This window comes from Epinephelus moara, chromosome 23 (assembly GCF_006386435.1).
Source record: "Epinephelus moara isolate mb chromosome 23, YSFRI_EMoa_1.0, whole genome shotgun sequence".
Classification (NCBI taxonomy): domain Eukaryota; kingdom Metazoa; phylum Chordata; class Actinopteri; order Perciformes; family Serranidae; genus Epinephelus; species Epinephelus moara.
The window spans coordinates 12,110,175-12,182,263 of NC_065528.1; the positions used below are offsets into that span (position 1 = coordinate 12,110,175).

The 72,089-nt window shown below is 40.9% G+C and overlaps 2 protein-coding genes across 2 annotated transcripts in view; one reads left to right on the forward strand and one right to left on the reverse strand.

The window, feature by feature from the left end:
• Positions 1-7,436: 7,436 nt before the first annotated feature.
• LOC126385101 (protein phosphatase 1H-like) lies at positions 7,437-48,244 on the reverse strand. Its single transcript, XM_050036634.1, has 10 exons — positions 47,693-48,244; positions 35,573-35,762; positions 30,302-30,673; positions 25,354-25,466; positions 21,959-22,043; positions 20,785-20,903; positions 17,300-17,363; positions 16,109-16,216; positions 10,632-10,783; positions 7,437-10,122 (listed from the first exon to the last, which is right to left on the reverse strand). The coding sequence occupies exons 1-10, from the start codon at positions 47,923-47,925 to the stop codon at positions 9,975-9,977; spliced, it is 1,584 nt and encodes a 527-aa protein (XP_049892591.1). The 5' UTR covers positions 47,926-48,244; the 3' UTR covers positions 7,437-9,974.
• A 9,858-nt stretch (positions 48,245-58,102) lies between these two features.
• Positions 58,103-72,089, forward strand: part of il17rel (interleukin 17 receptor E-like) — an 18,489-nt gene continuing 4,502 nt past the window's right edge. The window contains exons 1-11 of the mRNA XM_050036613.1: positions 58,103-58,444; positions 61,036-61,063; positions 61,731-61,880; positions 65,441-65,547; positions 66,476-66,590; positions 66,803-66,847; positions 67,123-67,262; positions 68,825-68,896; positions 68,999-69,053; positions 69,156-69,319; positions 69,983-70,027. Coding sequence (XP_049892570.1) covers positions 58,331-58,444; positions 61,036-61,063; positions 61,731-61,880; positions 65,441-65,547; positions 66,476-66,590; positions 66,803-66,847; positions 67,123-67,262; positions 68,825-68,896; positions 68,999-69,053; positions 69,156-69,319; positions 69,983-70,027 — 1,035 coding nt within the window. The 5' untranslated portion in view covers positions 58,103-58,330. The remainder of the gene's footprint in view (positions 58,445-61,035; positions 61,064-61,730; positions 61,881-65,440; positions 65,548-66,475; positions 66,591-66,802; positions 66,848-67,122; positions 67,263-68,824; positions 68,897-68,998; positions 69,054-69,155; positions 69,320-69,982; positions 70,028-72,089) is intronic.

The window sequence follows — 72,089 nt, forward strand, 5'->3', positions numbered from 1 at the left end:
CATTTGAAGGAGCCTTTGAAACTGGACAGCCCTGGTCGCGCTGATGTGACGCAATCGGATTTCAAATGCAACCTTCGAAGGCTGCGGCCCCTGAATTGAGTTGTACTGTTGAGTTGTAATAGTTGCACTGGGGCCTGTGAGGTGGGGGGCCCATAGAGAGAGTGGGCCCTCCAACAATGTGTTGGGTGGAGAATGGGCCCTTATGAGTAATTGCCACCTTGAAAAAATGCCTGTCTTCAAAGAACTCTCATTCACTTAAAATCCATTTGCTATATATGCCCTTGAAAAAGACAAAGCCATCTTCAACATGTTTATATATTTGTAACAAAATAACAAGTTTATTTAACTATAGATCAACAATCAAAAATGTTAAATTAAATTAATAATTTCTTATTTCTTTGGTAATTTTTGCCATACACAGATATGCAATGATGATTGCTGGGTAATGTGTATGTTGCTGTTATCCAATGTCAAGTCTCGGATCATATGACGAGATGATACGTGACGCGCCTAGATGACATCACAAGTTTTACACTTACTTCTCTGGTGTCTGGCTTTGAGAGAGAGTGGCTCCTGTTCACAAATATTGATTGCAGTTCCCACAGCTCTGGAAATAACCTATAGGAATTCTTAATTTAGGCGGTGTTTCCCTTTAAGGGAACACGTAGGCAGGGTCTAATGCATCACTTGCATTGATCACGAGACTGTCCATCATATGGAGATTTAGTCTGATGCTACTTCTGCAAAATGTCTAACAGCTGGAGTCCCACTTCATCACAACCTCCCTGTGGAGACACGAAGCTGCTCTTTTGGATGCAGCCAGCCGATGGCGCACTCCGACACTTTCCCTCCTCTCTGCTGGTGTTCAGAAAACCCATCAGAGTGAGACCTCCGCCTTTTTCTCTGATCTCCGGCCGTGCCTACACCAGTCCTGACGTTCCCCGCGAATTTTATCCACGCCGCTCCGCCAAATCCACTCATTTTCCACACCTACCTGGCATGCGGCATTTGCGGGGCGAGAAAAGAGGGGCAAAAGAAAAGCGTGAATCGGCTCCGGTTGTGGATTTGGACACGTTTTGGTGCTTTGAAACCGAGCGGGTTTGACACCGGGACAACTTTGTTTGACGACGCAGAAGCAGAAAGAGACAACAATAGATTATAAAACAGTCTGCTGCAGTTGAGCTGCAAGGTGAAGGACTGTGTGTGTGGAGACGCTGTGGGATCCTGGAATTTTCTCACATCCAACCAAACCCCGGTAATATTTCTGTAGAATAAAGCTGCGAGTTTATTCTGACTTTTTGGTTGTCTAGTTCTAATAATGTGTGCTTCATTACGCAAACAAAAGACTATAATAATCATGATTTAACTCAAATATTGTTTTAAAAATATTACATCTGTTCACTGTCAGTTAAAATTTGTAGATACTATGGTGTGTTTATGGCCATTTTTCACGCGTAATTTCATGTTTTGACGCCTGCAGACTACAGCATTGCTGATAGCTGAATTACACCGATCATATTTGTTTTCCTCCTTCGATTTACTTACATTAATGCGGATTAAATTTCAATGTTATCACTAAAAAACAATATTAACACCACACTCCCCTTTTGTGATCCGACAAAGCGATGAATGTCGCCAGTGCCGCTCAGGAAATCCACGGACAGCCCCGCCGTCCTCACCTGCCGTATGTCATTTTCACCGAGGTCATCTGAGGAGAGCAGCGGGTGCAGGAAATAAGGGAAAGGTACAGGAGGTGTGTGTGTGTGTGTGTGTGTGTGTGTGTGTTTTTCCCCTTTCTATTTTTGGGTGGGGTTTTTGTGTCGCTTCATTGCGGCCACGTTTTGCGCGCACGCCATTTTTCTCGTGCGCTTTTACGCACAGCGACACCGACTGAACGGGGATTCCTGGCTGAAAGTGGAGCGAAGAGGACAAAAGACAAAGGCGAGGAGCATCGGGGGCCAGGCGCTGGGTGAGGTAGTAGTTTGTGCTGTTGGTCGGGTTGTCATATTACCCCTTGTGGAGATGACTGCGCAATCTACTGCCTTGCCGGCGCTGGTGACTTGCGACGGAGGAAGTCAGACGGGATCAACGTGAATGCCTGAGCTGACTGTGTTGTTTGTAAACAGAATGAATTGAATGGAGATTAATATGCTGTGAATATCATTACGTCTCCTGTGAAACTCCTGTAAATTATCACAAGGTGTGAACTGGGACAGATATGTAAAAATGAAACCTATGCAAAGCTAAAAAATATCTGTTTTGAAATAAAATGATTTTAATGGTATGTATCGCGTGCGTTTGTGTTTCTTCTCTCCAACCATGGTGTTAATTTACTTTCCAACCGAAGTCTGGATGTGTATGCAGAAAGAGGAACTGAAATGAGTCTTTAGTTTAATAATCCTTTTATGGAATAGTGAGAATTAACATGTAAATGCTATTTAGTGTACGGGAATCCACCTTTGGGCCTGTGTAACAGCTGGTGGGACTAAGGTCACATTTAGGGATTGTACGAAATTTATTACAGGGAAGAGTGTGTATTTTTGTATGTTTATTTTTTTCTCTGAACAGAGATAAATCGAATTCATTTGGGAGTGTAAAGGAGGTTCTTTAGTGATTAAAATGTACTTCTCCACAGAGTTAAAATTTTACTTTATGCAAAATGTTTAAAATAAAACAAAACCAACAACAACAAAAACAGGAAAATCTGTAAATCAGCAAATGTGTATGGTTCCAAATGAAATAACAGTGTGGATATACCATAAAAAGGATGCATTATTCCATTTTGTGTGTCATAATTTTGGCTAATGCCGCTGCTATTATGCGACTATGAGGACAAGTTTAGGGACTGTACTAAAGTTATTAGAGGAGAGCAGTGTGGATATGTTTTTATCCTGAAGGGAGGGTATTGATTTGGGAGAGTAAAGGAGGTTCTTTAGTGATTGAAATTTAGCCCTCTAGAGAGCTCACACCATCAGTTTGTTGTGCGTCTTCATAGAAAGATGCAAAATATGTAAAAAAAAAAAAAACCCAAAACAAAACAAAACTATTAGTGTGCAATAAAAGCTCTTTAAAATAAAATAATTGTGCAAATATTCTGTTAAAATGACGCGTGTCATAATTTTGGCAAGTACTAATCCCACTGCCATTGTGCTCTTTGTTGAGTATAAGAAAATTATTTCATCAACATACACCATCTAAAAGTCTTTGTACACTTATAGTTAATAATGGCAAGCTAATTTGTGCCAATCAAGTGTTATATTACTATGATTTAATGTAAGGTGTGACCATTTTTCAAATGATTAAAAATAAATAAATAAATTAAACTGGTGAGAGCCTTTTTTCTCCCCACCCCTGCCTTTTTTGTATGGTCCCTAGGAGGCACATAGTTTTGGATAAAGGCACCATCAAATGTCGTCAACCTTTAGGTGGCCTTAGTAGTAAATAAACCAGTTAGTACAAGTACCACATTAAGTAACAGGGGAATTCATCTGTTTCTCTTTGCATTTCCTCTGTGATTAATGCCGATACAACGCAGGAAATCAATTTGGGGGATAATGGCTTTTACCCGGGTTAACCTCATCATCATTAAGACTTGCGTCTGTATTATTGTGCACGTTCAGTGAGTCCACATTATACTGTATGAATTGACCTTGTTCTGTCAGTGTGTGTCCTGTGAAATGTTTTGAGTTTCAGTGAGCACTCTGTAGTTCCACTAATGAATCCCTCTGCTGTCCGCTCACAAAGTCCAACTAGTCTTTTGGAGGCCCGTTGACCTTGTTTGTTAGTTTTTGCTTTCCCACAATGAGAACCCAGGGAACGGAAACAGCAACAACATTGATTAGCTCTTGTGCACTTGTCTTTTGTGCCTTGCTCCTTCAGATTTGGTCTGGTAAACTCACTTGGACTCCAAGCGGAAAGGGGTGCTTGCATATTGAGTTTACTTTACTCTTTTTTTTAATGACACAGATTCTCACATTTATCTTTAACGTTTATTATCCTTTTTTTTCATTTCTGGAAAAGAAACACTGAAGGTAAACATTACTTCCCCCTCCAAAGTCAGAGTTGCACAAGGAAACATTAAAAATATTTCTTTTTTGACTTCATAAGTTATCTTTTTGTTATACAAAATGTACATTTCACATTCACAAACGGAGAGGTTGAGGGTAGCACAATGGTCACTTAAAAATGGTTCCCCACTGGGCTTCAAACTTCCTCTTTGCTACAGAAAAAAACCTCCCAGCTCTTATTTTCCCATACGAACCTTAGAGTCTAAAGGTAGAAAAAACAACAGCAGTGACTACTTTCACAATACAGCAACTTCAAAAAAAGGAAACCTACAGTCGGTCTGAAGGGACTCCGTAAACTTTCGTCCAAGTACTTCCACTCCCATGCATTTACAAATGTAGTGGAACTAATAAACCACCCTGCGGGACTCCTCGCCTTGAGAAAATCACTCTTAACAGCTTGTCCACTTAAACTACACATGATAATTGAACCTGAGTTGATGTGCAGCAGTTGGGTGGCACAGTAGGATGACAAAAATAAATCATATGGTCATTGTTTGACATTCATCTAAGAGAAAAAGGCTTAATGACAGGTATAAGGATGAACATTCAACACAGTCTGATGCCCCATTCAGACTTGTCTTAGCATGTTTGCAGTTCAAAACATTCAGTTTCTGTGTTGGATCTGGTTGTTTGAAACCGCTCTGTTGAACTGGGGCGCATGCTAAGACAAAGCTTAGGTGGTGGCAGGAAAGGTTTTACTCAACAAAGTAAAACAAAATTAAAACAGACATTCAATAAATTAAACAGAGAATAGGTTTAAAAGAACTCTGTAACTGTCAAAGAGCTTATTTGACTGAATTACAGATGAAACCGCAAATAATCATGACGTATTACAACACAGAATGTATAGTTTAAATATTTCTTTCATGGAATGTACAGGAGGAAAAATGCACCATATGAACTTCAGGCAAATGTTAATTACTGCTGCTTGGAGGAATGTCAATAACTGTCAACTGCAAAAAAGTCAAAGCTACGATGATAAATAGACCATGCTACACAATGGCACATATCGTGTGACATAAATCAAGAGTTTGACATTTTTGGGAAACGATTCCTTTAACAATGGCTTCCTCATCCTGGCACTGCACAACTCCCACATGAACTTCTTTGGATTCAGTCAATCGCCTGCATGCCTTGTTTTATGAAAGGAGGAGGCATATTCTCACTTTACAGTCAAGCCTTAAGTAAATTAATGCTACTTCAAAATTATACGTATCCACTATTGAGGAAATAAAATCATGAACCCTTAACCATCTGTCATGGACAGAATCCTTAAAATGTGTAGTTTGTTTTAATTTAATGCAGTCATTTTTTTTTCAGATTGGAATCAAACTTTAAAAAATGATGACCCTTTTTTTTTCATTGATCCTCTGAAGTCTAAGTTTTTCCTTCCCCCAGACTATATCTCATCTCCTGCATCTCAACCCAGTGTGGCTGTCTGAGGCAATGTAGCCTGTATGAATGCAGAATAATAATGTAGGGAAGGGGTGAACAAAAAAAGTACACATGCACATCAGTTTCTAAGGCCGTGACACTGTTTTCAGACCAGCCAAACTCTTCATGGTCGCTTTCTTTTAGTGAAGTTAAGTCAACAAAATAAAAAAAAGTGCAAAAAAAACCAAAAACTGTCTGATTTAATTTCCTTCATAAAGACTCATATCCTTCCTTGCTTATGCTAAATGTAACCTATGGGTTGCTAAAAGCTCTAAAGGAACACCAACCTTATAAATATATGCATGGTCTATGCACATTTACAAACAAATAACATCACCACTAACGCCTTGATACATTACAGAAATACAAATTCAGTCCATATAAAAACAAAGAGCAGTGTAAACCATTGCACCGTTGCTCATAATCCCAGGCCTACAATATGTCACTGCATGCACTGACACACAGTAAATCACTACATCCAAACTCAGTACATTGTTACTCCCAAAACTGTCCCCCTGAAGACAAACATGATCTGTAACAAGCATCTAAAGCTTATGAGACATGCAAAACATGTTGAAGCGAAAGAATACTTTGAGTCTTTTTCTCTGTTAAAGTTCAGATTGACTTTGATTGTATTTCATGGGTTCTTTTTAAATTACAACTATGACTTTGATTCAGTCCTCCCTGCTGCAGGGAATATATGCCTCTTCATTATTTCATGTATCATGGCTGCATCATTAATGAAGAGTGCCAGCCTAAAGTGCAGGCAAACTGATGTAAAAGCCATCTAATCTTCTTTAAAAAACAAAACAAAACTGGCATTTAGCTAAGTGTGAAAGGGATATCTTGACAACTTAAATTTGCACAAATTCCAAGTGTCTGTGTCACAATTTAGCTCATATAAAATATTAACTGTAAGGAACTGATTGAAATTTTGGGAGGCAAGTTTATTCAATTTCTTTCCGAAAGTTAGATGAGAATATTGATATCACTCACATTTGTACATTAAACACAAAGCTCCAGCCAGGAGACTGTTAGCTTAGCTTAACGCCTTGTTTCCATGTAGCTCCAGCTACATTAGCTAGGCTAATTGGTCTAAATTGAGCATGAATGATTGTCTCTGTGTAGTCTGGCAACCTGTCCAGGATGTACCCCGCCTCTCGCCCAATGTCAGCTGCAATAGGCTACAGCCATGACTGGGATAAGCGCTTACGGATAATAAGTTTGACAACATGTTTAGCTAGCTAACATTGGTAGCATGCGTAGCGTGAATTATACGTGTTTTAACAAAATATTTCACAAAACTTGCTACACACCCAACAGGCCAACGTCCTCTCTTAGTTGTCACCATACATTTTTGGTCCTGTCTTTGTCTCTGTTCATAAGATTGGACAGTGAAAGCATGCAAAGAGATGCATTTGCTTGCGTTAAACATTAGGGGCGTACTCAGTACATACTACACGTACAAACACAAATATGGAAACGACACGAAAAGACAGGAGGCAGTGGCTAACAGCTAGCTTGGCTCTGTCCAAAGACACCTTACAGAACTTATGAAGCTAACAAGCAAACATGTAATATCTCCTTTTGTATAATAAATACAAAAAACAAAGTGTACTGTATTTCTAGCTTCTGCAGTTTGTTAATTTTGAGGTTTTCAGAACACTTTTACCTTTAGAGAGAACCATGCTATCTATTTCCCCCTGCTTCAAGTCATTAGCTAACGGTCTCCAAATGAACAGACAGTAATGTTAATGATAGTATTTATCTTCTCATCTAACTCTCAGCACAAAAAGCTAAAGGAGCTAGCTTGTCTCTGACCGAAGACACCTTACAGAACCTATGGCGCAAACAAGCAAACATGTAATATTAATTTTCTTGAATAAAATAAAAAAAGTGTAAGTTAGTGTATTTTCAGCCCCTGTTATATGTTAATTTTAAGGTTTTGAGAAGTCTTTAACCTTTGGGAAGAGGCATGAGGTATTTCCCCCTGCTTCAAGTTGTTAGCTATCTAAGCTAATGGTCCCCAAATGCACAGATGGTAATGATAGTATTGATCTTCTAATCTAGCTCTCAGCAAAAATAGCAAACAGAGCTAGCTTGGCTCTGTCCAATGACACCTTACAGAACCTATGACGCTAACAAGCAAACATTTAATATTTCTTTTCTTGAATAAAACAAAAAACAAAATGTAGTGTATTTCCAGCCCCTGTTATATGTTAATTTTAAGGTTTTGAGAGCACTTTTACCTTTAGAGAGAGCCATGCTAGCTATTTCCCCCTGCTTTAAGTCGTTAGCTAAGCTAAGCTAACGGTCTCCAAACGCACAGATAGTATCGATCTTCTCATCTAGCTCTCAGCAAAAATAGCAAACAGAGCTAGCTTGGCTCTGTCCAATGACGCCTTACAGAACCTATGAAGCTAACAAGCAAACATTTAATATTTCTTTTCTTGAATAAAACAAAAAACAAAGTGTAGTGTATTTCCAGCCCCTGTTATATGTTAATTTTAAGGTTTTCAGAACTCTTTAACCTTTGGGAAGAGGCATGAGGTATTTCCCCCCGCTTCAAGTTGTTAGCTATCTAAGCTAACGGTCCCCAAACGCACAGATAGTAATGATAGTATTGGTCTTCTCATCTAACTCTCAGCTAAAAAAGCAAGTTTATTTCCCTAAGTGATAAAGAATGAATGTTTCACAAACCTGTCAGTTCGTGAAACATCTAGCCAAGTTAAAACCCCATAACCACGACTGCTAATAGGCCTTTCTCAAGGCAGACATTTTGACTTGTCATTATCGAAAAAGCACAGGTGTTAACGTTACTGATGCTGCAATCCATTTTACTGGGAACTTAAAGTGCAATGGAACAGTCATGTAACGTTAAGTCCAAAACTCGGGCAAGATCAATCAAGCCTGAGTTTGCCAACATAAATACACCTGACATCACCTCAACATGGTTTGTGTTGTGAAACGTTATGTAACAACATTGTAGCTGCCGTAGTCAGTTGATATGTGCTTGATAGAGGTTTTTGCTAGCAGGCATAGCTCCGTCTCTGTCCACACAAAACAAATGCACACGTCATTCTGTATTGGCTGTAGTGGTTCACACTATTATACTCAGCACCCACGTTTACACAATTTTGAGCTGTGTAAACATTATCTGAATGAGTTTTATGCACCGTTTCCCTTTGCTAATAGCACTGTGGTAATTGATGTAGGTCCTCTGTAGATGCTTGTGCAGCTCAGAGACTTGCCATACAGACATCAGTTTACTGTGGGTGTCCATGTTTTCCCATGGGGATGCACTGGGACGCATTAAGATCGGAAGTCGGAAATAATGACTCAAAATTATAGAGAATTATCAACACCAGACTTGCAATGGATTGCAGCATAATATCACTGATAGCTCTCTTCTATTCAAGTTTTCCAGTGAGCCAGCATGCACGATATCAGGAACCTGAAATCAAAGCAGCTAGATGGAATTCAGCCATCATTAAATTCATTAACTACACCTGTGCTTTTCCTACTTTGACAAGTCCAAATGTCTCCTACAGTAAAACTGACTACCGATTTGTCCTGCTACTGTGTTGTGTTCAACTTCAGGTCCTTGTCTCCTTTCTTTTGCATCCACATTCTCAGAAACATGATAAGTGATTGCACGTGAAACAGTCAAACACCGGCCAACTTTCTATGCGACAAAAGATTTCAGGCCTCCTGGGCTCTTACCACCTGCAAGCCTCCGAACATGACAACAAGATGCTCAAAATGGGAACAGCAACACGGGTTCAAAATCTCATGGCTTCAATCAGTCTCAATCTGGAAGCAGTTCTTCAGCAAGTGAATCCTTCGAAGCCACACTGTGGCAAAACAGAAAGTGCAGCTGACCCTTCAGCTCGGTCCATGGTCACGAGAAGGAGGAGGGTTTTCTTCTTTTATAAACAAGTTGACTGTACAGTATAGGAGAAGAGGAGAGGACTAAAAGAGAAGGAAGGGGGGTGATGTAGCACTGCAAGAGAGGTAAGAACAGAAAGAAAAGAGGTCTTTTCTTCGCTTTGGACGAGCGTCTTTTTCAGCTTTCATATCTCTGCAGAAGTTGGGGGCAGTCAAGGTTTTTCCTCCATCACTTTAAACAGGCCAAATTATTTCTTGACAATTTTTTTCATGACACATATTCAATCAAATTAGCATGTGTCGAAATTTTTATGTTTTTCTGACTTTTGAGGCTTTCAAAAATGGATTAAAAAGCAGAGCTGACGATCATGTCCCCCTCACCCGAACTCCTATAGAGATATGAAACACCGACAAATCTAAATATCCAAACGTTAGGATATCCTTGGTCTAAGAAAGAAAAATAAATGTGCAAACGGCACTGAGGAAAACTGAATGGGGATTCGCAATTTAAATCAGTCCTGTTGGTTTAAGAGCCTACGAGCCCTTCAGGTAATTGAACCGCAGCATCTTTTGTCCTCAGGCTCCTCAGGGCTGACGGTTGCCATACATCAGCGGTATGATGAAGGCTGAGATGTCATCTCCGGAGCCCAGACGCTCATTGGTGATCCTCCAGCCTCTGTCCCTCAGCACGCCACGCGCTCGCATCACCAGGTCTTGTGCTGCCATTGTGTACCTGGACAACAGAGGAAACAGCACTGAAGAAATCCACAGTGTATATGACCCATCCACTGAACTGTAATATAGAGTTGCTTTTATGGTGTATGAAACATAAAGCCACTTATCAGGTTTTGGGAGTGAATTACTTATTTTGTCATTGTACTGTCCCACTGTATTATTCTTCATTTAATACCTTCTTTAGACTTACCAAGATGGAAAGATACTGGGCCTCCTCTGCACTGGTGAGAATTTCTTTTTTTGGCTTTATTAACAGATTTATCATTATATTACAAAGTGTGAAAGTCATGAGTGAAAGTGAAACGTGACAGAGAGTGTAATTTATGCTTGAGGAGAAACAATGCCTGTTATTAAGGTGTAATAATGTGGACAAAAATACTTGCCATTTACTGGAGAACTAGAAGAACCAGTCTTCAGGTTTACATAGTTACATAATTAAAGCAACAAACTTGTAATTCAAGAGAAAGAAAGACATTAAAATTTAAGGACAGTAAACAACCAGCAGACCTGTGTAGGTCATCAGGGTCACAGTTGGCTAGGAATGTGGTGACGGCTTCGGCTACTTCCTGGTTGGAGAGGACGTCCCAGAGGCCATCGGTTGCCATTACCAGAACATCATCGGCCCCATGCTCATACTGCGTCAGGTTATATACCTTAACCTGCATGCCAAAACACAATACACAAAGGGTCTCATTCAAAACACTTAAAACCTGAAGTGGCTACTAAATTACTTTGGTACATTTTACAGGGTTCCCACATATTTTCAAGGACAAAATTTGCCCTACTTGCCTAGCGTTTTGTTCAAATATAATTTTAGCTAGCTAGCATACATGGAGGGAGAGATGGAACAAAAGTAAATTTGCAGTTATGTTACATTAACTTTTCCTGGCAAGATTACTGTAATGATTTCCTCACAACAAAATTCCATGACTTCTCCAAAAATTTCAATTATTTTCATTCATTGCATAAATTTCCAGGCTTGGAAAATGCAATTGTGAAATTCCATGACCTTTCCAGGGTTCTCACGACTGTGAGAACCCTGATTTTTGGACTTTGGAGGCTTTCATATCAGGGACCCAGGCCTGGATCCCAGTACCCTTGAGTACAAACTCCGGTTCGTTTGATTAGTGTGAACACTGTGTCCCGTACCTTCTCAGGTGGACCCTGGCACAGTCGACAAACTGTGCTGGGGTCTGCTTGAGAAGGTGGACTTGAGTACAGTTCATGTATGCTATGGGTACAGTCCACATCAGGTGTGAAAACAAACTGTTACAAAGTGTGTGTGGACTACTATTTAATGGGGGTAGCAGTCAGCAAGGAGAGTTCCAAAGGGAGTTCTCAACGTTGCTGGTCTCCCATGAAATCTGCGTATGTGGCATCACATTCCGATATGACCCTCTGAACTGACCACTGTGTGTATGTTGGTGAATCAGAATCATTCTAAATTGACAGGTGTGTGCCCCTTATTTGCATAAGCTTACTGCCAAACCCCCATTTCTCTATATAAGGAAATTTGTTTGCAAGAAGTATATCTTAGAGATTGCGGTAAAGTTGTTTCCCTCCATATTTAATCATTCTCATAAAGCACGTTATGTTGGTTTCTGAAGATACACCACCCTTTCAAGGTGCAAGGAGCAATATCTTCCAGCAAGGCTAGATAACTTAACACCTGCTTGGAGATAAATCAGAATCTTTTATATACCTTACATGCCTGTTACTCGGCTACCAAATAACACTGGCTACATACCAACAGGCTCAATTTTATGGCAATAGAAATTGGTAGGAGCAGCCAATCACTACAGGCCAAGTCGATAAAAACAATGAAAATCAAAACAGTTACATTTCAATGTGGACATTCTCATATGCTTGTAAGCTAGGATTGGGACACTCACTTTCTATGGTTGAATATTCTAATTATATTAACAATTGATAAGGATAAAAAGCCGTCAAATAAGCATGTGTTAGTAAATTAATGTATTTAGTTAAAAGGAGTGTGTTTACATTTGTTTAGACAGGCAGTTCTTAATTTGTTTGCAGAGTATGAACAAATTCAGGTGAGAAAATATTATTGAATCTAGGATTTGAGCGTAAAATGTTCTCACGCACGGTTTAAGCACATATTTGTGTGTACTCGCTGTTTGAAAATGAGGCCCACGGTAGGCATAATGAGAAGATAGACTCCACTGTATGGGCATTGTATGGACAAAATAAATAAACGTCACATAAATGATGACACAAGTGTACTATGGGACAGAACAACAATTGTCCTGAGTACGGCATGAATCAATGGTACATAGTGTAAGAAGGCCCTTTATTTTCTTTCCCTGCAACACCTAGACTTTTAGCATTAAATATTGGTGGTTGTCAGTTCAGAAACCAGAACAATAACATCAATACTTCTACCAGAAGTTACACCAAGGATGAAAGATTTCTTTAACAGGCTGGCAAGATTAATTGCACTCAGCAGCTCAAGTTTCTCAACCATATTGAAATCCATACTGACCTAGCCCTCGCAATCTCACCCCTTAATGAATTCAATGCAGTTTTCATTCACCGAGAGCATCTCGAGAAAGTACTTGAGAGACTCTTGTGCGGGGTGAGAGAGTTGTGTTTGTGAGAGAAAGAAAGAGACGCAGACAGACACAGAGTGCTGAGAGGAGTTCAGTCTTCCATGTGAACCTGGTGTGAACCCGGTTATTAATGAATTAAAGATCAAGCAGAGAGCTCTGGGAGGGGAAATGCAAAACTCTGTAAGACAAACTACATCAGGAGATGAAAGAGCTTTGAAACCAGCGCCAGACAGTCAGACAGGTGAGCCCGAGTTCTTCTGCAGCAGAGGACCGTGTTCAGACAGACATGCAACTGTGACTGTGGTGCAGACATGACAGGGGGAGATGCAGGGTAAGTCATGTGACTGACTTGTGCTTTCATGAGACAAAACAAGGTAAGGAATGGGGCTGGTGGTGACGAGAAAAAGAACATTTGCAACATCTAATTAGGATCTTTAAGACACTGGTTCGTTGAGAATGTAACTGCGCCCAGTCTGAGGGTTAATGGATTTAACAAGATAGCTGCTGACATGTTGGCCCACACATTCCTTGTGTTTAGAAAGTCTAGCATGACAGAATGAAGCGCAGGCCAACCACAGACATAAGCTGATATTTACTGTGTTTCCTCATGTGCTCTTAACTGGCACGAGCTACAGAGAGAGGACAAGTTCATTATGTTCTGCCAAAGTTACACAGACTGGAATCATATATTTTCGTGCTTTCAACCTGCTGCCAACACTGTTTACGAGATGGCGGTCTTCTTCGCTCCCTTTGTTGGCACATTTCTGTTTCTTGGTGTGTTACAACCACCCGTAGATCACTGGCATAGTGTGAAAACACTAGTGGGACTGTATAAAGTCACCCGCTTGGACACTGTGTACTTACAGACAGACATAAAAATGGGGAGCTACCCATTTATACTAGCGGACAAAAACTGCTTTATTGAGCTCAGAAATAATGTTTTTACGTGTATTTTGAATAGTTTTTTTATCATTAAGAAGAAAAAAAGGTCTAGGGGAAATATCAAATGTCAGGGCGGCTCAGTGTCAGTGGTTGATTGATTGACAGCAGCGAGCAGGCTGTCAGAGTGTGACACACTGTTAGGGTGTGTTTCATTTACACTGGGAAGTTGGAATTTCCATGTTCCCAGCTGGAAATTTCAACTGGAACACGCCGTCAATGAAGCACCGATTCTTTGCCCAAGCCCAGCTCGGCTGACCCGACTCGCTGGGATTGGGCCGGGCTGTAATTTCTCAATATTCGCTCAGGGTTGAATTGGCTGGGGCTCTTGCCAATTTACCAGTGTTCCTTTTTGTTTTTAATGACACTGGCAGTTGGCATAAAAGGCACTATGGCAGGAGTTCTAATGGACTGAAGCAACAGGGACAGAGAGAAAAAGAAGGAGGGACTGCAACTGAGAAGGGAAAGTGGCGGAACAATGTATCAATATAGTGGAGAACTGGGGGGGAGAGTGATGGAGCGTGTGCTGGGGAGTGACCGAAAATGAATATATAGAATACAATATATATTTTTTTACATTAAAAAAATCAGGTTTTAATCGGGCTTGGGCCCAAAACTGCTGCCATAGCTCGGGCTCAGGACCCCTCTTGAACCCACAGTTTCGGTGCGGGTTCATGTAGAGTCATGCCTGATATTTTGGGCCCAATCAGAGCTCTACCCCTGAATTTGGATTTCCAACTCCGGAAGCTGGAGGAACCTCACCAACCCCAACCTCAAAATCCAATATGGCTACTCCATGCATTAACAGTAGTGAGAGCTGTAGTAATATACTGTTTATTAGCACTTCTATTTTATTTATGTATCACCAAAATAATTCAATTCAATTTTATTGAAGCCCAATATCACAATTCGCAATTTGCCTCAGAGGACTTTACAGCACATGACATCCCACTGTCCTTAGACCCTCACAGGGGTTAAGGAAAGACCCCCAAAAACACTTCAACGGGGGGGAAAAAAAGGTATAAACCTCAGGAAGAGCAACTGAAGAGGGATCCCTCTTCCAGGACGGACAGACGTGCAATAGACGTACAATAGATGACAACAGTCATACACACTGTAGTAAAGATTCCTATTTTCCTTTATTTTGACACTTCTTTTCCTTACTTACCTCACTTCCTTTCCTCAGCACTGATCTGTTCCTTTCAGTCACCCTGAACATCCTTTCACTCATTCTCATTCTACGGTGTTTGTATGTGCAAAATACAGTGTAATGTGTTGTTATCATCTGGTATTGCTGACAACATCTTGGTTTTCTGACTTGTACTGGAACGCAGTCAACTCGGGTTCGATGTCCAAAGAGTTAAATTTAACGCAGCATTACACCACAGGGAACCAGGGAACGAGAGGCAAAATAATCACACTTGCACTGTGGCTACATGTCACGGGCAGACAGTGTAATGTTAGTGGTATATAAGAGTAGGAACCACGACAGCATCTAACCCAACCAAAGTGACATTAGCAGGTACGTTTACATGCGTGTATGTCTTATGTATTGACATAAGCTTTCCATTTATGTAGACATGCAATGCAAAATTAGGGGAAGCCATCATGAAACCAAAAAATATACATTTCTCTCTTTTAGTTTCTGAACGCAGAGCAGATATTTAAGATGTAGCACAGAAAAAAGCAAATTTAACTTCAGTTGGACCTTCCTTTCAAGTCATCTTATTATATAATGACGGAAACTCTATCTGTCTGTGGGTGTGTCTGTTCCACGTTTTTCTCCTCACTGACTTGGTCAATCCATGTAAAATTTGGCACAGTGGTAGAGGGTCATGGGAGGATGTGAATGAAGCAATATTATATCAATTGGCCAAAGGGGGGCGCTATAGCAACCGATTGAAATTGCAAATTTTGAATGGGCATATCTCATGCCCCGTATGTCGTAGAGACATGAAACTTTGCACAGAGATGCCTCTCCTCATGAGGAACCCATAACTTCCGGTTATGTAGATTATCCGCCATTTAGAATTTTTCGAAAAACACTTAAAATCGATCTCTTCCTAGGAAGTTCACGATCTGCATGAAACTCGGTGAACATAATCTCGGGACCAATATCTAAAGTTCCCTCTTGGCAAAAGTTGGAAAACTTACTAAAACTGAGCTTCTATAAGGCAATGACTTTAACTATCTGCCTTTCAACGTGCTACCTCAACTACTAAGCCCACTAACTATCCCACTATTGGCAATGGTACTACTGTACTTTCAATAAAGCAATCGTACTATCAAATTCACAAAAACTCTGTCTGAATACATTGCTCTTCTTAACGGGTTCAGTTGACTATTTAATCTGCAATTTCCTATGACCTGTATCCCAAACACACACCATGTGGAACTGTACGTGGGCAACTGTGCACTCAGTGGGTATGGACTAGTTAATGGCAGAATTAAGCTATCTGCAGCATTGACTCTTACCTCAGGGCAACATGACAGGAACGGCTTGATGTAGATGTTGGAGTCGTGAACTTTGAGGTCATGGTCACCGAGCCCACGGGTCACACCGATGGTGGCCAACACTCGTGCCTGCAAAACACAAACTGCTTTAGTTTCACTTTCTTACCTGTTTTTATTTATTTATTTTTTCACAAAGCGTCTCTGTCAGAAACTCTGATGTTTGTCAGTTAGCCGTTAATGAACATATGGATGTTCCCATATTGACTGACAGTAATCACGATGGCAGTGTTTCACCCTGTCACCTCCTCCCTGTCGGAATTTACAACATATGTGGGCGGCAGAGCTGGTAATTGCTCACAGTACAGTCTGTTGCAGTGTAGCTGTGCATTTTGGTGCATTAAATGTAAATATATTTGGTGCTGCATTTAACAAACAAATATGACAATATGTGAAACTGTTCAGACGCCTGTAAAATCTTATAAGTGAGCTGAAAAAAGTTTTCTGTTTCTTCTATTAATTATCAAATTCTCTTTCAGTTTTCTTCTCTTTCATCCCTGCGTGAAAACTAGTTTTGTCCGTTCTTTGAATCCAAAAGCGATTCATCAGACAACACTGGCACTGTGTGGTCGCCAGATGCTGCCTTCCTTTCTGATGGAGACTCTCGTTATGTCTGTCTTTGCATCAAACCCAAAATATGAAACAAAACTGACACGACTGAAAATTTGAAGCGTTTTGTGCAATTTATTTGGTGGAGTGTTTTCATTTTCGGTTTTTCTTCTTCTCATCTCATCCCCTGCCGTCTCAGTGGGGATTAACTTCACTTCTCAGAGAGACGACTGTCATCTCCCGACTGCTGTGTGTCTGTCTGAATGTCCGCATGCGTGTGTGTGTGTGTTAGATGTAGCTGCTGGAGTGAAACAGATGGACCGTCTCCTCTCTCTTCTAGTGAGGGTGTACATTTACACACACACACACACACATGCGCACGCAGTGTGGTAGCCGCACATCAGAGACCAAGTGTTCACCCACTCTCTGGGTGGCTGGCAGGCATGCAGTGTGTGTGTGTGTGTGTGTGTGTGTGTCAGATTGACAACGTTAGAGCGATTTTCTTTGCAATTCTGAATTCCTGAGTAGATGCGCAGAACTTGGAGTTGACACACACACACGCACACACACACACACACACACACACACACACACACACACTCTTACCTTTTTCCCTTCCCCATATATGAGTGGAAACTTGAGATCTTCATCCTCAATGGTCTTGTATGCCCTGTGTTTGAGGGATGAAAAGAAAAAGAGAGCAAGACAGTGAATGAATCTTTTTCTGTTACACAAACACTAACTCACACAAATAACACACACACACACACACACACACGCACACACACTTCTAATAGGAGTTAGAATAGAGAGTGTATTATAAAGATGGACGACATGACAGCTCCCCCAAAAGTGAAGCCTGGTATAGGTCATAAACCCCGCCCCCTCCATTTCAGTGGGTGGGGCATGGCCCAAACTTCTCAAACTCAGAGTAGATGTCAAATAGATTTTTCCCATAGATGGTTTCTGCCATTTTAGGTACTTGTTATCATGCTAGTGTATGTTCAAGTGTTCATTTTTCTAATAAGCTTGGTTTTAATTAGTTATTGGACACTATAAAAAAAGGGGCTCTGACATCATGATTGACAGCTGTGTATGCCAATCGGTGTGTTTGCGATCAATAGTGCTGCTCATCATTGGTCAGATGAATGTATGGGCGGGACCTCGATACTGCAGAGATCGCTACTGTAGAGACTCTGGCTTCAAATGACCAGCTCAAGATGGCAGCAGCCGTATTCGGGATAATATGGCTTCATTTTTTTAAAACTAATTTTTAATTTCAACTTCAGCTCACATAGTACGCAGCACTTTGATCACTGTACAAAGTTTTCAGCTGCCGTAACATCTATCCAGGTTTAAGACATGTACGGTGAAGTGTTTGAGTGTGGTAAGATGTACCTGAGATTCACACTTGCAAAGAAAAAGATATTAAAAAAGATACCAATAATAATGATAAATAAATAAATGTGTATGGCTTCATTTCTGTACAGTGACAGGAAGTGGAGACCATAGATCCTCACTGTTAAGGCCATTAAGGACTTAATGGCTGAAAGGCGTAGGCATGTTCCTAATTGCTACTATGTATAAATAGCCATAAAATAGTAATAATTATGTAATCTCAAAGAGGCAGATTTACTTTCCGTTGCCTTTTAGTTGATGGTTTACATTTACAATGTGTGTGTGCCACTGTTGTGTGAACACAGTCAACTGCTTCCTCATTAAGTCAGGGTTGATGGATTTGAGTTTACAAATGGGGACTTCGACTTCAATAGGTGTTCCACTGTACTTTTTCTTTTAGGAGGTCGGATATTTTTGAGTTCCGAGTTGTCTGGAACTGAGTTATTATAGTTTTATATTTTTTTTTATTTTATTATATTTTTCTAATATATATATAATTTATTTTTAAGTTTTTATTTTTTATTTAGTTTAAGATTTTTGTTTCAGTTCAGTTTAGCTCCAGTAACCCAGACTGGGTTAACTTGTTTCAGTTAAGTTTTTACGAGTTTCAGTATTTGTTTAGTTTTTTAAAAACTATACTATGGGAGATTTTTGTCAGGATTTTAAGAACATAATATCATTTAAATTGATTTTATTTTTCTAAAGTCAATTTTTTTATTCTTATTTCAGTTAACTCAAATGTTTTTTCACATGCAGTTTTAGGTTTTAGTTTAGTTAATTATAATAATCCTGGTCTTAAACACAGCAACAGTCCCTAGTATGGGACAAGCTCCAAAAAATACACTTCCCATAATGCAACTTCATAGCATCTTTGTTTGACTTTCCCCTTCTGGTCAATGCCCACATCCATCCATGATGAATGAACTGGTCTTGATGTGGAAATACGGTGTAATGTCCCTTTAATGATATCAGCCTGTGAGTTTTTTAGGTCTCGTGTTTGTCAGCTTTGCAACAAACATTCACTTCCTTTTTTCCCACCATTTGTTCCTGCTCTTGCTCAACTCTTGTTAATAAACACCCCGTAGGTGGGAAACAAAGCCACCGCCATCCTTCTTGTAGGTTCTGACTCTGTGTCTCATTGCACCGTCTCTCCTGAGTGCTATAACAAGTGTTTTTCGCTGCTGAAAAATTTAGCGAGAGAAAGCGAGGGGGAGGGGATCTTAGCACACACGAGCAAACAACACAAAAACGAGTTCAGAAGTGCACAAATGGAAGCAGGAGATCTGAAAACGCACTTAGGAACGGAGCTTTGATGTCGGACTGAAAGACTCGCCGGCTGACGCGAACGTACTTAAACTAGCTAGATTAGACTTGGCGTCGCCAGTCAGTGAAGAATATCAACAACTTCAAACGGCGTCACGTCTGACCATGGATTGCTCCGTCTGTCAGTCCGCGTCTCTCTCTCTGCCCATTTGTCTATCTCGCAGGCGAGATTTCCCAACCCGAGTGCAACAACTCTGTCTGGCCTTTGTGCCTTTGTGTTGGATCCCTGCTCGTCAACACTGACTCACACACTGCACTAATTTATCCTCCCACTGTTGTCAAGGACTGCCAAACCAGAATGCTCATTTTCAGGATGGTCATACTTTGCATTTCAGAGCCACACACATTTAGTGTTTAATCATAGATGCCACCCATTCACTGTTGAGGTTTTACTGCTTTTAGACCATGTGTTGGACAAAACAAGCAATTTAAAGACATCACCTCGGGCTGTGAGAAACTTTGATGAGCGGTTTAGCCCCTTTGAAGAGCTCCAGTGAACACTGCCTTGCTCAAGGGCACCTCAGATGTAGCTGCTTGCGGTAACAAGCCACAGTTGCCGAAAGCGGAGTCATTATATATCTCCTGGCTTCCTCAGATCCCTCAAAATTATTCTCCAGCTGCCTCGTTTTGTGACCCAGGCCGATTGAAACATTTCAAATGATATCCAGCCCAGATACAGTAAATAAAAAAAGACTCCAAACTGCTTCCACGCTTGGATGTGAAGAGAAACATAGCAGTAGCCCACACAGTGGCACATCCTGGCTGGCACATTTCTGCTCCTGAGGGGTGGTGTTATGGTGAAATATACATCACAATGCACACAGTGCTGTATGTGGCTGTATGCATCAGTGAGTGAGTGTGAGTGAGACCGAGAGTAGCAGTAAAAGCACATCTCATTACTGGCTTCCACTGAAGCTAGAGTCGAACAGCATGGTGCCTCACTAGCCCGCAGAACACTGCACATACAGGGCCATCTCTGCTGTATCATTATATCATATCAAGTCAGGCTGCTCCCTCATTAGCTCTCTGCTGGTCTCTTCAACTCTCGCTGTATAGGAGAGTAAAAGCAGTGGTAAAGGGAGTGAGAGAGACGTGGAGACTCAGACTCCAGCACAGCAGCAACTCAGGTATTCTCTTTCAGATTATTGTGCCGTTTAAAAGGTGGATGCAGCTGGAGAGGGCTGTCCGCCATCCCACAACATTTTCATCTCACATCATAATTTGACAGGTGTGATTCGCGATAAGGCGGGTCATTTATCTTAAGCACACATTCGCAGGATGGCCGAGACCTGGCGTCCTGAAGTGCTTTGTCTGCTCAGTGAAAATAGTGTGCAAAAGAGATGATAAAGAAAAGACGGAGGACGACTCACCATCCATTCATGGTGAAATCTCTGTAGAGCATCCTCTTGCCCACCTCCTTCCTCTGAACTCTCCGGGGAAATTCCAGGTGCGTGAACTCATTTCCTAACAGGTGAGGCTGCATAAAACCCTGGAGGGCACAAGGGTGGTCTTCAAGTCAGTCAAGCAGCTAAATATGTGGCAGATTAAATGAAAGTCATCTTTCATCACATTGGGTTTTTGTCACTTCAGTCTCCAGCCTGACTCATATTTTGAGACTGATAATATGAAAATGGAGAGCTGACAGTTTCTGATAGAATACTGGCCGAGGCTGATGTGATTGACGTGTGCAGAAGAGTGTAGCAGGCTCCCATTGATGATATAGGGATAGTGCCTAGCTTAGGGAGCTTAGGGAGATGCATTGACAGAACTATAATATTATATAATAAATATGTTTTCTTTAGTGTATAATCACCTGAAAATAAGAATCACTGGGTTTTCATTACCTTATAATAAGCCGTTTATATCTAAACAGGGAGCAGTCTATGGTAATCGGCATGTTGCAATGCCATGTTTCTACAGTAGCCCAGAACGTACAAACCAAACACTGGCTCAAGATAGGGCAATTCACATTTTCGCGTCAGTCTCAGTAGTTAGCAGCCCCTCCACGATGAAAGCATTGGAAAAACATGGATTCTTTTAAACACAAAAGTGCTTTATTCAGTATTTTTACAGTTTAAAATCACCCAGTCCTTTCGTTTTGGAGAGGAAGTGACCTCTACAGATAGTTCGGCTCTCGGTAAGAACCTCTTGAACAAAGAAAAGGATTTCTAACTGGTAGAAGTTTCAGCTGGTTGCAATCTGCAATTCTCACCACTAGATGTCACTAAATCCAGCTGACAGCTGAGTGTCCTCACATTGGTTGATTTTCCCTGTGGCACGGCTCTATGGGAAAGTGATGGACTTCAGAAGCCTTGCTGATCGTGTTGCTTGTTGTGTGAACACACTGTGAGAAACTGTGGCCACCAAAAAGTACAGTTTCTTTGTTCAACTAAATAAACTGACATGACTTTGAGTGACTAAATTACTACATGTATTTGTCAAGATTTAGATCACACTTTAGTATGTGCTATCTTTTCAAAATAAGACACATAAACACTGTTTGTTGTTAGATATAAAAACAGAAATGGTACAGTGTTTTCTTACCAGGAACTGCAGTCGCTGTCGCTCTGATTCTGGTGTGAACTCTGTCGACATGGGGATGATCTCATTGTTTCTGATAATGATGGCCCTGAAGACACACAAAAAGTAATGTACATACAACCTTTCATTTCAATGGACTTTTCTGCCCCATCATGTTGTAACAAATGTGTTAGAGAATGTGACAAGGAGGGGTCTATGCAAGACTTACCTAAAAAACAATGTTTAGACTCATACAGCACTAATCCCTCTCAATCATCACATATGACCCACTAGAAGTGTGTGGTGGTGTATTTATCTGCAAATACTTTGCCCTCTGCCTGTATTTTGTTCTTAGTTTGCTGTGAGCGATATGTTAGGGATGTTGTGTGTGTTTAGCCCTACAGCACTCAGGTGAGGTTGGGACTTAATAAAAAGGTAGCGATCAGGTCATAACAGCATGCATCCAAGACAAAGCTACAGAAAGGTTGCAGACATGGTGCGAAGGAAATTCAAACATTGGTTCAAACAGTGTGGTTTGTTCCAAAAGAAGAGTGAATATGTGGTTGACTTTCACTTTTCATTTTTGTTGGCGAGTACTGAAGAAGCGGATGAAGAGTGGCGCAGAGTTGGCCTGTTATTTTGTTGGGTAGCTGGGTGCCGGCAGTTAGCTTAGTTAGCTTGCTTAAGTATTGGCTTTTCCATTGTAACAAATGTAACTTTCCTACAATAGCAGCTTGCAGTGTACGTATAAGCAGGTGAAGGACGAGCGAAGTTTGAATGTTGTGTTTACGAAAAGTAACCAACCACTCCTGCATAGAGACAGAGTGTGATGTGTCACACTCTGAAAACCACGCCCACTGGAGGTGAATTTGCGAATCCTAGGATAGCGAAGAAATGGCCAACCTTACTCTGCCTTATTCTGCCTCTGATCAGCCTACCCTCACATTCTCACCCTAGCCCTAACCAATCCTACTCCCCTTGCCTAAGGCTAACCAATCCAACCAATGAAGGCAACAAGTACTAGCCAATCATCGGGAGTGTAGGGTGGGTCATTACTTCGCTAACCTAGGATGTGCAAATTTGCCCACCAGAACGGAAAAACTATCACTGCCACAATGTACAACCAACACCAAGAAAAATGGCTGTAACTTGCTAAAAACATTAGATTACAGCATGTCAAATAATTATTTTAACACTCTATGTCTACCTGAGAAGAAATATTATATTCACAAACTCAATATAATCAGTCTATCTTGGTGTCCTCATCTCTTTACCTTGCTTATCTTGGAGTAACGATCCCACTCTAGGCCAGTAGTGACATACTTTAATATTGACAACTGTTTTATCGAATCACCCGTTAAGATCATCACTTTACCTACCAAAGATTAAAACCAGGCATTACATAGCTTAGTTAGCTTCAACCTCTACAGTCTGTCTGGCAAAATTAGCAACTGGAATTTATTTATGAGCGTTAGGATCCCACAGTTTTCCTATTCTTCTTGCTGATGCCTCATGTCCTATTGCCTGTATCCACTTTACTCTTATTAAGAGCTCAGTTTTTCAGCTTAAAAAAGGTAGTCCTGGGCTATAGCCTGTTGGTAGTGCATCCTATTACACAGAAGCTTTTAGATATTTTTTGACTGTTTGATAGCAAACGGAAATGAAAAGTGGTGGGACCTAATTGCACTCTGTCTCTATAGAGTGCGCCAGGAATGATCCCTAGAACTCGGAAGTGAGTTAACATTTTACCATTCACAGTTTCCTTGTCTCAAAGTCAATGGGTTTTTGATTAGATGCCTGAAATAAGGTCTAACTGTGCATTCACACCAAAAGCGTCATGAGCGCCAGCGGTCGCTCAGGTCGCTGGCATCGCGCTGCCTGGCAGCAGCTCCAGCAGGCGCTTGTACGGCCGGTAAAACGGCTGTTCACTTTACAAGGATGAACAAATATATCATTTATGTCTTCAATTTGTATTATCCATGACTTTCATTGCACAATTAAAATAAGGCTAATAAACACAGTCAATATAGAGTCCTTTATAATTACGATTTTACCCTGCTGTTGGCATGTAGGACCACTGAGAAATGTAATTGGTGGTAAATAAGCGGGAGCTCATTAATCGCACTTTCGGAAGCCTCCTTTGTACTGCATCGGCGTATTTGCTGAGGAAACACAGGGCCTGGAGCCGTCGGGCCGTCTGGGTCCACAGACTCCTGCAAACCCGGCAACTCCACAGTAAATTTCACCGGCTCGTACAGCTCTGGGAGAGCCCAGACCTCTACCCGAATCCCGGTCTACAATTGGCTGCTGCTTCGGCAGCGGCGCTGCTCATTTGCATGAAGTTCAGCTTCTCTCAACTTCTACTTGACGCTCTGATAGCTTGCATCGCGCCGCTCGCTGCAGCTGACGCCCCTGACGCCCTTCGTAGCAAGCGTACATTGAAAATGAATGGCTGCTGGCCGCTTATGACGCTCATGACGCTTTTGGTGTGAATGCACAGTAAGGTTAACACAAGCTGAGGAGACTTTCACGTTAAGTTCTAGCCTAACGTTAGCGTTTTACTTCTGGCGATTGCATTTAGGCTTAAATAATCATGAAAGTGGTGTTAATTTGTGAAAATTATCCTGCTGAACATACGTGTACGGATCAAAAACGTTTGTTCGTGACAGAGCTTAATTTCGGCAATAACCCAAAATCCAATGGAAAAATCCCAAAGGCTGTTTGGCAAGGGAACCAGGCCCTCATTCTTCTATAGCATAATCCCAGTGTGTAGGATTTAGGGGCTTCTATTGGCAATCATGGAATATCATATTCATAACTATGTTTTATTAGTGTTTAATCCCCTCAAAATAAAAATTGTTGTGTTTTTGTTACCTCAGAATGACCTGTTTATCTCTACATCCTCTTTCTTGAGTTTGCCATTTGTGTTTTCGCATCAGCCACAATAGTTCTCCAACATGCTTGGCACACAGGAGAAGATTTTTTGTTGGTTGCACTCTGCAACCTCACTGCTAGATGCTGCTAAATCCTACATACTGGACCTTTAAAACAAACATAATTTATCCAAACTCATACAAACAGGGTGTGAAAATTACCAATGTTAGCCATGACAGCAATGCATGGATGTGCTGTGGAGGTGCTGAGGGTGCAAAAGCAATAGAAAGCTGCAGGAAGTGAGACACAGAGCACACGTGGACCAGCTTTTATAGCATGGCAGCCCCAGGTGATCAGGTGACTACCCTCCCATATCAGCCAATGTCCTGCTGAGGTTGGCCAGGACAGCGTCCAAAACAGCAAGACGGCCATCGTAATGTACTGACATCATATGTCTTTGGGTCTCTAGATTCTACTGCGGTGTGATAATCACTGCCTGCTTTATAGAGTCTGTCATATAGTGGAGAGAAAGTAAGCATACACACCTGCTGTCACCTGCGTTCCCAACATATAGCTTCCCTAGCAGGTAAACCACGGTGAGAGCTGTGCACCCTCCTGTGATGTTGTAGACTTGCTTCTCCCTCTCAATCTGGGCATCCTGGCAAAGGGAGAGACAGTTGTCAATCTTTAATGAAACCTTACTTAAGAAGCACAAAAGAAAAAATAAAAACCCTCCCACGTCCACCCACAGTGCGACAGTAAAAGTCAAAAACCCACACTGCAGGCAGCCCACGTATGCAGAGGGAAACTTTAAATACGCAGTCTCTGCCTTCCTTCTATTCAATAACATTCATAAATGTGACTGCACGGCCGTCAGAGAGAGATGGCGAGAAACAATCAGAAAGCAAGAGGCAGGAAAATCTGATCAACTTTTTAGAGAGTCAGACGATGTGTGGGCATCGCCGCAGACTATCGATTGGCTTAACCTGACCGCTGACCGCGTGTCAGTAAACAACAATTTGTCGTGCATGAATAATGTAGACAGCGAAATGTGAGAGGGGTTGTACTGTACATTGCCTAAGCATGTCAAGGTTCAAGAGGCTTTAGACTAATGCACACACTCAGAGCGCTGTTTTTCCCCCGCAATTTCACAATGCTTATTATGCATTTGTTACCTTTTGACCTTCTACAATAGGAATATAATCACGTGGGTTTCTCTGCATTCCCATCTTGCAGAGACCCTGCAGACACAACTCTCTGATGAGCAGTTTCTTTTCCTGCACGTGGACTTCCTTCTATAAAGGCCACAGCTTTAACTGATGCGGCGATAATCTCCTACAAAGACGTCAAATCAAGAATAAGGAGGCTTCGTTTTCTCCACAAGCGGGAAAGGGTGGCAGGGGGTTGATCTGAGGAGCTTTCACAGTGATCTGTTTAATCTGGGTACCGCAGGGTCCAGCTGGAGCGGCGTGGGCTGTTTTCCATTGCCATCTAGTGGTTATACTGTGTAGACTTTGGCTTCTACAGATATTTCTTCACAAGGCAATTTAAAAGAAACAATGAAACACAATTTAATGGTGCAAAATAATGCGTTCTCTTGTGGAAATGGACTGCAGATTTCTGTATAAATTAAAGTTCAGGATACATTTGGTGACATAAAAAAGCAGACTGCCCTGTAGCTAATTCTTTAACAATAAAGAACTTCGGCTAAATACCTTGATTAAAAAGCAAACTGCTTGAGACATATTAGTCAGATGCTGCCTTTGATCCACAGCGGCAGACATCCACAGTCGTATGTGCGCGGTTGAATGGCATTTAGCCCGCAGCCATCATTTCATCAGCCGCTCTCTGAGGCAGCCAGATGTCGAAATAAACTGTAAACAGAGCCACTAAAGGTTGTGGTGGAAAATAATCTTTGTGAGCATCTCGGTAAAGTGTGTGTGTGTTGCTTAATATGTGTGTGTTCCTGCCCTCAGGTCAGTGTATATAGCAATCGCATATTATATCAGCAAAAACAATTTCAGAAATTGATACCAGCTTTTGTTTATCTCGACTTATTTGCATGTGTTAGCCCCTTCAGTAACTACATTTCCATATCTGCTTAGTATTCATGCAAATATTTACTGCGCACACACTGGCAGTGTGCTTGCTGCTAATGCAAAAATTATACAATTTGACAGGTTGTGCACTCCAGTGTTAATATTTTCCTTCAAATCAGAAAACATGGTGAGATGATTCCAGGTGTTTCCCAGGCAAACAGCTACATAATTCATTCAAATTAAATACATTTGAGGATTTATAATCTAGTGTAATTATTGTGTGATGACTTCATTCAAGATATCTTAAAAAAGTGTAATACTCTAACACATATCAGTTGAAATATGACAAAATATATCCTCCTAACTAGCCTCCAATAAACTGCAAAGGGCATCTAAAGGGATTTTAACCATACTTAATTATCTACTGACCATCAGGTACAGAGAAACACATTTCTGCCTATAATTTATATCATAAATCAACTATCAGTGATCTAAGTATTTTGTTATCAATATAAAACCTAACCACAACTTACTCCTTAATCCTAATCTTTGCCAACTTTTGATGTGCCTAGTATTTTAAAGGTCTAGTGTGGGATTTAAGGGGTGTCTACTGGCAGAGCTGGCATAAAGTATGTATTCATATTTATGAAAGTTTACTTTGGTTTATAATCAGCTGAAAATAAAAATTGTTGTGTTTGCGTTACCTAAGAATGAGCTGTTTATATCTACATACAGAGCGGGTCCTCTTCCACGGAGTCCGCCATGTTGTTTCTACAGTAGCCCAGAACAGACAAAAAAACAGGCCATTTGTGTTTTTGTGTCGTCACATTGGCCACCATAGTTCTCCTACACCACGGCTAGGCAACCTGTGGCTGCGGAGCCACATTAGCCCTTCTTTAGGGGTTCCCTGTGGCCTTGAGAAAAAAAAAAAATCAAATGGAAAAAAATGTTTCTTTTTTTTTAAAACATTTTAAAGAAATTATGCACCAAAAAACAAAAAAACAAAAAACAAAAGTTAAAACATTTCTTCAACTAAAATGTGCTTCAAACATCTATGGCTTGATGCCTTTTCCTCCAAATTTTGCCAAGCCTCAGGAGCAGTGGCTAGGCTTACATCTTCCTGGCTAGGCTAGCTATGGAGTCCAAATCCTAAAAAGTAAAGTTTTGAATGAGAATAGAGAATGTTACAGTGTGTGAACAACCTTATTTGCTTTTGCCACCAACTCTGCAAAGTTAAAGTTCCAAATAGTCATAAATTGCACACTGCAGAACAGCCACCCTGTGGTAAAACAAATTAATGAATGCTCATTTAGACCTATTAGTAATATTGGTTGACTAATTTAGACTAAATAGGCTGTGCTACCTTCATTATAGAGGTTAAAATATGTTTTGTGGCTTTTGCTGATCCCTGCATGCTTCCTTAGTACACAAAATAAGTTTTAGTTTTGCAACCTCTCTGCTTGAAGCCACGAAATCCTACACATTAGACCTTTAACCCATTTTTTGCTTTGAAAAAATTACAGAAAACATGAAGTGATCATCAAAGTTGATTTCAGCTCTAAATTTGTGTGACTGCACTTAACTTTCAGGTGGAAAACAATTAAATCACATTTGTTGAATAATTATGAGTAGTGAATTGAACAAAAACGGTTAATAGATAACAGATTGTGTGTTGAAACAACAAATCTTATGATGACTCAATGGAAGTACAATAATGTATTAACTATTTAAAGGATAACTTTGGTGTTTTTCAAGCTGGACTTAATTTTCCCGTGTTTTTGTGTCAAAGTGAGTAACGGAGACAATGATATTTAAGATTTTTTTTTACTATTATTTGTGAGCACTGCAGCTAACAGTGATGAATCCAGCTCCAAAGTATCCACTTGCTTGTTTTTGCCACTGGCTCAGATTGTCACTCTAAGTGTCTCACAAAATTATAGAAAGGATCCCTGTGTCATGGTCCTGGGTTTTTATTTGAAGTCTGCTACCTTGAGCTTTTTATATTGTTTTCTTGGTTTGGGGTTTTCCCTGTTTCATGCTATTCATTCATTTCTATTTCATAGGTTCGCTCCTCATATGTCATGTCTGGTTTCTCTTCCTGCATTTGTGTGTTATCCTACCACAGTAATTGTCTGCCCTGCCCTGATTTGTTTCACCTGCTCCTCATCAACCCTGCTGTCACCTGTTCCTCATTACCTGCCTGCTCTCCTTGTGTATTCAGTCTTTGTGTTCGCCTTGTCCTTTGTCAATCTGTCTGCATTGGTCACTGGTGTTCCTTGATCCAATACCTGTTTGTTCTCAATTCAGTTAATTGTGTTTTTTCTCTGTACCTTGTTTGACCTCAGCCCTCTCCCTCAGTGTTGTTGTCGTCTGCCCTTTTTTTCTTTTGGTTTCAGCTTTATTACATTAAAGCTGGCTTCTTGTTTCAAACCTGCCTGGTGTCCTCTTTTAACTGTGAAACATGATGCCGTGCAGAGATAGACCTTTTTCTTGAAGCAGAAACAGCCCCGGAATTCGCTTTCACCAAACTCACCAGACTCCATTTAAATAAACGTTAATTTTAGTGTGTATACTGCCAGCATATTTTTACATTTAAATCACAAAATTAAGGGTTTATTTCAAGCAAACCAGAGCTGGTGATTGTTGGAACAGTGGAGGACGAACCAAGACAGCTTTTCAATTTTAAATTTTGTTTCAGTCAACTTTAAATGAAGTGTGTTTTACGATGATAAAATTACTGGTTATTTAAATGGAGTCTGGTGGCTTTGGCTAAACAAAAATGATCTTACTCTTTAACGAAAAGGTCTGACTCTGTGGGGATCCTTTTTATAATACTGCCAGACAATTAAAATAATAAGTGAGCCAGTCAGTGGTAAATACAAGCACTTTTAGTGGACCTAAATTGATGGTACAAACATGCCCATAATGGTTATAGTGCAGCCTGTTTCACCGCTGCCAGCTGCAACTCTCGCTCAGTACTGGACCAGTTTCAAAAGCTGTTCTCTCCATTAGTCACTAAGACACAAAAACATGTCCCTGTAAGCCACTTCTGTAAGTCAAAATGCCCAGTATGAGGACTCTTGTTCATATAATAGGAATGCAGCTATAGTTAGTTATTACACCTGTGCTTTTCCTGCTATAACGTAAAAATGTTCAAGTAGCCTAAATATCTGAAAATTGTATTTTCAAAGTGCTGAACTTGGAGCAGAGGTGAAAGTGGTATAGGTGCTAAAGATGTTGATAATAAAACGATAACAAGGAGGCAAGTCTGTAACTGAGAGGTCGGACAACTGATCCCAGCAAGAAGATAATGTACATTTCCCAACATAAGACTCCCAGCCAAAATCCTAAAGTGTACGCTAATGATGCATGACAGAGCTGCTTCCTGTGAGTGCTTTCAGGACCCATCAGGATGAGCAATCTGCTTTATCATGACCTTGCACCTGCCTCTCACCATCTCTTTGAAGGCGTTCTCTATGGCTCCTATCACCAAGCTCTCGTGCTGGATCTTCTTCTCGGTAAAGAAGCGAGGTGGAGGTGGGGTGTTGCACGGGGAGCCTGGCGCACCTGCGGCCCCCCGCAGGGAAGCGGCTCGGGTCAGGGCTCGGTGAGGGCCTGGGGTGTTTCCCTGGAGGTAGGGGTTGTTTTCGGGCTCCTCGCCCAGAACAGTCGGGGGCAAGGAGGATAAGTTGCGTAAGATCTCGATGACGGCCTGGAGCTGGCAGGCGATGTGGTGCTGCAGTAGGCGGGAGGCGACGACTGCTGCACCTGAACCGGCGTGGCCATCGAACAAGGCCCAGTAGTGGAACACCAGTCCTTCACTGTCCTGCAGACACATACAGAAATCATATATCATTATCTCCGCCACATGTAAGCCTGGGGGGGTCATGTGTTTGGTTGTGCATGTGTATCTGCCTGTCGGCAACTAATCTCGCTAACTACTGGACCAATCAGCCTACTATTCTGTTTGCACATTTATGACTGTATGCTCAAGGTTCACTTGTGGTTGTGGTGATTCATGGTTGTAACTGTCTGTTGCAGGCCACATTTTGTCCTTCGTCATGGCTCTGAACAGACATCCATAGAAAAGTTTGGACTCATTTTGAATCACAGCATCTGTATGTATGTACATACATGTACATATGTTATAATCCACTTAAGTTAGACACAGTATGAGATGAATAAACAACCATTTTTGTTATCCTGATTGCCATCTTGACTGTAAGGGAGCTGGGAGGGACAATTTCACCTGGTGCAGCTTGCTACGGACCAGGTGGTCCATCCTCTGCATGGTGTTTTACCACAGCGGGAGCATTTCAGAAGCAGAGCATTCTGCCTGCCTGGTTTTATGGACTGGCTGATTTGTTGGTCTTTATTTCCTTGATTTTTTTTTCTCTAACTATTTTTTTTAGTTAAAAAAATGCACATCTTTATACCCACTAATGAGTAGCTGACCAACTGTCTGTCGTTGCCAAATCAGAGCGTTAAAAGACAGGACCTACATGAACATCGGCCCTCAGAAGTCAAATTCACCAGTGGGGTTTCAGTAAAACAGTGGCTTTTAATACACATAAATGCTCTACATAATGAGTCTGGAGTATGCAACGGAAATGATTACAGACTCCTTTAATAGCATTTAAGTCCAGACTCCTTTTTACATACACACAAGTAAAAGCTGCGGTTGTCCAGAAACATCCGTCTAAACTTAAACCACACTCAGATGTAACTTATTTTTTAAAGTCTATAAATTGCAAAAGTAATTTCCCTCATGACGTAATATAAACTGATGCTATAATGGATATTTTGGTTCTTCTGACTTTGTTAAAAATGCAGTGGCGCCCAATTTTAATGCACTAACAAAGGGCAGGAACCATTGTACCAAACTTAAGGATAATGAGTCTTCAGTGGAAAATCTGTACAATCCCGGCAGGACCAGCACAAGAGCCAAAGTGATGCAAAAAGTACAAAAAATTGCAACATTTCACCCCCACTGTTACTGTAAGTAAAACAACCCCGCAGCCCTTGGCAGCAATCTACAGTATTTCAATGGAAGCAGCGTGTTGATGGGAAACAGCTAAGTGGAAGGTCACTACAGGGAATCCTATTGACCAAACTCGCCCTGAGGCTCCAGGTATGACGTTAGACACACTTCGTGGTGCACTCCAAACAAACTTAAGTGATCCGACGTAGTTTGAATGAGGAATATTTAAAAAAGCGCCCTGTAAAATAAGCTGATGAACTGACAATAAGGTGCAGCAAAAACTGTATGTTATAGCTCTCCCTGGGGCCAACGTGTGCTCTCGCAACCTGCCTTCATATAGGAGAGGTATAGAGGAAACATGGGAAAAAAAAGGATGTAGTTGGATTCAGAAATGAAATATAATAAACCCATTTACTGGACCCACAGCATGAAGAAGTTAATAAACTGAATACCTAATGGGGCAATAAGATGCAGTTCTCACCCTTCTGAAACGAGGACTTTGACTCCTACTATCACGTCCTTTGATAAATAAGTGACTAAAAATCTAACTCAGAAGAATAAATATCAAGGTAAAAATGATCCTACAACCTTTTCCAATTTAAATGAATGAGAAACTGTTAATTATGTATATTTTTGCACTGAAAGTAAGCAACATAAATATGAGTTTACATATTTGAATACTGCAAATTGTCCTAGTAATCTGACATAAGTATGCCAAAATCCTCCACCAGCTCATCATACAGTACCATGCGTAAGCTCAAATGATGTCCTTTTTGGAAAAATCTTTTGACAGTTTAAAAAAAACAAAGACAACGCGAAATGTGTAATGCTGCCGGATGGGTTTGTAGTATGTGTGAGTCATCTCTAGGAGGAGAGACCCAGGAGAAAATACCATGACTCATCCTGTGTAAAGGTGTTTGGGAGGTCAAACCTCTTTATCTCTATTTCTCTCTGGAGGGAGGAACACACCCCTGTCATATCTCTGCCATCACACATTCAAGTTTTGCATTTTTTTGCTGCTGTGCCCCACTATGACTGTACCACGACTTGAGTATATTTGCAATTCGGATTCCAGACATTTTGAGTTCAATCATCTCCTAACAGGGGCGGCACGGTGGTGTGGTGGTTAGCACTCTCGCCTCACAGCAAGAGGGTTGCCGGTTCGATCCCGGGCGTGGGAGCCCTTCTGTGCGGAGTTTGCATGTTCTCCCCGTGTCAGCGTGGGTTCTCTCCGGGCACTCCGGCTTCCTCCCACAGTCCAAAGACATGCAGATTGGGGACTAGGTTAATTGATAACTCTAAATTGTCCATAGGTGTGAATGTGAGCGTGAATGGTTGTTTGTCTCTATATGTCAGCCCTGCGATAGTCTGGCGACCTGTCCAGGGTGTACCCTGCCTCTCGCCCGATGTCAGCTGGGATAGGCTCCAGCCCCCCCGCGACCCTCAAGAGGATGAAGCGGTTAGAAGATGAATGAATGAATGAATCATCTCCTAACAGACCTCCGTACAAGCTTTCCCAGAGCACAGGGTGTAACCCTGGAAATATACGACTTTGGACACAAACTTTTTTTTTTTTTTTTTTTTTGTACAAACTCCCTCGTAATGTGAATGATGATTTGTCTCAACTGCTTCCTCTAAGAGAAAAGTTCTCACAGTTTTTGCGACTGCTGGCCAATATGCGGAGGTGGCACTGGATGAAGGTTTCCAGGAAAAAAAGTACATGAATCAAATTTACAATCCATTTCATCATTTTTATGGTTAAAATGGCAGTCAACTTTATTTATATATCTTGCACAACTTCCACCCCTGAGGTTTAATAAAACTTGCTTTGACCCGAGATGATTTTTCCTGAAATATTAAGTATTTCTCAATCTTTTCAACTGTGATCCCATGTTTTTGGGTCTAAGTGATTAACAGAGACGACGATCTTTAAAAGTTGGTCCAGTATTGAGAGAGACCGCTGCAGACACATCAACCAAACAGGTTGCAACGCATTCTTGGAACCCATCGGTTGGATTCTCTGGGGGCAGACCCCCAATTTTTTGGCATTCCGTTTTGATTTGGGCGGAGGAGGCGAATTTCCGTTTCCGACTTCCGTTTATATATAAGTAAATATGCTGAACCATTGCGATGGATTCAGAGTTTGCAGTGATGCCAATTATGTTCCGCCACGTTAGTTCACCGCACGGACCGTTTAACCTGGCAACAACTGCAGCCGGCTCAAACGTGATTGGTCAATATCAGGCAGACTACAAACAGCCTACAACCGGAAACCAGGGCTCTTCTGCTCTTCTTCCGGAGGCAAGATCTCCGGGGTTTGTCTACAGACTCTACATTCACTGAATGTAGAGTCTGTATATAGAGACTAGTTGCAATGTAATCTCTATGGGCAATTGTGCACTGTCTATTTACGTTTCTTGAAAGTGTTTGTTTTTGCCATTGACAGGCTCAATTTGTTATTATATGTCTGACAACATTACAGAAATCAAAAAAAAAATAACAGGAGAAACATTGATGGGAATTGGAGAGTGCCAGGAAGAGTGGGTTGTGTTCGAGTACAAAGAACTTAGTGTTCTCTAAAAGTTTTTCAATGTCATGGCTGAATATTTAGCTGGGAAAGTCCACAAGATTTTAGCATGAGACTTCTTTAGTGAGACTAGTCACAGTAACAAACACACCAGACCAGCGAAAAGCAGGGAAAACTTTTTATTTCTCTGTAGGGTCCTTTCCATAATGTTGTTAGACACTTAGAATAACAAACTGAGCCTGTCAATGGCAAAAACAACCACTTTTAATGGCCTTAACTCGACGGTGCACAATAAATAAAAGGATTACGGCCGGGCTCCACTGGCTGCAAACGTAAGCGTCATGTCAGCGTAGCGTTGCGGCGTATTCATTTGGACTCCACTGACTGCGTACGGAAGCGACACGTAGAGAAGCCAGCGGGGTTGTTTACCGTTTGCTGAGCCGAGAGGCTGCATGTAGGCTGCATGAAATATTAAAGCATTTTCCACCTAAGTTATTACATATATTTGAGTTATCTACAAGTTTACTGTACTGTTTGTCATCTACTCGCTTTCAAATGTCCGCCACGGACATTTACACAATGTCACGGATAAACATGGGTAAATGCATGAAAAAAAAATCATCACATATCACCTCTGATAATGGTTTATCCATTTAAAAACACATTGTGCTCGTTTAGCACACTATTTCATGTAGTTTTTATCTGCTGGAGGGTCGCGTAGGGCAGCGTAGCGCGACAAAAATAGAAGAGCCACGTAAAATAGAGAGTTGTCGCGTGACAGACGGGGGTTGTCGCGCCGCTCCCGTTGCCGGTGGAGCCGCTGTAATTGATTAACAGGGGGGCGAGCTGCTACAGGACTCGCGCTACAGATGTGTCACGCCGCTGACGTGCCTGGTGGAGCCCGGCTGTTACACTGCAGCCTGTTTTGCCGCTGTGGCTGCAGCGGTCTCTCTCAGTATTGGACCATTGGACAGTTAAAAAAATACCCAAGTTTCCCTGTAAATGTAATGTTTTTTCCATGATGGGTGGTCCACAATGAATGTTACCTTTTTGATTACACTGTCAGATATGGCTGAGTTAACAAACTTTCCGCTAGTTTACTTACTTTAGTCACATGCAAAACTGTTAATAAATCCATTATGTATGAATGCTGCATACCCTTGTGCATATACTTACACATTAAATGGAGTGTGTAATTGTGTATGGGGCTTTCTTACCTCGCCGAGCTTGCTGTGCTCCATACGGAGCCCCAGGCCCTCTCCGTTGGGCAGGGAGTTGCGTCTCTTTGCCGTGGGGGTCTTGCTGGGCGTGGAGGGAGGGCAGTAGCTCATTGGCCTCCTTCTCGCTACGACCACCTCGCAGCAGGCCTGGTCCTCGTTCAGCGCACTCTTACCAGCATTAATCACCCTGAAACAGAAGATGACACACACAGGTTGACTCATATTTTCAACTGTTAACTTATCTGCGGCCATTCAAAGGTCCTGTTACATAAAAATCCCATTTGGCAACATACTTTCAGCACTCTTTCTTTTTCAGATAAAATTTTGCTATGAGCAACAGATGCATCACTTGCTGTAATTTCCCAGTCTGACAGCTGTGGTCTGGAACAAGCCGGTGAATGAAAGCTGACATCAGATGCTTTTTTGTTTTTGTTGGATGAAACGGTACTGCAGTCTTTCATGGTTATTATGGCTCACTGCAGGATCACAACAATTAGTCAGAGCCACAGCCTGAGGTTTCTCTCTGCACGCCCAGCGAAGCAGCTGGCTTTGTATGTGTCATGTTCCTGATGAAGATCAAACAGGAGAGCTTGTTTGTGGTCTTGCTCTGCCGGGAGTGTCCTGATGCATCAGGACAGTCGCTTCTGGGAGAATTAGACGTCTTTGTTTGTGTGTGACTATACATACACGCCCAGAGCTATGTGCATGTTGCCTCATTCATCTTTATTTGTCCCTTATTTAACCAGGCAGACCACAGAGAGAGACGGTACCAAGGAGAGATGCAACTTGGTAATGATTAAGGACAGCCACACAATAACTGTGTGGTTTGCACAAAAGTAATATGTCTTATTTCCTCCTTTTTTCACACGTCAACATTTGACAACAATTTTTTTAAATTACTACTCTGCTTCTCTTTTGTGTTGTTGTCACAAACAGCAAAAGAAGCTAGATGAAATACATAATGTATATGAGCAGGGCCGTGGCCAGGGTTTTAAATATACTAAAGTCATGAGTCTTAGGCCCCCCCAACACATACCCCACCCCTCGTAAAATACCCCAAATTTTGACCAGAGACCAACAGTAAAATATGAAAACATTTTAATTATTTGGATTTTTCATACATTATTTATTTGGTTGAACACATATTTCACTGCTGGAAAGATAGTCTTTTCATAAAACTGGGCTGCCTGTGCAGTAGAGACACAAATACTTTTGAAATTGGTGTTAAACGACCAGAGAAAACAGATAAAAAAAAGGCTTTGGCATTTGCTTTTGATCAAGAGGTAGAAAACCTATGACAACCAGGATGCACAGTGCCACAAAATGCGTCATCCGGTGAATCTGAGCTGAGAGTTGAACAGGGAGATCTGGGCGCTCGTAAGACAAAGGGAATTTCACTACAGTTTATTTACACATACTACCCACATCTTTATGACACAGAGCTGGTTGAAATGACAAAGTATCCCTTTAAATGTTCTCTAAGTTACATTCATTCCAAACATAGATTGCTAACAGCAGTGATACTCAATTTACAGCCCGTTGGCCAAATCTAGCCTGTGATAGGGTACCAGGTGGCCCCCAAACTCTGTTTCAGACTGGGAATTATCTAAAGGGTGCTTTCAGACCTAGAGTTGTCTTGCTTTGGTCTGAATCAGGGACTAGTTTTGTTATAAAGTTGCATAATTGCCTAGAGTTGGTTTATGTTCTCACGGCAGCATTTACAAGCGGACCAGATAAAATGTCTTGCACGATAAAGCTGCTCTTGATTGGTCAGAATTTCCACGCGGGAAAAATCCAGGAAGTAAACAAAATGTAGTAGACTTGCAAGACCACCTCTTCAAGAAGGTCTTGGTCTGGTTGTTGTGGTGCGCACCCAACTATGATTGCTGTATTCACACCTGCCCAAAAGAACCGCACTTGGGGGGCAAACGCACTTGAGTTTCATTGAACCGAACCAAACAGGGCCATTAGATACCAGAGTGCATTAAAAAGCATCAAAATGGAGCTTGTTTATCAAAAAAAAGGAGAGGACCCCCAGACAACCCAATAGAGCTCTAGGCTAAGCCCCAAATGTCCTCTAATCCTTGAAATGCCCCTCTGTTGGGGCTGCTGCGACTGGCCCTTGGCCTCCTGTCATTTTGTAAAAGTGGCCCCTGGGCAATGCAAGATGAGTATCCCTACTGTGGGCTCCAACTGTGAAAGTCACAGCATTATTTAAGATGTTTACACAGCAGTGACATTTTAAAGGTTATAATCCAGTTTCTACTTGCTACAACAACTGAGAAAAAAATTCAATATTAAAATTTTGGCATAGAAATAAACGCTTGGGCCTATTTTGCAGCACTAATCTCATACTGGCCACCTCAAAGGTTGCTCAACCTGCTGAACAACAGTTAATGATAAAATGTGATTGGGGCCACCAATGAATGGTGGAAAAACAAAGATTGTGAAGGCAGCTCCGATGAGACTGGCGAGTCTGACAGACGTCTCTGGAGGGTGTTGTGAATGTGTGTGTGAGAGTTGAGAAATTGGCATGCCTATTTATAGACACAGACTCTGGATGCTTTCTGCTAGGCAGCATCAATGTCTGGTTCCTTGCCTCAAATGCTTGTTAACCTTAGATACAAAGAGAATGATAAGGACAGGCATAGATATTTAGCAAAAGTGACAGTTTATGCATGTATTAGTATGAATATATGTTAATATTTATATAAGCATAATTTATATGGATTTTTGCTTTTAAATTTTCGATGTAACAGTTTTTATGTTGTTCTGCATACTTAGTTTGCTAATACCCACAGAGTGAGTGAGAGAAAAAGAAAGCTATTGTCTTCAAAGCCGTGTGTAGCTGTCCATTATCAGTGCGGATTATGCAGTGGTTAAATGGGAGGATACCCAATCAATAAAGGCCTTTGTATTTCTAATCTGGTTTTAGAGTAAATGTGTTGGCTATTTTGCTTCAGTGTGCTGCAGTGGAAACCCAATGACCAGGGAGTTTCTTTTAAAGTGTGTGCAGCATTATTGTCTCATCAGATGCAGAGTTTTGCATCATGTTGAGTGTTTTTAAAACCATTCAAATAATTAAACTGTTCCATTGAAACACAGCTAATTAGCCTCTGCTGAGGTTGTAGGAACAGTGGAATTACTACTCTCTACATCTAATTTCTCCTCCGAATATGGCAGCAACAGGCAAGAATTCGCACCCGGCACTGCCACGTTTGATGAAGTATTTGTTACAACTGTGCTAACAACTTCCATAAAGCCCAACGTGTTATAAATGGAACTGGTTGCCATGCTTGGTCTTGTGGTATTGAGGGTGCGCCGGAGCTAAAACTGGCACTGCTTTGGTTATATTGTGTCATTCACCATGCATGTGGTATAAAAGCCATCATGTCCAGAGGGCTGTTCTTCACTATGATTGCGCAGCTCTGCTTTCAAACCTAATATATTACCGCTGCACCCATAATTACAGTCGAAAATGCCCTCTGAGTTATTATAGTCATAAAACACTTTGACGCATCGACCACTTTTGAGCTCATGATACACAGAGGTCTGGGAAGTCTTTGTCTACTTCATCCAATCTGCTGTCAACAAACGCAGTAATGTAATGACCTGTGCATGTGTGTGTGTGTGATTAATCATGTCCTGCTGGTCTGACATCATTTTGTATGTAAAAATACATGTTTGTATAAACTTTTGAACCCTATAAACTATTTGCAAAAACCCAGTCCTCATCCTTCACTATTGATTGGACCCACTAAATGCATTGTCCAATGTATTTAATGGGTCAAATCGATAATGGATCATTGTGTGTTACTCTGTGTCATGGTAGGTGCAGCTGGTGTGTGCGACTGAAAGTACCCTTGCATCTAATTTGTCCCCATTTCGCCATTCGCAGAAAGAATGACAGTCATTTCGCTTCTCTGCCAATCAAATTTTTGTTTCATTCGGAACAATTAGCTTTCCTCCCATTAGGAACAAAACCTAATTTTCCCCTCCATTGTCAGACATCTAATGCCCTCTTTGTTTCTCTACCCTCGACAACAGATTCTGGGCCAGACATTGGCCCCAAGGATGAGATAATTATTTGGTGAAGCACAATGGTTCATAGCTTTGCCTCCGTTTAATTTGTAACATCAAAGGAACAATAACAGCAAAAGAGCTACGAGTGAAATACTTAAAACAGTCTTTTAAAAAGTCCAAATTTAGTACTTTTCCCCGGGGGGGTTTGGTTAGGATTGCACTTCCACCTGTATATAAGAGATAAGAAAATACAATGGAACAATGGGTGTTTGAATGGAGTGTAAGAATGGATGGGGTTGTCTTCAATATTTGGTTCTAAAGGGACTGCGAGGAACATCAATAAAAATGGTACATGCGCAGTTTACAATGATAACAGTGGAAGATTACCACTCGAAAGTCTTAGTAATTTCTGAAGCAATTAGTCTTTGATTTCAGACAGAGACTGATACCTACTCATCTCTAACCCACGACCATTAATTTTGCTCACTGAAATAACAAATATTGCTGCCAGATTCAGGGCTCGATTAGGCAAAAATTATAAAAGGATTAAAAACATTGGTTTTTCTGTAGCTGAAGAAAAAAGTAGCTAAGGAGTGAGCCATCTTGCCTCCTTCTCATCTCTATTGAGAGCTACACATGCATGGTACCATGGATGTATTAAGAGTCCTGGATACAGCATTGGAAGCGGGCCCCTGTTCATTCCTATAAAAATTTCTCAGTGGCGCATGAAGCCAAAAAAGCTTGAAAAAAGTATGAAATCACCTGGATGTTTTGCATTGTGGGACCCAAAGAGCAAGCCCACTACTTACAGCCAACAAGCACAGGCAAGCAGCTAAATTCTGCTGGCCAACGGGCTGACTTCCGCTTTAGCGCACTGCTAACTTTACTGGGAATAAAATTATTTTAATCTTGTGGCTCCTCTAGACTCTTAAAAATGTTTGATATTTAAACATGTCTTATTGAGGGGGTTGCGACACTCAAAAAAATGCATCCACTGATTTACAGACGAGTCTTTCCCAATGTAAGTCTATGGGAAAAAGTCATTTTGGGCCCCATGGCATCACCTGATGGAGTCGCTTGTAATTCCACTTTTCATTCATTCATTTATTTTCAGTAACCACTTATTCTGTTGGGGGTCACGGGGGAGCTGGAGCTTCCCCAGCTGAAACTGCAAGAGAGGCAGGGTACACCCTGGACAGGTCGCCAGACTATCACAGGGCTGACACATAGAGACAGACAACCATTCACACTCACATTCACACCTACGACCAATTTAGAGTCACCAATTAACCTGCATGTCTTTGGACTGTGGGAGGAGAACACCCGGAAAAAGAAGCCCCTTTTACAGTCTTTGGACTGTGGGAGGAGAACACCCGGAAAAAGAAGCCCCTTTTACACTGCCAGATTTTCCACTAATGTTGGGCCGCTTTGCCGGCCAGCTGCGAATGTTTAGACACACAGAGCCAGATTGGCGAATTGGCCAGCTGCGAATGTTTAGACACACAGAGCCAGATTGGCGAATTGATCTGAGGCGCCCAACTTTCCACCTTGTAGGGTAGTCATATTGGCGCAACCCTTTTAGTTTAAAAAGACCGTGGCGGCCTTCCGCAACGGGAGGGGCTGTTGAAGACTTGTGTCGGAGGAGCTGTTGATGACGCCGCACTTGCGAGCCACTGGCGGTGGATAAACAGGAAACAGCTGATAGCAGGAATTAGCGAGCAGCTAGTAGCAAGAGGGAAACACAAACCTAACAGACACTGTGAAGATGAGCAACTGGGGAGACAAGGTATTGCGCGCCCTCCTTGCCCTCGCAAACGAAGAGGCAATTAACCGTCAGATGACGGGGACGGTGAAGAACGGGCCGATTTACGAAAGAATCGCCGCCTGACTAGCCGCAACTTCCCTCCCACGTCACTGTTTACGTCACACGCTGAGCCACACATTTTGTTACTTGCTCACGCCCCCCATTGCCCCGAAAAAGGCGCATTCTGTAAACAAAAGTAGGTAGGCGGCATTTTGCTGCACTCCCCGATTTTGTATTTATACTGCCAATGCTGAAAAAAGGCTGATTGGGCTTTCCTGCAAATTTGCACAATTCCTATCTAAAAAGGGCTAAAGACTGACCCTGGTGGAACGTGCGAATTCCGCACTGAGACCAAAGCTGCATGCTACTAGGTTTTAAGCTAGTTAGCTACATGCTAACCTTTGAAGCTCACATTCTTTATACTTTTGCTTATATTTTTGGTTATTAAAAAGGTAAAAAAAAATAAACAGCACCATCCAAACTCTTTATAGAGAACGTGACGTCACGTTGTGTTAAATGTTTTGGATGGGAGTGCCATCTTGGGAGGAACGTGCTCTGTTTGCTGTACCTGCTACTGTAAACAGCATAGTTTGATATGACTTGGCAAGAGCCCCATGCACTACCTCCCCCAGACTGTATCGTTTTTGGACAGAGGTAACAGAGTGTGTACCTCACAACATTGCACCTCCGTCCAACAGGGCATGACGTACTGTACCTTCACATTCTCTATGCCAAGTATTGCTCTTAGCATGCACTTACTCCTACCAATGCTTCAACAAAGGGAGCTAAGCTATGACTGCAGTTTAATAAATGGTCAAGTATGAGCATTACAAAAAAGATTTGACTTGTAAGTGTTTGGGATTTACCTTTATTCCAAACAGAAAAGAAACAGACAACTGTAATCGATTTCTGATGTTCTGTTCTGTTGTTTTTGTTGTGAGCAGAAAAGAGTCGAGAGTATAAGAGGTAACAGAGGTGAGAGCCAAAATGGCTGCTGTAATGACAACACAAGAGGCTTTAATTACAGATAAATGCTGGTAGGAGCTGAACTCATTAACCACACCGGTCCCAAAGAGACACTTCAGGCCTGCTCTGAGTATCAGTGTGTGTGTGTGTGTGTGTGTGTGTGTGTGTGTGTGTGTGTGTGTGTGTGTGTGTGTGTTACAGAGAAAGAAAGAAAAGGACAGAAAGATATGACCAAAGACCTGATAAAAACTGTTTCAGTATTATTCTATTATAATACAGCAGCAGAGAAGAGAATGAGGGATGGGTTATTTCTAATAATAGCTTATATATCCACAGGATTCAGAATGGGAACAAACTTTCCTCTGCAGAAAACAGTACAGAAACTATTTAAAAATATTCAAATATAATCTGTTCTTCTTGAGATAAGTAGTAGATTGACAGATATCTGTGAACAATTATCAGACAATGGTTCAGCTGGCGCCCTGTTGTTATCTATATCTGCTTTTTGTCATTACTATTGATTAATTAGTGATCTGTTCCTCCTTTATTTCTTGGTAATTACCCAAGATTCTGCGTATCTTACTGTGAAACCACACACATAATTGGTAACAGGGTGGAGAGACGGATTGTCATCCAGGAATTCGTTCACTGTGATATATTAACTGAGGGTGGAAACAGATTTAGTGCGTTGATCAAATATCACGTACTATAGCTACATAACTCTAGAGCTACATATTCATACATCGTTTCCTTTTAATAAACAAATGCAACAAGCTTCTCCAAAGTCTAAACATACTATATGTTGATGTTGTCACATTGTGTGTCTTGTGCCCTGCCCTTAGACTACAGATGAGGTCTTTTTGTGGCTATATCAGGTCCCTGTGATGCTGGTGATATGCTTGTAACACTTTCTGTTAGGGGTCGAGGAAAAAAATCAATACAACATAGTACTGCGATAGTTATGTATGGTAATATTGTATCTACACACTCTAAAAAAGAATCCACTGGTTCAAGTTAAAAAAAATGAAATTTGTACAACCAACTTGATTTGCTTTGACCTTAAAAAACTTAATTAAGTTGAATCAACTTAATATTTATCAAAAAGTTGTGTTAATATTTAGTGGTCAAACTATTTTATTCTATTCTAACTTATTTATTTTTAATTCCATCCCACTAAAAAATGCAAAAAAAAGTTTTGGATTTTGACCAACTTCTTAAAATAAGTTTTCAACTGACACAACAACAAAACTAACCTTAAAGGAGCAATAAGCGAAATTTATCATTTCTAGATTAAAGGAATTAAGAAATTGCTATGTGAAGAACAAGAGGTGTAATTTCATCTGGAGTATAGCATGACCTCACACACCCTCTCTCTGTGTTGTTCTCCAGCCCATTGTTTACAAGCCGGTCCAGCTGTGCGTTCATGTACGTTAATGTGTTAGGTGAGTAGCCCGGCAGCCCAGCTAACATTTGCAATTAGCATTGTAAAATGTAGCCCGGCAGGCAGCCTGGCGGCTGTGTTTAGCTATTTCCCTGCCTACTTCAATGATGATGGTACCTGTAATAAATGTAATATAGTTGCTGAGATGGAGGTGAGGCTCAGTGACTAGAAGAGCTGGTAGAAACGCTCCATAGCTGTAAGTTACTCCAGTAGCCGTAGTAGCTCTAGTGCTAACTACAGGAGCTAACGCTAACATCCCTACTCTGCGTGAGCCGGAGCCATGAGCCGTGGGCTCACGGAGAAGAGTAGGAACGTTAGCATGGCAGTCGACTAGTGCTAACGCTAATGCCCCTACTCTTCTCCGTGAGCCTGGCGGGCTCGCGGGCTCACGGCTCTGGCTCACGGAGAAGAGTAGGGACGTTAGTGTTGCAGCCGACTAGTGCTAACACTAACAGGAAAGCAGGGAAATAGCTAAACACAGCAGAGACTGAGAGTGAGTGAAAGACATCGCTAACTGCTAAACTAAGCTAAACTAAGTTGGCTGTTTAGGTTTTATTCCCTCACCCCTGTGGCGAGTGAATCTGCCTGTAGTGAAACAGGGGCTAACCGGTGCTTCCTCCTCAGGCTCCACTTCACTCAGCTGCCAGCACAGCCAGTTAGCCTCCGCTAGCCTCCCAGCTAGCGGGGGCTAACCGGTGCTTCCTCCTCAGGCTCCATTTCACTCAGCTGCCAGCACAGCCAGTTAGCTTCCCAGCTAACGTTAGCCCAGGCTCTCCGTTTGGATCCAACTGGAGCACTGAGCCCTGGTTTGTTATTCAGGTTAATGTGGGAAGAAGCAGCGGGTATATCGGGCCGCTGAGTGAAGTGGAGCCTGCGGAAGAAACACCGGGACCGTCTGGATGTAACAGTCCGTGGAGATGCTGCGGTCCTCGGCTGCACAGACGAGGCGAGTGGGGTGGGGGGTGGAGAGCAGAGGTAGAGGGAGGAGTGGCTCATGACACACTTTGTTTTGGTCTACAGGCAGTGCACAACAGCAAACCTAGCGGTGAAACGATTTCGCTTTATGCCCCTTTAATTTTTTTTAATACTAAACATTTCTTGATTGCAAATTATCGATTTTTTATTATAAAATTTTATAATATTACAAATACAAATTAAACTTTTAGTAGCCTACTAGAAGAATATGGTCAATTGATTTTTCAGATCGCCAGATACATTTTATTGCCATTAAAATGACTGAAATGAGATTAACAGACTGAAAAATCTATCTTATTTGATAGAAATGAGAGTTTTCCTTTGGGGACATAATTTGCAGATAATATATTGCAATATATTTTATCAATCAATACTCAGCATATCGCAACATGTTAAAAAAATACTACATCATGAGTTAAGTATCGTGATAATATCGTATCATGGGGCCCCTGGTGATTCTCACCCCTAGTTTCTATCTCACCACCAATAACTCTCTGAATTTTTGTGCTATAGCCCTACAATTTTGACACAAAGCAGCCTTTTTGTCTACTACAAACAGCAATATTTCCAAATTCTCCAACTATATCATAAAACTCATTAATTAATGTCAGATACAAGGAGTTCCACTGTTACAACCTGCCCCACAACCATGGCGGTAAGGTTAACACAACCTGGGGTAAGCTATTATTTGGAGACCAACCCTACTCTCCTTCCCTGCCTCATCTCATCTAATACAGACATTAGGACTGTGGTGAAAATGTCTGTAATATAGGCTCACAAACAGAGTGTCTTCCTGAGTTTTATTACCACACTTGCAAGCAGGCACAGGCAACCTTCAACAGAGTCTCAGGCTGAGATGGGCAACTTCTCCTTCTCCTAGCAGCACTTTAATACAGTTGCAGTGAAGTCACCTGTGACAATGTGAAATGAGAGAGATGAAGATGAAATGCCTCACACTTCACCTAAGAGGCTCTCTCATCTAATACAAGTTACATCATTACAATTTCAACAATGTCGGTATTAACCAAAATATAGAAATACTTTAATACCTGAAAATCAGTATTTTGCCTGTAAAATTTGCATACTTTTTTACATGGCTATGAAATTTCAAATGCAAGGTCAGGAAGGAAGTGGTCATACAATACATGTATTACATGACTCATAGATCATCCCTTCTTGGTGAAAGTAGTGCTGTTACAACCATTCCCTTTTCACAACCATACCCGGTCTCCCCTACTTAAGAATATGACTTTATCTGTCTGGTCCAACCCAGGAGCTCCCTTCTGTTGTAAGGCATCCCAGGCCCTCTTCTTTGGAGATCGTCATGTTTTAGAAGTTTAGAATGGACAAACCAAACACTGGCTATAGATAGGGTCATTCGTGTTTTGCATCGGCCACCATAGTTAGCACCAGATTTGTGGTGAGAATCTTTGGAAAAACACAGATTTAACATGAAACTGCTTTATTTAGTGTTTTCCCAGTTTAAATCGTGGTTTCTGTTTGTTTTGAGAGGAAGAGACCTCTGTGGATAATTTGGCTCCCGGTAAAAATCTCCTGAATGTCCGGATCCAAAGTTATGCCAAACAATGTCGAAGAAACACTTACTTGTAACACAAGAACTCCCTGAATTCAGTGTTTTTAACCGTTTAAATCAATGAGTCTGTTTGAGTTAGAGAGGAAGATCCCTCTGCGGATAATTCGGCTCCCGCTAAAAATCTCCTGAATGTCCGGATCCAAAGTTATGCCAAACAGTGTCGAAGAAACACTTACTTGTAACACAAGAACTCCCTGAATTCAGTGTTTTTAACCGTTTAAATCAATGAGTCTGTTTGTTTTAGAGAGGAAGATCCCTCTGCGGATAATTCGGCTCCCGGTAAAAATCTCCTGAATGTCCGGATCCAAAGTTATGCCAAACAGTGTCGAAGAAACACTTACTTGTAACACAAGAACTCCCTTAATTCAGTGTTTTAACCGTTTAAATCAATGAGTCTGTTTGAGTTAGAGAGGAAGATCCCTCTGCGGATAATTCGGCTCCCGGTAAAAATCTCATGAACAAAGAACACTTTAGAAATTCTAACCAGGAGAAGTTTCAGCTACATAATCCTCCTAAATCTTACACAACAAATATCCCTTCTTTTGTTTTGGCATCCCAGGGTACATCCTGCTACCTGCTTACCTATAAAGTCAACAATGGTAGCCTATAAATGCAATCATCAAAGGAAGTCAACTTGTAATACATCCACCTAGTAAGCTATTAATTACCCACTGTAAAATGTGACATGATTAAGAGAGCACTGGTTCCCTCCTGTACTATGTGGATGCTGACAGGGGCAGCAATGACAGGCAGCAACAAACTCTTCACTGAAGTGCATTAAACAGCAGTCAGCAGTCTGGAGTCAGGAAAGGCCAGGCTGGAGTATGAGGGTGCATCTTTTTAAACTGGTTTGCTACAGTGCATCCAGAAGCCATTAGTATGCAATCACACACTGACACACAGCCATGCATAAATAGAGCACAGTTGTAGACTTAATACCCAGATGCTGCTGGTACAGTGGAGGGTGCATCATCCTCTTGCACGTGAGAACCAGCTTGGGCTCTCTGAGTGCTGTGACCTTTGTGAATGCTGTCATCCATTTCTTATAGCACGCAATTGCAATTTGACACAGAGAGCAAAAGGATGCTGCGTGGATCCACAAGCATGCTGGATGTGGATGTAGGTCACAACAGGTGCAGGTTTGCTCCCAGGCAGAGCTTAGTGTGCACATCTGTTGACAGGAGCAAATCAGTGACACAAAGTGTTGTGATGGACACTTGGGCCTCCCAGATGCTTTGCATTAAACGCAACTGTGATGACACTTGAAAGACAACAGGAGCAGATTTAAAGTGCAGCTGCCGTGGGTGTACTTACTCAGCGTATCCGGTGGCCCACGGTAATCTCCTTGTTTCCTTCAGGATGAGGATGGGCCGGGCTATGTGGTCCGCGGAGCACTCGATCTCATCCGGGGACAGTCCAAGGAACTCAGGTCTCATATATGGGAATCTCAGCGGCAGCTCGGAACCAGGGTTGCCTCCGCCGGAGCTGCCCCCGGCCATGATCCCACCCATGAACCCGGCCACTGCGGACTTGACCCGGGTGAGCATGTTGGTGGCGCGTCGCGGCGGGGCGTCCGTCGGCCGGTGCGCGGCGCCGCGGCTCCCTTTCCCCGGATTCCCCCCCAGCTCGACCGCGCTGGTCGACGACAGGCTCAATGGAGAATAAGAGGCGGCGGAGGAGGAGAAGAAGGAGGAGGAGGAGGAGGAGGAGGAGGACCTCAGATGGTTACAGCTTCATTCAGTCAGCGCGGAGACAGCAGCCACGGCCGGAGGAGAGAATGATAGACACAGATATGATGCATTAGGTAAAGCCCTGCACACCCATGGAGAGTCATTGATAACAGCTCGGCCGTCGTGAACGCGGAAATACACTGAAGATTATCGGATCATGTGACGCAACCGTGGATGCACACTGCAAAAAATGTTAACGCAAAGCACGCGCTCCACGTTTAAATCAACTTACACACTCAATTTAAAAGCATAAAACCACATGTAACACCCAGTGGTGTGAGATATATCATTCCTGCTCCTGTACTGCAAGTTTAACTGTTAATAAAATGTTCAGGAATCAGCTTCAACAAGAAGATTGTTAAGTCATTATTTTAAGAAAGCCCTATTTTGGCAACTTTAAACTACCTCACTGGAGACAAATAAAAATTACATAATTTTTTTAGAATGTTACATTTCAGTTATTTTATACAAAACAATAAATAAAGTCTCTGTTTGCTAAATGGCTTGGTGAGACTGATATTTTTTGCAGTGCAGGATGAGCAAAGATTGATAATTCTTACAGTGTAGGATGAGCAGTTTACAGAGGCTGACAGCAGGTTAAAGGTAAATCAGGCCTATAGCCATTATACATGCTATAAAGACCCTGCCTTTGTGTAATAGATTGTCCTAAATGAAATTTAAGACGTTATTACACTGTAAAACCTGACACAGTAAGGGTGCCGGAGGCTGTAGGGCTGTGACAGGAAATATTGTGATGATCAAAATCAAAGTTTTGCCTGTAAAAAGTTCCTTGGGTGGAGCTCAGGGAGAAAGCCGAGGGCGTTTCTTGTTGTCCGCTGAGTTCACTCTGGTCAGTCTGGTGTCCAGGAAACTCACTGATTATTTTGTGATTTCACGAGGATGTGTCATTTAACACAATGACTGAAATACAAGTCTCTTGAACGGTGCGTAATTACGCACAGCACATCACAGACTGTGTGGCATCTGAGGACTTTATCTAATCAACTGAAAGGAAGGACTTCAGTCATCAACAAGCAGCCGAGGGGGACATTACTGGTAAGATGAAACATTCACTTTTTAATAAGATAGAACTAGATAGATAGATAGAACTTATTTTTGTAACAACAGTAATAATGATAAAAAGAAAGAATATAAAGAAAGAACAATTAGTCTATATGAAGTTGTATGTAGAAGCTGTTCCTTTGTTGAAGGGGACATTTTGTGTGGCTCTCGACTCTCCTGTTCATTAATTTATTCATTAATTAAGTTATTTTTCTTTCTGAAGTTACTGTAAGTATTGGTTATTAACTATAACTGTTTCTTCTGATCATTTCTGTTTTGAGAGAGGGGCATGTAAAATACTTTGATTGCTGGACATGAGTGGAACAAAAAATATATAAATGAATAAATAAATAAAATAATAATAGCCTACTTATTATTTTATAATACCTGGTATAGGAATCAAGTTTTGAGAAGTCAACATATGCTGGTACCATTTTGTAATTTGGCATACACCTATAAATAAGCAAGTATAGAAGTTTATTAACTCATTAGAGAGGGTTTATAATTTGTAAGGATTTCTTTAAAAATGATTTGTCAATTAATTATTTATTTACATCAACAATCTTCTCTATTACAACTATCTTTAGTTTCTTTAATTCACCAGGAGGACGCTTCCTCCAATCTTCTGTTTGACTACATAGGGTTTGAAAACAAAAAATCTATTTATGAACAAATTATTAACATTTACAACCAAAAATATGATATTTTATTCAAGTGGAGGAATCACTTATTAATGATTTACAATAAAAACAGCAGACTTAATGACTTATTAGACTATAAAATAAGAACTTCTTGAATCCTTATCAATTAATTACCAAAAGTTATGACTGTGGGCTTTATGGATTATTATAAGTGAAATAACTATATTAAAAATGTCTAATTATTAATGAATTACTCATATTTATAACATCATTATTACCCATAGAAACCCACAGCAAGTGCATAGTCATAACTGTGGGGAAAAGCAGTATTGTAATACACACTGAATCCCAGTAGATAGAGCCATTACACTGAAGTAGAACAGGTTTAAACAACTGATAATGTCCTAACTACTGTGCAAGGTGCCAAAGAACTTCTTTTTTGACATTGTTCAAACAGGAAATGCTTCAAAGTGCTCATCTGAGGTCTTATGTCAATAGTACTTTCACTGATCTCCACCTCAGGTCTAGGTCAGGTCAATATTCTTTGAGTTCACCAATGTTTTCACTGAGGGAGTTCCAAGCTGACTCGAACTAGGTAATAGTCTATTGTTTGCTTCTTTATTTAGACCTATTATATGTGTCTATTTATATCTGTGTAAGGGATTTTATGTAATACAGGCATGTGTTTGGTTTTGTCTCCTCTTCCTGCTAAGGGTTAGGCACAACAATGATACACATAGCTGGATAATCACTGCTTTTATGAGGTCCAATTATAACTGGGTTTCAACAAGTGTGGATTTTTGGGGAGGGTTTTCTTTTGGTAACGCTGTGTCCTTGAAATAAAATTCTTTTACATTTACATCATAAGGAAACTTAAAGGAGCCTCCAGCTGGGCTAATGGCCAGATGCAACTTGATTAATATCCTATTGTTTATTTTTTTATTTAGACATGCCTGACATTGTGTGTGTATCTACCGGACATTCAACTACTTTATTATGGACAGTCAGCTACAGCATTTTGCACTTTACCGGGCATTTTTGCAATAATAATCCAGTACTTGCATGCACAATTGCCATTTTATATGGACCTTCTGATATGAATTTTTGTGGATTTTTTTATGGACTTCCTAATATGAATTTTCAGCACATGCACTTTTTAACTTTTTAACTATAACGGTTTCTTCTGATCATTTCTGTTTTGAGAGAGGGGCAGGTAAAATACTTTGATTGCTGGACATGAGCGGAACAAAAAATAAATAAATGAATAAATAAATAAATAAAATAATAATAGCCTACTTATTATTTTATAATACCTGGTATAGGAATCAAGTTTTGAGAAGTCAACATATGTTGGTACCATTTTATAATTTGGCATTAACCCAATGAATAAGCAAGTAAAGAAGTTTATTAACAGTTTACTGAGGGTTTATAATTTGTAAGTATTTCTTTTTTAATTATTTGTCAATTAACTATTTATTTACATCAACAATCTTCTCTATTACAACTATCTTTAGTTTCTTTAATTCACCAGGAGGACACTTTCTCCAATCCTCAGTTTGACTACATAGGGTTTGAAAACGAAAATCTATTTATGAACAAATTATTAACATTTACAACCAAAAATATGATAGATTATTGGAGTGGAGGAATCACTTATAAATGACTTACAATAAAACAGCAGACTTAATGACTTATTAGACTAGAAAATAAGAATTTCCTTATCAATTACTGACCAGAAGTTATGACTGCGGGTTTTATGGCTTATTATAAGTGTAAGTGAAATGAATAAATGAAAAATGTCTAATTATTAATGAATTACTCATATTTATAACTTCATTATTACCCATAGAAACCCACAGCAAGTGCACAGTCATGACTGTGGGGAAAAGCAGTATTGTAATTCCTAATATGAATTTTCAGCACATGCACTTTTTAACTGTACGAGCATTGGTGCAATAGAATTTCACTAACTATATAATGTTGTCCCCAGCTCAGCTACACTGTCAGCTCTGTCATTATCATGTCTTGTTGTTGTTATGCCATGCCTTATTCTCCTCTGTTATACTTCTACTTGCTTTGATGTCCTTCCCTTTCTCTCTTCTCTTTCTCTCCCTGAACACCTACCTGCCAATGGGACAAGGGATGGAAATTAGCCGCTTGGCTACAATCTCTTACATATTTACATTGTTAATGTTCATTAATATGTTCTGTCCCATTTTTTTAAAAAATAAACAAATAAATGAAATGAAATTTTTGTAATTGATTTGATTTAGGCCAGACATGTGGTGGGTGCAGGAAAAAATGAAGCCAACACCAAAGTGCCAGAAACGGCAGTCTCTCAAATGGCCACCCAGAGGCTGGCTCCAAAAGCAAGTCGGTCCCTTTACCCCCCAATTTCCACCAGTGTTGGTTGCGTCTGCACTCCGGCATGGCAGCGGAGTCGATAGGATAGAATTCTAGTCAATGTGTGTGTTTCCACCGGCTGCAGCTGCGGCTGTGCTGCGTTCTGGCTCTGTCCCAGCTGCACTGGGATTGAGCTAGCAAAGCAGTTTTGTGTTGCTATGTGTGGTATTTATTCAGTTATGGGAAATCACGATGTCTAGAAAGCATCAGTGGCTGCAGCTGACAGGGACAGTTAGCAAAGCTAACATCAGGACGTCATCTGTTAAAAGCCTCCCGTTGCCGGATACGACATGAAACTACTCCAGTTAGCTCAATCATGTTGTAACTCAGACATCCGCTGAAAAAAATATTTTTTTTCACGTTGACGAGACGGCATTACTGGAGCGGTCGCTACGGACGCGCTATGGACGCGGAGCTTGCTGTTTCTGTAGGTACACATTTCCTGGGGACACCTGCACGTCTCGGCCGCGCCCCCTCCATTGTGATTTGCTAAAGCGCAGCATCTTTCAGACTCAAAGATTCGAGATGTAACCCTCCGATTACCCGTATCCTAACATTAACCGCCTCTGTTTTAACATAATTTACAAGAGCTAATGCTAGCTAATTGCTAACTTAGCATTAGCATTAGTAACAAGACATAGCCTTCCTATTACCCTTATCCTGACATTAACCACCTCTATAATACTTCATAGCTAGTTAACTGCTAACTTAGCAATTTTGTCGGGATGGGAAGGGTGCTGATCGTGGACTGGGGTGTGTACGTGGATATGTCACATAGCTTCTCCAGCTGCAGTTAAACCCACTTGAACAGATAAACCCCTTGCTCTTCCCCAGTTCCACCTTGTCGTCCAAATATGGTCACTTCTGCCTCAAAAAATCCAAGATGGCGACAGCCGAAATGCTAAATGCAAGGCTTCAAAACAGGACTCCACAAACCAATTGGTGATGTCACTGTGGCTACGTCCATTATTTTTGTACAGACTATGGTTGGGTGTTTACTGTTTACTGAGGTAACTTTTTTCCCCGTCTTATTATCAACTAGCGATAAGGTGCATGAGGTTGCTGATCTACTAGCTTTCAAGGAAACAGATAAAACGGAATCTCCATGAAAACATAGCCCCAGATTTTAGGTATAATTCTAACTTGATTACTATGTGTTGTTGTTTGTTTTTCTGACGGGGTATCCTTGAAATGAAACGTTGTGACAAGATAAAATCTGATGGTAAGGCCATGAACTTAAGAATCACATTGCTTGTGTTTGGACTGAAATTGAGCTTGGCACTTATCAGCTTCCTTTGCCTGAGCTCTTTTATGGTCTTGCTTTGATGTTGTTGCACAACACTGCATTTAAAAGAAGTGCAGTGGCTGACAGTAAAACAGAAGTGAAGCTGCTGCTCTTTCACCTGTACTGCGGGGTTGCTGTTGACTCATGCCACACAGACTTTTATTTACTACAGTATGTCTCTTTCTACTTGACTTAACTTAAATGATGTGACTGCCATCAAGTTTATCAAATAGATTAACGTGGAAGTGCTTGGAAGTACGTATGGGTAATTCTTCCTTCTGTCATTCCCAGCATGAGAGTGGTAGGAAGTTCACTGAATGCCTCAAGACATTCCATTTAGTTGCTTTGTGGCAACGGCTCTCCGTAACAGCATATTCTGCCTCTGGTGCAAGCTGTTCCTACGAATGACTGTGAGAAAGGGACAACAACATGGTGTAAGAACTGTTCGTGCTTCAGTGCTGTCTGTGCTGTCTGTGCCTGTTACTCAGTAAGAGTGGAAAAGACTCCAATTGTAAAATGGAGAGTGTAAAAGAAATAGGTGATGCACAGTTTACAAAGATAAATGAAATGTTAACAATTGATGTTTCTATAACAAAGACACTGGGTGAGTGATTTAAAGCAGCTATAATTATATTTTTTAACAATAATAATGGGTTAAATGACTCAAAAATGTATTAGGATTACTCTCACTGCTTTAGTCATGTTGATTTTGGCCAAATCCAGATTCCGTTTTCAGCATAAAAACGTTGAATAGCTACTGTATGCTACTTCATCTTCACAGGTAACAACTATCTGATGAACTTAGTGAAACATTTACCTGCTAAAGCGCCAAATATGTCCCTCAGGAGTTGGTAGGAAGCAAAAAGTAGAGTAAACATTGGACTTTGCAGGTGGTCAGAAACACAAGTTTACATAAATGCTAATGTTGCTAATCTCTGCTGGATGTGTAAATAAGGAACTGTTTGCCAACAAGTTCGTCATGTTGAATTAAAAGGTGATTATACATTAGTGTTGTATTCACAGCTTGTTCCCAAGTTGCCAAAAAAAATCGCAAATTGTACGTTAAAGAAATGATTATACAAAGAGATGCATGTAACTCCTCAATTCTACAGTGTAAGACAGTCCTTCCCAACCCAATTGCAAGAATCAACATTGGCACTGTACGTTTCTGCAAAGCATGGACATGTAACATTTGTACATTTCTAATGTAGATATGTTGAAATATTATGTCTCTTTACGTTTTGGTTCTCAATTTTATGTTGTGAAGATGCTGGTTAACGTTTGGCTAAGTTTAGGCACAAAGAACACTTAGGGTAAGGAAAACATCATCAAAAAAACCCTGTTGTTAAAAATATGGTTAGACATGTCCCAGATTGTTAAAACTGCCAAATTAGGAATGTTTTTTGGTGTGGGAAGAAACCGGAGTATGTTTTTTGGTGTGGGAGGAAAGCGGAGTACCCTGAGAAAACCCATGAAAGAACAGTAATGAATGAATCATTTTGGGCCAAGATCTGAATGTTCATACATCCTAGTAATCTAGAAATGCACATGCATATCCCTGATATGGCTGCTGTGACTGGCTGCATAAGGCTGTTAGACAACACCCGCCTCTGTCACTACACATATGGCTAGAAATGTACAGAACTCCGCTTAAAAACACCTGCTTTTACCACTACAAACATGGCCTCACATTTCCTGAGCTCTCATTAAAAAACATTGACTTTTGTCGCTTTTAACACATCTTGACATTTCCCAAATTGTCGTTAAAAAACACCCACTTTTGTTGCTCCAAACGCATCTTGACATTTCGCAAATTATCGTTTAAAAACACCCACTTTTGTTGCTCATAACACATCTTGACATTTCCCAAATTATTGTTTAAAAACACCCACTTTTATTGCTCCAAACGCATCTTGACATTTCCCCAATTGTCGTTAAAAAACACCCACTTTTGTTGCTCATAACACATCTTGACATTTCCCAAGTTGTCGTTAAATAACACCCGCTTTTGTGGCTACAGATATGGCTGGACATGTTCTGAACTCTGGTTAAAAAACACCTGCTTTTCTCGCTACAAACACATCATGACATTTTCCTCTCTGTTGTTACAAAACATTTGCTTTTGTTGCCACACATAGGCCTGGATATGCCCTGAACTCTTGCTTAAAATATTTGCTTTTGTCCCAAACTCTTGTAAATAAGACCTGCTTTTGTTGCAACACATATGACTGAACATGTCCTGAAATATCATCAGAAAACACTTGCTTTTGGGGCACCCAGTAGCTCACCTTTGTAAAGCGGCCCAATGTACAAAGGCTATGTTGTTGTTGCAGCAGCTGCAGGTTGAATTCCAACCTATGGCCCTTTGCTGCATGTCATCCCCCCTTCTCTCTGTGTCTATCCTATAAATTAAAGCCAAAGAAATAATCTTAAAAAAGCAACACACCCACTTTTGTCACTGTAAACATGGCATGACATGAATTGTCATAAAAAAAAAAACGCTTTTGCCGCTACACGTACAGCTGAACATGTCCTAAAGTCTTGTAAAAAAGAAAATACCCGCTTTTGTCACTACACACACAACTTGATATGTCCTGAACTGTTGTTAAAAATACCTGCTTTTGTTGGTCTCGAACACTGATCTGTTGCTCAACTAGGTGTAACACTATCCACCCTTCTCCTCCTGCTGAGAAGCCTAATACATGTAATCTGAATTAAGTCATGTGTATTAAAAGGTACAAATATAATGCATCTGTGATTTACAGAGACGTGCAATGCCAACACTTTATTCTGATGACTGGGCTGTCCTTCCAGCTGCTGTCAGCCTCACAGCACGTTGTCCATGTTAGGGCATGCAGTAGTTGCATAGAGCCAAGAGGAAGCTGTCTTTGTGGGGGAGTTAAATGTCAGTGGCCACTATTATGGCCAATGAATGCCTTGGGTGTAAGTGCTTTTATTCTACAGAAACATAACCCACTCATGAATGTTTAAGTGTCTTTCTCAACTTTTCATATGAATCTCAAAATTCAACCAGTAATTATGTTTATGCACACAGCGCTCAGCAGCTTGCCCTGTGGCTTCAAAAAGGTTATCTGAGGTAACCACAATAATGAAAATCATTGTTGTGTCAAGTTTCAGTGTCCTCTTTGACTCATGTGATTGAGGCAGGATTCACAGTAGGGTTGTTGCATTTACAGTAAATGAAAAAGGGAAAAGATGCACCAGGTATGCTTCTGAAATGGAATTTCTGAATCTATAGTAAAACAAAATGTTAGTTGGGAAATGTTGCTCATTTCCAGGAAATCCTGACACAGACTTTCTGCTAATACAGTACATGTGTGTGTGTGTGTGTGTGTGTGTGTGTGTGTGAAAGTGACAATGGCAACGATTCAGTTGATTTCCACAAAATTACAGTCAGCCAAATTTCAACGAAAAATGTGAAATGATCCGGTTGTGGGAGTGTGTACTCAAAATGTCAGAGGGCAGAATAAATAATATGTGTATGTTATGTATTACACACTGCTTCATGGGCAAAAGAGCTTTACTCAGTGTTTGAGGAGGTGGACATGATATATATTTACAGGAATAATTTGTGGTACAACTCTATTAAAAATAAGCTGTTTTTCAAACTTAAAGAAAACTGGTTCAAAAAACAATTCGGCATGAACAAAATATAAGGACATATGTGCATATCAAACAGAAGTTTGAAGAAGCTTCTCTGAATCACTGAGGTCATGTGATCTAAAAATATTCAGGAGGAAATCAGATTTATTGACTGCATTTACGTAGACATGAATAACCTGTTTATGACTGGGTTTATAGAGTTTTCCGTTTATGTGTTTGAGCATGCAAACACCACATGCCGTATATGAGAAATTCAAATATGCTAGCTGGAGAACTGTGAAAGAAACCAGGATGTGTACGAGGAATATAAATAACCTGAATTCTCAGCTCATGACAACAACATGTCCTGATTAATCAGTCATAATCGGGATAAGCCTCATAAATAGGCTATTCATGTCCACGTAATCGCACTCGTTATTGCCATAATGTGTAATAATAAACGTAACAAACTGATGATGCAAGAGAGTTAATGTTCCCTGAAATGACTCAGCTAAACTTTGACATATTCTGTTTTTTAAAATGAATTAAAACTGGAATGGTTGTTGAATTATGATATGATTTAAGTTTGGCAGTTTTTCAATACTACATAAATGTCTCTGTGAGTGATCTATGAACTCTTTTCCATTCAATGATCATTTTAATTTAAGCATTCTTTAGTCATTTGTTTCTCTATTTTCGTTGTTAAAACTATGTACGCTGGATTTTGGTCCTGCCTTGTTTAATTCTATGGTGTCTAGTAAGCCCATGTAGACTAGGCATAATGACTCAATAGCAAAAATGTTCATCCATTTGTTCATTTGAATAGAATTTTTTTTAAGTGTGTCACAAGTGCCAGTTACAAACATTAAATGAAGGTATGAGGATGTGCACTGTGACACACAAATCTTATTGGAAATGTTGCTAAAGAGCAAAAGCCCCGCCTCCATTGAGGAATATTTAAATCCACTCCTTTCAGCAGTGTGGTTCACTCTGTGTGCTTGGCTCTGCCCCAGCACACTACACACTGGATATCATCACACTCAGAGCCTCCTCACCATCCAACCTCTTGTCATACCAGGTCAAGCCTCTTTTGACCCTGCCACTCAGCCCTGGTGCGAAGAAGAAGAAAAGAGGAGGAATATAAAGAAGAAGAAGAAGAAAGTTACAGATCACAGGACCCAGAGAAGCAGTGCAGTAGGAGAGGAAGCCTTAGTGCTGGCTGGTGAAAATGGTCCTGTGGGTCGTCTTGCTGATGTCTCACTGCTGGTGGGGTCTGAATGGAGTCGCAGCAGAAAGCACAGGACTGGAGAGGATAGAGAAATGTGGCACCAGGTGTTCTCAGGTAAAACTGCATCCTCAGGAAACATTAACAAGACACATATGCACTGACAGACTGACTCTGAGCTACTAAATATAGTTGTCTCCTATTATTAACACCCTTCTTCTTCTGCTGCTTATTGTCTTGTTTCCAGGGGGTCAAAGAAATACACCCATGTCTATCATAATTCCTGTGCTACTAATACTAATACAATGTCCACATGTAAAGCTGCACCAACTTGCTTTAGAGATAAACCTTGAGTATGAATTTCCCAAGAGGCTATCTCAGCATGAGCCTATCAGTTTAATTAGGATAACAGCTCTCCTGTGCCCTGCTATAAAGCCAATTCCTGACAAAGTCAACTTCCTGTGTGACTCACCCATTGAGTTTTGATAGATGATAGATAGAATGATAGATAATGCAAAAGTCAGCATGCATATTGGACTGCAAACATGTGTTATGGAAGCTGCGGACTCCTCGTTGGCGGCTATAGTATTCTTTGAATCCCACACAGTATTACTCACCTAATCGTTTACTCACATCTGAGGAGGAAACCAGAACGGCTGCAGATCTCGTTGGGTGGAGAGTGGTAACACTTTCCCAATTGCAATAGCATGTTTACTTCACTCTCAGTGACCTTAACAGACTCGCATACCTTGACGGTTCCAGCTGGTCTTTGTTAACTCCGTGTTGCAGGTGCACATAATGCAGCAGACTATCAGTGCCAGGCATAAGTAAAAAAGTAAATAAATAAATACAATGAAAAATAATGAGAGGAGGAAGATTTTTTTTAAACTGTGGATTTCAAAAATAGTCGAAAATAAAGTTGGAATCTCAAGAATAAAGTCAAATTTTCAGAATTAGTGCTCACATAGGTGTAGCCATCAATACCATAGCATCAGTCCATTACCTGCTCTTTTAGTTTGCACAAATGCGGCCACCTCTTCCAAAATTGTGTGATTTTTCCTTCTGAAAAGATGCAACTTTTGGCCCACTTATTACTACACAGTGTTCAGGCGCTAATAGCAAAATAATTTCCTTTTTACTTTAACAGATTCTGAAGTACAGTTTGGGCATTTTGTTGAGGCAACTATATGCGCTTATGCTAGAAGTCTGATTTATTCTGACTTAAAAATTGAAATGTCAAGTTGATTCCCGATGATTTGGCGTTGTTCTTGAAATTGAATCTCAACTTTATTCTTGACGTTTTGGTTTTATTCTCAATATTTTGACTTTTCTGATGAAATGCAGACAAAAAAATCTTCCTCAGTGATTTATTTTTTTCTTGCTGATACTAAAAGTTTGACGTTATTCGTTATTTCAACTTCATTCATCAAGTTTTTCTTGTGCAAGTTTCTACAAGTTTATGTGCTCATTGTGACTCCAGTGTGAGTTGTGTTGATTTTCAAAACATCATTGTTAATTATGAGTTCATGTGAATGACCTCATATCCAATAATGACATACAGGATACTGCTTGGAACAATATCTCATAGGGACATATCAGTTTAAAAAAAGGAACTGGGGATTTTTTAACCATATTTATAAAACCCTGGGGCATTCAGTGATAAATGATGTCATACACAGTCAGTCATCAATCTGCGTTATTTTTTCTAATGTTTGGCACTAATAGAGTACTGAAAGTATGATTTTATCATACTTGACATACTTGACTTTGGCATCTTGACTTACTTCTCATAATGCAATTAAAATAAACACATCTTCCTCTCATCATATTATGCCCCCCTTATGTGTGTCCCTAAAAACATAAAGTTACAGGTTCTCGTAGCAGCTAACAGCACCCCTCAAAATCCGAACATTTTCCTCCAGATGTGACTCCAATGGGAGTCGTGTTGACTTTCACAACATCATTACCTATGAGGTCATATGAATGAGGTCATGTGTATGATCTCATATCCAGTAATGTAATACTGGATACTTTTTGGTCTCATAACAAAATGATACATAGCTCAGAACAATACCTCCTATAGACATATCAGTTTTAGCAAAGAACAATTGAGGGTTTTAACTATATTTAGAAAAACCCAGAAGCACTCAGTGATAAACGATATGTCATACACCATCAGTCATCACTGGGTGCAGTAATCGAGTAAACGTAAAATGGAATATTTCCCATAGGGCATATTTCCTGGCTGATGAAGAAACACGGACATATTTCCAGAAAGGTTTGGAATCGAGCCTAGGCAAATTACGCTTAATGACGCTGGTGATGCACGCTGTTGTTTTGCATCGCTGTGTGAATTTTGCCTGCAATTTAAATTCAGCTAAATTTAGCACAGACCGTGATTGCAACTGCAGAATTAAAGCACACAAAGAAAAGTGCGGTGATCAATCAATAGATAGATCTACCCTTTGTATTAGGCAGTGTGTTGGATCATAACGAACAACAGCAAAAACACAAGCAGGTTGGGTTTGACCTGAGGGAGCAATGAGGATGTTAAAAGCTCCTATTGTCTGGGAATTCCCTGCTCTGGAGAGCTGCTACCTTTGCTCCCTCTGTTAAGAATTATTTTATTACTGGAGCTTTTGCTCAGAAGGATTCACACAAAAGAGTTGCAATGTATTTCACTTCTCTTCTTCTTTCTCTTCTTGCAGGGCCTTAACTGCAAGACCAAGCCAGACAGTGAGTATAGACACACACGACTGCTGCGTCGCATCTGCACTCATGCATGCACACAGGACCTGAGTCTGCACAATAACATAGCATTTAATATCCTATTTACTGTCATGTTGCCAAAGAAACCGCATCCAAAATTGCAATTAAGGTTAAAAAAGCTGATCAAAACTCATTAAGACGGCCATTTGACACTAAAACCTGAAACACAAATCTTCTCACCTGCCATAAAATGTGAGAAACTCTTCTATGCATGACTCGCCTGGAATGAAGAAAACATTGGATATATTATTCTAACACTGGTATATCATGCACCCCTGACAGTTGTTTGGGCATTAAACTAAACTGTTGCATTGTTCTTGTTGTGGTGGAGCGCATCTGGAATGTATTCGAAGAAGTGCTAAAGAGGAATGACAATGCTGTGCATGACATGGCAGCGATGGAGGAAATGTTGGTGTGTTTCTTCCCAATGAATAATAGGGGAAGAAAAACACATGACCTGACAGCCTCTCTCACACCTGAAACAAACAGAACAGAGCATAATTAAAAATGCTGGCAATTTTGGGTATGACTTGAGTGACTGCTATGTGACAATACAACGTGACATCATCCGTGTTTTCCTCTGAAGTATGTTCCCTGAATAATGTGTCACTTTTTTTGGGCCTGTCCCTTGCAGATTGGTTTTCTCTTCCGTGTCAGAGCCCCGCCGAAGGTCTCAAACCCTCCTCCGTGTTCCGTAACATCAGCCTCTCCACCGTCATGAGCTGTGAGGGGAGGCAGAAGTGTTCGCTGCATCTCAGAATCAAAACCGCAGTACAGCTTACTGGTATGTAAATGTGACGACTGTAAATGCACGCATTTACTAAATCTCTCTTATTAAAAATGTCATTAAACAGGGCTGCCAACTTTTCAATTTGGTAAAATGAGTTTAGATTTTTGATGTTCATAGTCAGGGTCATCCTGAACTGGATTGCACTGAAAACAATCAACAAACCTTTGAAGGAAAACATTTATTAATTTAATTAAAGTCTGTGTGTTACAATAATATTTGAGCTGATGTTTCCTATGGAACAGCCTAATGTGCAATGAAACTCCTTAAAACACTATATGGTCACTATTAGGAACATGGGAAACTATTAAATTAGGATTTTTTTGGTGACCTTTCTTCAATATATGATATGTACTATAATGTTGTTTTTGCCAGAAATTGTTGCTAAAACACATGCTTTTGATCGCTTTAAGTACCATAACATCATGAATAGACGTGCATCAAAATCCAAGTGGCGGCTGGCTTGACTGGGTTTTTGCGACTCACTTTAACTGCAGTGTTTTTTGTGGTGCTGCTGTTGCACGGTGCTGCTATGTCCATGTGTTGTCAGTGTCATCTTTTCATGCCATGCTGTTGTAAGTAAGAACTTGCATGGGAAAATTGCAAAAGAAAGACAGTGGCTTCCGAGTGTGTAGAAAGTGTCACTTGTGTGAATCTCATGGTAAGAGCGTGAGAGTCAGCAGCCCTGCTCAGTTGCCTCTGAGCTGCCCATCTAGTGACCATTTTGAACTGGTCATCCACAGGATGGGAAACTCTGATGAACAGTTACCATATTAGGTAGTAGTTTTTGGAATGACTCATAGAGACATCCCTTAATGAATAATGTGTTTCACAGGAAATGTATCAAGTCACTGGAGCTTGATGTTGGCACCAACGACACAGTATTACTTTAAAATATAAACTAGATCCAACTACATTTGTCTGTTTGTAAAAAGTGGCTCAACTGGTCACTGACCTGCACCCCTTAACTCCAAAGCTGTTTGATTTAAATATTGTGTCTTCTTAGCTGGCTTGTTAACGTGAGCCAGAGATCACCTGGGTTTTGCTAAGTTAGCTGTTGATGATCAGTGAATACCTCAAAACCAGACTGGCTGCTTATTAAACCGCAGTGTTCAGTGGAATTTGAGTTGTGTTTAGGCACCTTTGATGAAGCAGTACAACAACCAAAATGTGGGCGGCTGTGGCTTAGAGGTTGGGGGGGGGGGGGGGGGTCGTCTACTTAGCAGAAGATTGGCAGTAACAATCCCCGGCTCCAGTCCTAGTCCCCCAAGTATCCTTTGACAAAATACTAGAACCAAAATTGCAACAATTGTTGCGTGATTGTGTATGATGGATTAACTGAGTTGCAGGTAGCACCTTGTACGGTAGCCTTGGTGTCCAGTATGTAAACGGGTGATATGGCTCTGTGGTAGGAAGACTAGAAAGGTGGTATACATGTGCAAGTCCATTCACCATCCATATGTCATCAGCTTAAAAGTAAGTTAAAAGATGTTTAAGGTGCCTAAAAGTTGAATTTAGTTTCACCCAGAAACATTAAGGGGCTGCCCATTTTTCTGACAGCTCATTATTCCGAAATCCCAATGGGACAGTTTTTGGACCATTGGGAGGAAGACTAGAAAGGTGCTATACAAGTGCTAGTCCATTTACTATCTGTATGCCATCAGCATAAAAGTAAATTAAAGATGTTAAAAGTGCCTAAAAGTTAATCATAAGTGCTATATCATAGGCAACTGGACTTGCTTGGGGTTCATGAAGATGTTTCGCCTCTCATCCAAGAAACTTCTTCAGTTCTAGTGTCGTAGTCCACCTCCATACAGAGGAGGTGGACTACGACACCACTTATCATCCACCTACAATGCAGTCTTGGGATCCCTCCCCAGACGACTTCACACCCATTCACATCTGGTCCCTAACACATGATGGCCAGATGGGTCAATTACTCACATTGTGACCTTCACGGCTCTGAAACTCAGAGCTCACGTGACCCCAACAACTCTGTAATGGTTCACACCCACACAGAGTTTAAAGCCTGCTATTCCATACCAGTCATTTAGAACTGAAGAAGCTTCTTGGATGAGCGGCGAAACATCTTCAAGAAACGCAAGCATGTCCAGTTGCCTACGATATAGCACTTATGATTACCATGACCTGGATGACTGAAAATCTTCATCAACGTGCCTAAAAGTTTAATTTTTTTCATCCACAAGCATCTAGGGGCTACCCATTACTCCAGCAGCTGATTATTCCGAAACCCCAATGGTTCAAAAAATGTACCTGTGGACTGAAAGACAATTTGTGAAAAGGCATGGGAATGCCCTACTATGCCTCCACTTGGCTAGTTTGTTGGTTGGGCTGGTTAGGTTCAGGCATGAGGAATGAGATTTGTTAGGATAAGGGTAAGAATATCAGGTTAAGCCAACCAGACTGAGGGCAGGTCATGCCTTTGCTATAGTAAGAAAAAGATATCGAAAAAGCTAGGCTGTTGGACCTCATGGTTGGATATATAATCTAACAATTATTACACACAAGTATTATGTAGCGCTCCATGCAACAGTGATATTGTCATGGTAGTGAGCACTTAGTCCCCTGAGAAGAATAGGCTACTCACATTTCGTCATGGGTCAGATGGGTGGTTGTTCGTCAGATTTGAGGTCTGAGGTTTGATCAACTGGGGAAAAGAGGGTGAGAAACACTAGGAGCAATGAGAGAGTGTGTATTTTTGGAACTGACGGACATTTGGAGCAATGGGCTTTTGTTTTTGGAATAACAAACTGTTGGACAAATGTGTCATTTCACTGAAAATTGTTGGGGGTTTGGAACAATGGCATGGTACCAAACATCTTACATCAATCCCTCACACGTGCAGTGATGCCGGTGACTGCTGTAGGAATAAGGTTCTGATCAGGAATGGGGCCACTATACTTATCTACACAGCGTTTATGTATTACTTTAGCTATCAGTGACTGCACACTGTCCACACAGTCTTTATTTTCCAGGGTTACTGTGTATTCTCTAGAACTGACCTTTACGCTGACAGAAGTTGTGGCTTAAATTGTTGTACTTTGTCTAAATGAGGAAGTTTCAAATGCTACTCTTTGGGCATAGTCAAGCCAAACTGGGACTAGTTATGGTTGGTGAAAGTGCAGGTTAACAATGAAGGAAGTCTTTTTTTATAACCACTTTCCATTGTAAAACTTCTGCTTTTGCATCATGGGTATGTCAATTGACGTTTTATGTTCCTTATTCCGCACACAGACTTGATCTGATAAGGTGTGGGTCATTAGTATCATGCTGATAGACGAATGTGCACTCCAGCACACTTTCATAGCTCCTGTGGATTTCCTAATTGCCTGGGCTGGAGCGGGGAAATCCCCTTGATCCTGATTAAGTCTTATTTCACTCAGCCAATACAACATGATGCATTCTGTTCTTCCTGATTGACACCTAAATGTCGACTCATTCTGAAATGCATGAATGGTTTGTGAATGGTTAACTGGCTTGTTACCAGTTACTGTTACTGTTTGACAACGGTGACTTTGACATATTTTTGTCTCCAGAGTCCATCCATGGTGTGTCCATCTGCACCCTCACTGCAGGGATGATGGCCAACTGCAGAATTATCAGCTTCACAAAAGCGTCAAGAGAAAGAATGTCTGGACTGCAGGTACTGTTAACAGCACCACAGACATCATTTGACATTTTTCAGACATATTTTAATAATTTGTGTGTTGCAAGAGCGACATTTCTGTCCAAGTAAGTTTTCATGACTCACCATTGTTGGAAGCAAACAAATCCATTTGAGAAATAGGAGTTAAGGGAGGAGATGACATTGCCAAAACAGCAGATTCTTGAAATTCTAGAAATTTGAGTCATACCTGCTTTTCTGGTGAAAACACAGTCTTTTCCGAACCACAACCAAGTGGTTTTTGTGCCACAGCGTTGTGGACAAATGTAACATATCCGTGGTTCACAGAAACATGCAATGTAAACATTTGTATTTCAGGAGAAACAGGACTTTAGAGTAGTGGGCTTTTGTTTTTGGGGAAAAAAAAGTCGAAATGGGCTATCGGTCCAATAAGACCGTTTTGGACTAATGGGGCTCCAATGGGCAATCCCTATGAAACCTAGGCACTGTTGGAGACATGAGCTGTGTTTTTTAATGACATGTAGGCACATTTCCAACAGTGATTGTTGCGACAAGATCCGGGTATTTTTGAGACAATGTTGGCACATGTCCAGCGGTGGTTGTGGTGACAACAACCAGGTATTTTAAGCCAAAACATGATCTTTTCTTAGCCACAATCGAGTTGTTTTTTGCCAAAACCCAACCACAGCCTTGTCACAACATGAAATTGAAACATTTTTTCTGGCAGTTGGGTTGAAAAAACATCAGACGACAGATCAGGCATGACTCTATAAGCATATTTAAGCTCTAAAATCTCAAAACCCGGACTAGAACAGTTGCTTATTTGTCACTGAAAGTTCCCGAATTACATAATACACTTTTTGTTGGTTGATATTTATCTGAACACGTGCATCAGTTTCCACAGTGACGTTTCTGAACTGTGACAGTTTGTGCCCTGTTCCTTTAGGTGGAAGTTGAGAATGATTGCACTGACATTTCTCCGCGCCAACGTGTGCACGTGACAGTGAAAACTGTGCCCAGCTACTGCGGCGTAACCTGGACGGGCACCTATGACGCTCCAAGTGAGAACATGTGCATATTTGCATAATTATGCCTCTTAAGTATTTCCTTGTATTTGATACGAACAGGTAACATTAGCAGATAAATGATTTATAAAGAGATAAGTGAAGTAGATGGGTATTATGTAAAAGTTACACACTCAGGGGTTGTGTCACATTTGTCATGCTGTAATCTTTTCCTCCATGGCTAATTAGTTTAAATTGTTACTCCACAGACTGCGTCAGTGAAGATTTGCGAAAACATGTCCCAGAATGCATCAGTAAGTATTATCAATTATCAAATTAGACAGTGAACCATTACATATAACATACAGTACAGTATTATAAACCAGTGTTTTCCAACATATTTGCCTTTTTAGCCCTTTAAATAAAGATAAATAGTCACATCCTTTTGTAGGTTGTCAGTTAGCCTGAAGCAATTTCATCAAAGAGTAACTTTCTCCTCTGAGATTATTTTATTTGAATACAGTTCTATTTGGAATAACTCATGACCAAGGTAAAATCTCTCTCTAACTTTGGCTTCTGTCTTGTTCAGCTGGGAGGCTATCATATGATATAGACCCGGAGAGGAAGGAGCTGAGTGTCAGTGTGTCAGACATGCTGGAAGATCACGACTACCACCTTCGTCTGTGCCATAAGGATTTCATCTGCATTGGCACAGGGGCCAATACACTGGTTAGTCTGTCTATGTATTGGAAACTAAGAATCTGAATGAATTTATGTGTTGCAAAATATTGAATATGAATTTTTATGATGTCATTATCTTCATTTCTAAACATAAGCACAGTGACCCTCGCTACAAGTGATTTTTTTGGTGTCAGAGTGCCCTTTGTCACGTATCACCTCTCTCTTGCTAAACAGTGAGTGGGTCAGTAAAGTTGTTTTTGTAAAATTTAAATCTACTCATTCACGGACTAACTTCCTGTAATTGTCTGCAGATTTTTGAGAGAACAAATGTCAGTGTGATTAATGCGTCATTTCCACTGCATGGTTGGATTGACCCAACTTGACTTACTAATGGTACCAGGTCCTTTTTGGTTATGGGCAAAAATGGACAAAGAAATCTTTTTGAACAACTCTTTTTACTGTCTGGTATGTACCGGGTCAGCCTGTGGAATGTCCCTAAAATGTTGAAACATATTGAAGCAACGGCACTGAATGAACGAGAAGGAACCGATCAAATTGGACTTGAGTCAAGACCTCTTCCAGCCAAGGCCAGTGGTGCATTCTTGTGCTCATTGGAGGGTCATTCTTCGGATTTTGGATTGTTCATTAGCTTTATGTTGTAACATAAAGAGCAATAAAGAGCAAAGGAAACACATCAGATGATCCATGAAATATGATTGAGAACTCATTTTTAGATTGTTCTGATACATGAATGCAGCACAACGCTGCAGAGGCAATGTAACAGGATGTCTGCTACTTGCCCCTCAAAGAACGACAGATTGGGCAGCAGTGGTTGTTGGACGAGCATGTACTGTAACAGAGTGTCACGGAGAAAAGTTTCAAGAGAAGGTTTAATACATTTACATGTATCAACTCAAGAATCAGTCCGCCAATCACTAGACTTCTTTATTTCGTTTTCCATTGCCGATATTACCCCTTCGGTGTAGGCGAGATTCTAAGATGATCGCCATAGTGATGCAATCTGAAACTCCCATGGCATCATCTTCAACTTGCCGATTCCTTTCATCAGTCAATTGTACAACGAAGTGTACGGTGAAATGATTAAAAAAGTGCAGTCGCTATTGACTGCAGCTTGGCTATTTAAAAATGGCAGATATGTGCAGGATGTCCTGTGGTGCGCAAGGGACGATTCTTTCTGACCAGTCATGTGCAGTCTTTTAACTTCACCTTCTAGTGTCTGCTCAGCTCGCTTGAAACCTCAACTGAGATGGTATCAAAAAAAGTACGAGGTACAATCCACAACTTTTGCTAATGGAAAACCAAAAAAGAGCAGGTCAGGTTGAGTAGAGCTGTGTTGTACCGTGCAGTGGAAATGCAGCATAATGCTGTTCTCTGATGTATGATTGATACTGATGACGTTTGGTTGAGATGCTCAGTGGAAACCTCCTGGAAACTCTCACAGCTATCTTTAATCAGCTTCTGCCAGAGAAAATATGTGGCTAATCTATCATGTTACTCAGGAATCCCCATGACCCATCAGACACAACCCATACTCACATACATGCCAAATAAAGATGGATGCATGTTGTAAAGCTTTGTTTACCTTCCAGATAAAGAAGGGGGAACCCATAAAGCACGTCACCCTCCCATACTCCCGACCTTTGCCTTGCCTCTGCATCGAGGTAAAGTTTCAGCCAACACTTCTTATAGCATTTCCGATTTGTTTCTTTTAGTAATCACTTCCAGGAAAAGGGATTGACTCTCTGCTGATGAATTCTTTACAGGGGTGGTCAGCTGTGATGGACGCCCCCAGAGTCCAGGCCTGCCCCTTCAGAGACCGTGAGTCGCTTGATTGATATTAGTCATGAAAAATTCCGTAGTAAACTAAGTGTGTGCTGTTGTATTGCAGAACTGATATTATATCACCTCTCCTGCCTGCAGGTCTCAAGGAGCTGTGGTTTGGAATTAACTTTGACCCGCTGGAGGAGACGCTATCATGGGAGCCCACCTGTCCAGTGACTGCTGTGGTTGTGTTGTGTCAGAAAAGAGAGGACGGTGTCTGTGTGGATCTGCCTCACGCCTCACAGAACATTAGCAGAGAAAAGGTACAAGTCTCTGACGTGCAATGAGCAAAGTACAAAATCATTCTGCTGACGTCTTCCTCGATGACTGAGCACACTTTATACTTTATAGGGAGAAGTTATGACGACAGCAGTTGTTTGTTTTTTTCAGTGATAATAAAGAATTATTAAATATTATTACTAAAGTAAACTGAGTAATATTACACTTGGTCAGTCATCTGAAAACTGTTTCCTTCAAAATGATTTAAAGTGACTAAGTTTATTGAGACCTCTCCTTTAATCTCATATAAATGCTGAGTCAGACCCACATGAACCTTATCCAAACACTTCCTGCAAACAGTGCAGTTGCAAGAATGAAGGGAGAGCCTGCACACCTCCTGTGAGTCCTTAAACAAAACTGAGATTTTACTTTTGATCAGAGTCATTTGATAAAACCTGACGCCATGTCACTTGAGAAGGTGTTTTATGAAAATATGAAAATGGCCAGTTGCGCAAAGAGTCTCCCATCTGAAATCTGAGCCAGCTGACCTAAAAAACAAAGTCTGAGCAGAAACAAAAAGTTGGTAGCGTTTAGTTCATCTGATCTAAACCAATACCTACAGTATCCACTTACATAGTCACAACCCTGCTCTGTGTATGAAGACTGCAGATTCATTTCTAACTATTTCATCAATCTCTACTTTTCAGATAACATTCACAAAAGTGGATCCACACCCTCAACTGTGCATGAAGGTAATGATCACTTCTACCCCCTCAGTTTCACTGTAGAGAAACAATAGGACTGACATAAATCATATTACTTTAGGAACAGTACCACGCTCTTTTACCATGCTGTACTCATGTCTGATTACAGTAAGATGCCCTTTCCACCAGCTGTAGCAATTATACATTTGTTTTGGCTGGCATAGTAGAGCTTATTGTCAATCCAGCTAACCTAGCTCTGTGTTTAAAGGCCCAGTGTGTAGGGTTTAGGAGGACATATTGGCAGAAATGGAATGTAATCCGAAAAAAGGACTTACTGTGTTTCGTTAGCTTAGAATGAGCCGTTCACATCTACATGGGAAGTGGATCCTTGTCTACATAGATAGCCATGTTGCACTGCCACGTTTCTACAGTAGCCTAAACCGAACAAACCAAATACTGGATCTTGACAAGGCCTAATGCATTTACATGTCAGCCACCGTAGTTAGCTCTTTTTTAAAACAAAACAAAACATGAAACTGCTTTGTTCAGTGTTTTTGCTGGTGTGAATCAGCCGGTCAGTTTGTTCTGGAGAGGAGCGGACCTCTGCGGAGAAATCAGCTCCCAGTAAAAACCTCCTGAACAAACAACACTGAAGGAAGTCTAACTGGGAGAAGTTCCAGCTGGTTGCAATCCGCACTGAATTCCCCTAAATCTTACACACTGGACCTGTAAGCGCCCTGACATGCCAGATCAATGGTTGGCTGTAGGTCAATGTCGACCTGTTGGTGAGCTTCTGTTGCCCTGATTGTTTTTCGGCCAATCCAGCATGTGTAATTGGCGTCGGAGCTGGCAGAGCCCATCAGAAATAACTCTGATTGGCAGTTCAGCTCAGTGAATGAGACGAGAAATGGTAGTGAGGAAAGGAGGCCTGAACAATGCTAGTTGGCTACTGGCTGTAGTCTTTGTGGTGAGGTGTCGGTTTGGTGTGCCTGGGCCTTAAGGAAGTTTGTCTTGTTGGGAAATAAACTTACTTGCTTTCTTGCCCAGAGTTAGATAAAAAGAATGATACATACTTGTACTTCAAATATGAAGCTGCATCTAGCAACTGATTAGCATAGCTCTGCGCAAACTGGAACCAGGTAAACAGCCAGCCTGGCCCTAGTCGAGGGTAACAAAATCCACCTACCTACAAAAACCAAAGTGTACAAACAGCATGTTGCTCTTTTACAGGGGTTTTGGTGCCAGAACATTTCTTGACTGAACACAAGAACTTCCTTGAGTCTTTTCTGTTTTGAAGGTTTAGAGGTGACGTGCTGCGAGGTGGATTTTATTACCCTTATTACCTCGACTGTGTTCAAACCCTCATCTTTTCTAGGTCAGTTCAGCAGTGAGAGTTAACTGGTAACCTAACCGTGAAGCACCTATTGTTATTTGCAGTTTTTTTTATTTTTGTGCACTGATTTATGGCAAACAGTTCACAGGAACGATTTTATGTTGGTGTGGTAGGATATAGTGTGTTTAAAGTTGGTAACTTTTACAGTTGGAAACTTGAGAAAAGTAATTTTATTATGCCTACTCTATTGCTTTGTAGCATTTCTTATGGCCTTAATGCATGTGAATGGAAATACGTAATCAGAGCCAAGGAGTCTCTGACGCAGCTGTCAGTAGACTGGTCCAGGAGTTAGTCTAAAAACTTAGACATGAGTTATTATTTTAGCACTCCCACTTCCCTTGTGTCATGGTCAATGGGTTCTTTGAATGGGTTTTTGGATAGATGCCTGGAATAAGGTCTGTGGTAAACACAAGCTTAAGGGAATTTCAGATCAGTAAATATTTCACTTGTGAATGTAAAAGCTTCTATGTGTGTTAAAAAAGGCAGATGCTAACAAGTGGCTCTATGAGACTACAGAACGACATAACGCCGAACATGGCTTTACAGCTTTGTTTTGGTGGCGATGCTAAGTCATGCAACCATAGTGTTTCACTGTATGTAGCCCAATGTTAGCTTTTGACATCTGGCGATTGCATTTATACTTCAGAAATCATGTCAGTGGTGTTCATTTGTGAAGATTTTCTTAATGACCAAAGCATGTAAGTATCATAAATGTTT

What these genes read in the sequence shown, in the direction of transcription:
- LOC126385101 (XM_050036634.1), bottom strand. Translation starts at nt 47,925, where the DNA reads ATGCTCACCCGGGTCAAGTCCGCAGTGGCCGGGTTCATGGGTGGGATC. An exon ending in AGCACAGCAAGCTCGGCGAG is followed by an intron (nt 30,674 to 35,572) that starts GTAAGAAAGCCC and finishes ATGTGTCTGCAG; the next exon opens with GACAGTGAAGGACTGGTGTT. An exon ending in GACCCTGATGACCTACACAG is followed by an intron (nt 10,123 to 10,631) that starts GTCTGCTGGTTG and finishes TCTGTTGTCCAG; the next exon opens with GTACACAATGGCAGCACAAG.